The 70,098-nt window shown below is 38.0% G+C and overlaps 5 protein-coding genes across 6 annotated transcripts; 3 read left to right on the top strand and 2 right to left on the bottom strand.

Annotated features, from left to right (window-relative positions):
• The first annotated feature begins 1,713 nt into the window (after positions 1–1,713).
• Positions 1,714–22,605, top strand: LOC117291508 (carbohydrate sulfotransferase 11-like). Its single transcript, XM_033773255.1, has 3 exons — positions 1,714–1,967; positions 18,373–18,446; positions 19,846–22,605. The coding sequence occupies exons 1-3, from the start codon at positions 1,844–1,846 to the stop codon at positions 20,785–20,787; spliced, it is 1,140 nt and encodes a 379-aa protein (XP_033629146.1). The 5' UTR covers positions 1,714–1,843; the 3' UTR covers positions 20,788–22,605.
• Positions 22,253–27,256, bottom strand: LOC117291510 (carbohydrate sulfotransferase 10-like). The gene is made up of 3 exons (XM_033773256.1): positions 26,942–27,256; positions 25,642–25,685; positions 22,253–24,925 (listed from the first exon to the last, which is right to left on the bottom strand). The coding sequence occupies exons 1-3, from the start codon at positions 27,033–27,035 to the stop codon at positions 23,969–23,971; spliced, it is 1,095 nt and encodes a 364-aa protein (XP_033629147.1). The 5' UTR covers positions 27,036–27,256; the 3' UTR covers positions 22,253–23,968.
• A 2,206-nt stretch (positions 27,257–29,462) lies between these two features.
• LOC117291669 (diablo homolog, mitochondrial-like) lies at positions 29,463–45,060 on the bottom strand. The gene is made up of 6 exons (XM_033773510.1): positions 44,782–45,060; positions 44,278–44,431; positions 38,352–38,480; positions 36,401–36,532; positions 33,443–33,512; positions 29,463–32,356 (listed from the first exon to the last, which is right to left on the bottom strand). The coding sequence occupies exons 1-6, from the start codon at positions 44,877–44,879 to the stop codon at positions 32,175–32,177; spliced, it is 765 nt and encodes a 254-aa protein (XP_033629401.1). The 5' UTR covers positions 44,880–45,060; the 3' UTR covers positions 29,463–32,174.
• A 103-nt stretch (positions 45,061–45,163) lies between these two features.
• On the top strand, positions 45,164–55,828 carry LOC117291670 (probable Bax inhibitor 1). Of its 2 annotated transcripts, none has more exons than XM_033773512.1 (10): positions 45,164–45,254; positions 47,053–47,174; positions 47,484–47,592; positions 47,935–48,055; positions 48,705–48,753; positions 49,138–49,235; positions 50,371–50,450; positions 51,303–51,403; positions 52,422–52,500; positions 53,612–55,828. In XM_033773512.1, the coding sequence occupies exons 2-10, from the start codon at positions 47,113–47,115 to the stop codon at positions 53,630–53,632; spliced, it is 720 nt and encodes a 239-aa protein (XP_033629403.1). In that variant the 5' UTR covers positions 45,164–45,254; positions 47,053–47,112; the 3' UTR covers positions 53,633–55,828. The 2 variants fall into 2 exon arrangements, with proteins under 2 accessions (XP_033629403.1, XP_033629404.1); XM_033773513.1 differs by lacking the exon at positions 45,164–45,254 and adding an exon at positions 45,280–45,390.
• Positions 55,829–58,414: 2,586 nt separating this feature from the next.
• Positions 58,415–67,040, top strand: LOC117291668 (cubilin-like). The gene is made up of 8 exons (XM_033773509.1): positions 58,415–58,641; positions 61,209–61,315; positions 61,793–61,937; positions 62,409–62,510; positions 63,537–63,713; positions 64,199–64,375; positions 65,747–65,931; positions 66,362–67,040. The coding sequence occupies exons 1-8, from the start codon at positions 58,554–58,556 to the stop codon at positions 66,542–66,544; spliced, it is 1,164 nt and encodes a 387-aa protein (XP_033629400.1). The 5' UTR covers positions 58,415–58,553; the 3' UTR covers positions 66,545–67,040.
• Positions 67,041–70,098: the final 3,058 nt, after the last annotated feature.

Genomic DNA, 70,098 nt, shown 5'->3' with positions numbered 1-70,098 from the left:
GGGAACAAGTGTAACACAGAAATTAAACGTAAAGGTAATGTTATGGGGTGTAAATAATGTAAGATATTTTTTTAAACTTGCTCGCCACCCCCATTTTTCAGTAGCGATCGACGCCTTTGCCTCTACCATTTTGACTACTTCTAGTGTCACACCAGGCAGTCACATGAACAGTAAATTTTGTATGTCGTCTTGTCATGTTTAGCCTTCGGATGGGACGTTAAGCCGTTGGTCCCATGTGCTATTATGTAACGCATGTAAAATATGAAACCCAGGGCACCTATCGAAAAGAGAAGGGGCGCGCCCCGGTGTTCCTGGTCCAATCGGCAGCAAATTGTGCCACAGCACCTTGTAAAACATTACATGATGCTATATAATAAGGATTAGCTCCCATAATTCAAAAACGTAGTCCCACATTTTGCAGAAAACACTGTATGTTACCGCGCCAGGAGCGTCACTGAGTGACGGACATGTGCGCCATAGAAGAAGCCACAATTATTATTGAAAAAAGGGGTATCCTGAGAAAGACTCTGCTAGGTTCAAAACGTGCAAGCCACTACATGTAACTATTTTTCCGATTATTATTTATGCGGACATGTATTCCTTCCCATGGGGAGAAACGTCTTCAGTAAGTTGATGAAGCTCAATGACGAGTCTCCCTCATCTCGATCCCGAGGGGTAGAGGTTTACAAAAATGAACATCTAGTGAATTCCCGCGTGTACTTAAATATTTTAGGGCGACAGCCACCACATCAAGCTGAGTCCCATCTCGCCTGCTTAGTTAAAACCATCATAGAGCAAGGGAACCATGGATGTAGAAATAGAGGACCGTAATGGCAATTTCATATACGTTATGATCAAAAGGTCCTTAACAAGCACTGGACTCTATTGGTAATTACTAAAAAATAATTGTTAGCCAAACAAAAACCACTCAATGCACTGAGTGATTTTTGGCTAATTGCTCATTACCAATGCATTGATAATAAGCAATGACTGATAGAATATAAAACATTGTGAGAAACGGCTTAGAACATTGTTTTTGAGAAAGGTTTTTTTTTTTAAGCCTTTTTTCATACTGTTGGGATACACCATGAGTACACCAGGTAAGAATACTGGTCTTTGCCAACTACCAAAGATGTCTAGTCCCTTCAAATGAAGACAATGCCCGGTGCTTTTTAAATATACACTTGAAAACAGCCAACCCACATGAAAACAAATAATAAAATGTTCACTTAGAAAATAAATGTTTCTAGGCCTATTCGCCGAATACATTCTTTAAAGACCACTCTTGATCCACAAACCCCTATAGCGGGAGCTCCAGACTATGCAAAAGCAGATTTACGACATAAATACAAATGGCACCACGGACCTTAGTTCTGAGCAGACAAACTAGAAGCTATTGACAGCCGATCTCTCTCGATTCGCGAAAAATGAAGGAACATACTTGTATTATAAACAATAGAGCAAAATTGCTCCATGTTTAAAACATATAACTTCCTATACCTCCATGCTAAAACATAGACATTCTATATAGTCATTGAGCAAGTCCTTGATCTATACACCTAACTGACCCCTCGGTATCCGACTGGGTTAAGGATGCCTATGGGTGTGTGTGTGTCTCACGTGTAGAGCGATAGAACACCGCACTGCGAGAGGTCCGTACTGAGACGTAAACAGTTTCCAACAACCTCATCATTATACGTGCGTGTGGCTGGCTGACGGCTGTGCTCAGGAAGTGGTATCCTGGTACTGTACTGCAGAGCTGGCTAATGACAAGGCCTATAGCTAGGTTTATAATATGTAGGTACATTGTAGCTTGTGTGTGACCACAGTTTGCACTGTAAAGATGGCATCGCAATCGGAACTATCACTAAACTTTTTGAAGTGCCGTTTAAAACATCGCCGATCGTCTTTTGTTCTGCTGATGTTAACCGGTTTCCTTTTGGCTGGATTTGTATTTCACGAGTTTGGTAAGTAACAATATTGACTTCCATCGTTTAGTACTTTTAAGGGGAAAGAAAAGCAAACGCATGCATGCATGAGAAACATTAACGAAAAAAACCCCGAAAAAAACCCCAAACACGATATTGATGTTTTTATGTTTTGTTTTAAGGTACGTTTCTTGATGGTTTCTTTATATAGCTCCATGGTTACACGTATAGTTGCCACTACATCAAAATACCAAGAATCCGTGGAGGTACTACACTACCTAGCTCCATGATGATTAAAAACGGACGGTTGCCATCATCCATACAATTCCTTCCTCCATGATACAACAAAGTAGCTAGCCGAATTTGCCCAAAACATATAAAGAGTCGAGAGAAAATTGTTCCGTTGGCAATACAATCTACGTCAATCATTAATTTTTGTATTATGATTTGTGGCACACCCCATCTCCCATAGTAAGATATTTTAGTTTTGGGGTAAGAGAGGCCGAGGAAATGACATCATGCAGAAAATAATTCATTTTCTTGTGCATTTGGGTGGGGTGGAAGCATGGAGGAATAAATGGATTCCTCTTGGCTTGGTTACAACATACAACGACGACACTACCCCTCCCATCATCCTATTCCAGGAATCCGAGGAAGATCTTGAGATGTTTATTGGGCGATGGGGTCAGTTTATTGCTCCATGGTAGTATCCATATAGAAAATTGAGGTTGGAGGTGGGGGACTCCCATTCCACACTTTGATCTTTGTACTATGTTATTACCATATTCAAGGATTAATTTTAACACTTATAAATGTTAAATAAACAACAGGTGGGAGTAAACAACAGATTGATGTATACAAAGTAAATACCAATCATCGACATCAAAGGTGAACCATAATAATAATGCTGAAATAACTCATGTCGGTTCGAGCATGATTTTGTGCAGGAAGTGACTGCATACACAAACAGTATTATTGACTTTTTGACTTAGTGGTGCCAAAATACAAACACATCTGTTGTGTCATCACATGAAAGCTCAAACAACCATTTTTATCAGTCTCCGCTCAATGCACTATGTAAAAGCCGACAACTGTTCAGCTTGGTCTGACCCATCAAACACCCACATTGGTCGGACCTCCCCCGGGTATATTAAAAACATCGTGTGGTTGCTGTTTTGTTTTTGGTGAATGCTCGTCATTTTTGTTAAAGGGACAACCTGCTTCCCATCAGTCGATGACAAGCAATAAATGTTTGATTTGATTCTTTTTATAAATCAGAATAGTCATTGTTTTACATGAGGTTTGATGCCGGCGATATATAGGATCGAGAGGGATTGGCACAATTTGACATAGCAATTGGGCAGGCCTGCTCCTGGGTGGATTTCACCAGTTACTCGGCGAGTTACTCGTCCTAAAGGACACTATTGGTAATTACCAAAAATAATTATTAGCATAAAACCTTACTTGGTGACGAGTAATGGGAAGAGGTTGCTAGTATAAAATATTGTGAGAAACAGCTCCCTCTGAAGTGACATAGTTTTCGAGAAAGAAGTACAATGTATCTTTCTGCGGATTTGATTTCGAGACCTCAGATTTAGAACTTGAGGTCTCGAAATCAACCATCTAAAAGCACACAACTTCGTGTGACAAGGGTGTTTTTTTCTTTCGTTATTATCTCACAACTTCGACGGCCAATTGAGCTCAAATTTTCGCAGGTTTGTTATTTTGTGCATATGTTGAGATGCACCAAATGAGAAGACTGGTATTTGACAAATACCAATAGTGTCCAGTGTCTTTAAGTTGTTAAGTAAGATAGCTAGATATAGATAAAATGGTGTATTATAAAAGATTACCTCGCAGCACGAAGGCTGAATTACAGCAATTATTTATTTACAAAAAAAAATTCAAATTGAAATTAAGAATGGGGCTGAGAAGAACACTGTTAATTGAGCCATATTTAACATTGTGCACCCCCATTTAAGTTTGGGACTATCTTTGTGAAATCGACCCCCATATACCAATCTAAACTCCAAACGTTTAGTCAAAACGCCTTTTAACATTTTGTGTTACAATTTTGTTATTACATGAACGCTCTATGGCATGCCCTTCTTCCACGGAATACTTGTTTACACATTTCTAAAGTAACTCATAAGTGATGGACAACATGCTTTCGGTCTTATCATCTTAAACACAGTCAGATTTTGTCGATAAGTTTTATAATCACTCTTACTATTATGGCAATAATCAATGTTTGGCTTGCAATGCCATGGTGAAAATGGATGTGCCCTATATATGGCTGAATTTACAAGGAGCTATGAATATGGTTTATCTTGACTTGCATACCAATCTTAATTGCTTGTGGTGGTGTCACAATACAAATCATTTGCCCCCCCCCATGATCTCATCTCATTGAGGTAGAATTCTTAAAAGCCGATTCTTAAATGTGCTTTGTGAAATGGTTCGAATCGTTAGTTATAGCACAGAGTCCTAGCTCTATGGTTATAGCTAGCTGTCACTGTGTGACCACACTTTGCACTGTCAAGATGGCATTGCAATCGCAACTTAACTCAAGATCCCTGAACATTCTCAAATGCCGTTTAAAACGTCGCCGATCGTCTTTTGGCTGGATTTGTTCTTAATGATGGGTTTGGCAAGTAAACTTGATTTCCACAATGCCGCCTGCATGGTCGATGCCAATGTTGCCCTTAAAATGCTCTAGTAGAAGTTTACAATTTTACCATGTTACCGAGGAGAAAATGTCTTGGTGCCTTTGCCCTTTCAAAAACGAAGCATACGGGCCTGTAGTACATGTATTGTATAAGAAAAACAAACGCAAGCAAGAAACACCCACGATTAAAAAAAAAAAAACCTACTACCAACTTAACATTTAGAATGATATTTCGTTTTCATGGACGTTACAAGGAAGTAGTTGTCACTTCAAAATGTTCGTTCTATTTCAACTCGGGTATAGATAGTTTTTAAATGAAAACGATAGTTACCGATAACTCACATCCAGTGACACAATTACAAGTCAAAAGTCAAATATTTCCTCTAAGATTGTTATGCTGCAAAAATAAATAAAACATTATCAATAAACAAATAAATAAATGAATAAATACATATCTCATTTTAAATAACCTAATCTAGTAATGCAATTCATGAAATTGAATTGAATGACGCGGTACAGTATACAAACATAATACATAATATATATGGTTAATAATTGAAATTATCAAGGGAAACTACAAGGGAAACTGACTGTGGGTGAATTCTAAATGATTTGTTGTTCAACCCAAATCATTGAAACGATCGTCTTACATATTAATATTATTCCTCCATGCCCTAGACAGATAATTAGTCTCAATCGAGGAGGCAGAGAGAGATCGGAGACAAACCATCGGGCCGTCTCGGCCCAGCGAACCGTACTAAGTCGCCAATTGGTCGTGGTCTGCACTCGTTAATATTTCAGTGTGTCTGAGATGTGTTAAGGATGTCTCAAACAATAATATTACACTTTCGTCAAGTCACGTGCGGCAGGATTGCCCTTGTCATAAAAAAATGATACTCATATTATGTGATCAAGTTCTTATCAGCTGTTACAACCCTTCCAATCTAGCGCAGGTGCTGTATGACTTCGTCGCGATCACAGACGCAAGATACTTATAGATCTGCCAGAACTTATATCAAATATATATAGTGCAAAATCGCCCAAAACAATACCAAAAAGGTAACTCTTGGTGACACGATCAGGGGAGAAGAAATATTTTAAGATGAAAATAAATATTTGAGGCTGGGAGCTGACCGTGTGAATTGATGCTCCACTTTTCAAGGCAAAGTATACCTTTTATTTTTTTACCTTTCGTTTTTTTACCTTTCTTTTTTTGAAAGCGCCGACTCCGTGTGACAAGGGTGTTTGTTACTTTATGCATAATGTTGAGATACACAAAGTGAGAAGACTTGTCTTTGGCAATTACCAATAATTACCACTGTCTTTAAAACGGTCTAGATTGTAGGATGGAGGGAAACCGGACGGAGGGAAACCGGACGGAGGACAGTTAAATACTTTTCAAAAATTAAATAAAAATATGTAAATAAATAAATAAACAAAAATAAAAGCAAATATTTGTTTCATAGTTATACGGAGATATGTTTATAAAACCAAACCGTAATGATGACATGAAAAAAGGGAAAGAACAAGCACAAAATTGATAATCAAATTGGCACTCGTGAATTACCCCTGGAAAACGGCAGACAGTTCAAATTAAATTGTCTGGTTGATAATTGAATTAAATGTCAAAAACAGGGACGCTGTGCTTTTTGAAGATGTCGTGCTCATTTAAAGGGTGTTATACCGACCATGGTAAGGACATAATGAAAATACACACAGCTTACAGTTGACAGATTTACTCATTACTTACATGATATAACAAGTATGATCATGGATGAAAACATCTCTAATATATTTTTGCCTGAAATTTTAAAGAAATCAATATAAAACAAATTATTTTTGATCATCAAGTCGAAAAAACGATGTCTGAAAACATTTGTTGTTACCGTCTTACAACACGATTTTCTCGTGACTGATTGAGTTTGACATTTCACACGTTTGGTATTTCATGTTGGGTCACATTAAGTGTGTAATAGGAAACATAATAATTATTTAACAAAGGGATTGTCCCATTTTCATTATCTAGTCATCGTATATTAGTATCTCAATAAATCTAATCTAGACGGATGGCACTTCCGCTCGTTGGGCTGAACGATTCCTTTCCACTCTATCTTCTAATGGAGACAGTTAATGTATGTTGGTTGTTATTGTTTTAGACATCTGGGTATTGTGAGCGCTGTTAGTATTACAGCTCAATATAATGCAAGTTGTGGCTGTACTGAGTTCTTGTATGTACATGTACATGCACATTTGTATTTGTATCGATGGGTGTTGGGATCCGGATGTTTAAGTTAGTTGAACATGATACACCTGGGGACCTGTATGTTTTGCATTTTGTTAAAAACTTGTTTGTATCTATTCTAAGTATGCTGTTGTATACAAACATGTACAGATATTATTACCTATAGGTTAATCTACGCCTATTTGTTTACTTAAACTTGATAAGTTTGATTTTGGTTTCATCCTTTGGCATTTGATAATACAAATTTTGGATGCTAGCAAAGTTTTGCCCCCCTCCCGCGGCTCGCGCATTATTTTGTGTACATCCAAGAGCATTGGGCAATGACACATGGAGTTCAGGCTTTCTTCCCCTTTTCGAAATAATCCTCTATGTTTTGCATTTTGTTAAAAACTTTTTTTTGTATCTATTCTAAGTATGCTGTTGTATACAAACATGTACAGATATTATTACCTATAGGTTAATCTAAGCGTATTTGTTTACTTAAACTTAATAAGTTTGATTTTGGTTTCGTCCTTTGGCATTTCATAATACAAATTTTGGATTTCTGCAATTCATTGACCCCTCTTGATACACCCCTCTTTCTAGGACGTATATGGCATGATATCGGGTATGATGTGGTTATGACAGAAGAAATAGTAGTAAAGTTGGCAGACGTCTGTCGCGGACGACAAAGCCAAGTTTAGATGCTACCATCAATGACATCTTCCTCTCCTCTTGTTTTCAGTTTGTTGGAGATCATGTCTCATGAAAATGGAGATATTAAAATAATAATTCCAGCTTATGTTGACAGCGGCCTGCGTATTGTTGTGACACTCCAATCTTCCAACGGGGGTGGTGTGTATCGGGCATTGTAATAATTATATGGAATTCTTAAGTTCTTTCCCTTTTTGAAATAATCCTCCAATAGGGAACATGTGCATATATAATAGCGTTTTTAACAACGTAGTCTAATCTCAAGGAGAAATTTGCATTCTTGCAGTACAAAGCCTCTCGCTGCAGCGGTGTAAGAAAAAAACATGACATCTTCGCTCACTGTGATCAAACATGGAGGACACCGACCGTAGTGCCCTTGCGAGGGAGTGTAGGCCAGATGGTTACAAGACGGTATGTCACGTGGGACTGTAGAGCGTTCACAACCAGAAACCCAACCCTCCCATGAGATTCCTAGAACCATGACCTATGACCTCAGACAGCAAGTCAAACTTCGGTCACAGGAACAAAACTGCAAGTGCAACTGTTTACTACGTCAATATAACAACAGTTTGATACTGCCCCTAGATGTAACAATTTACCTGCTAAGTCCCAGAATGCAGCCGAGCGTCTGTCTGTGGTTTAAAAAAATTGGTACAAACAAATCAATGTGCCAGTTTATTTTTAATTAATGTTTTTAATTATGTTTTTCCCTATTCTCATTTAAAATGACATGGCCATAATGTAAAACAGCTGTTGCATCCTGTACAAAGCTCTTGAAAAAAAACTTATATTTTTTAGCTGTAACGGTGCATCCCGAAAGTAGAAAAAATATGGTAGCACACTGACATAAAATCTCTCAACATGTTTGCACTTAAAGGCAGTGGACACTATTGGTAATTACTCAAAATAATTATCATCATAAAACCTTTCTTGATACCGAGTAATGGGGAGAGGTTGATAGTATAAAACATTCTGAGAAACAGTTCCCTCTGAAGTGACGTAGTTTTCGAGAAAGAAGTTATTTTCCACGAATTTGATTTCGAGACCTCAAGTTTAGAATTTGAGGTCTCGAAATCAAGCATCAGAAAGCACACAACTTCGTATGACAAGGGTGTTTTTTTCTTTAATTATTATCTCGCAACTTCGACGACCGATTGAGCTCAAATTTTCACAGGTTTGTTATTTTATGCATGTGTTGAGATACACCAAGCGAGAAGACTGGTCTTTGACAACTACCAAAGGTGTCCAGAGCCTTTAATTGTAATTACAATAATAAGCCAATCTTGAGTTCACCATTATCTCAAAAAGACACTTGTCGAGTTTCCTTGGTGGGATAATTGAGAAATGGCTTTTAAAAAAGAATTGCGTACTGTATGTATAGTGTATAGGACAGTATACATACTTTTCCAATTGATATTTGTCTAGTGTTTATATAAGCTTGTTTTTTAGATAGTGCTTGATAGATCATGATGGTTTTGACACCTTACTGGTGATAGCGACGCCGGAAGGCAATTACCAATGTCACGCGAGCGAAACAAAATGATCTCAACCCAACTGACTCGTATTAATATTGCTATTTGAACCACATTTTCGTACCTATACGAGTGCCAAATAAAGCATATAGCAAATTCAAACAGGGCAAAAGAAGTGCATTAAGGAGCTCACACACCGCACATGTTTGCAATAATTTTATCCAAGAGAGAAACGCAATAACTTGAAGGAACTATAGAGGCGTATAAAATGGTTGTTTAGCGGGGAGGGTGGTAGGGGTTGGGGGTCGACCTAACCCGTTGTTTTTGCATTGTTGCTGTTGTCTCCGTCTGTTTGTTTTATTCTAATGTGTGATCAAAGGTCTCAATTTAGTGGCCCTGTGACCTCACGGTTCGGGGTTTCCTATTTGCACCACAATGCACTTTGATGTTTGTGCAATAAATGTAATAAACTAAACTGACACAATGTTGCCAACATAAATATGAGTTTTCTTTGGGGTGTGCCACGATGGGATCGGCCACATAAATCACGTTGCATTTTGGCATGTTTATAGCTGGTCTAGCCTTCTACAGTAGACTCAAGTGTTATAACAAAGTCTCTCTGGGACTAGCCAAATGTTCTCTGTATATCATGAACATTGTTATAACATGGTAGCAAAAACTAAAGAAACACAAAGCAGTAATGAGATTTGGGACTTCAGAGGCTTAGAGCAACATCGCTGGGACTGGCCAAATTACTTCTTTGTAAAATTAACATTGTTATAAAGAGGACAGCGAAACACAAAGCAGAAAATGACATTTGGGACTTCAGAGTGTATAGAGGCTTAGAGCAACATCAATGGGAATTGCCAAATTACTTCTTTGTAAAATTAACATCGAAACACAAAGCCGAAATGAGATTTGGGACTTCAGAGTGTATATATAGAGGCTTAGAGCAACATCGCTGTGAATGGCCAAATTACTTATTTGTAAAATTAACATTGTTGTAAAGAGGACAGCGAAACACGAAGCCGAAATGAGATCTGAGACTTCAGAATGTATTTCTTACAAGCAGAACCTATTTATATTAGTGTTCTGTATAACGAGGATTGACTGTAATAGTCAGTATCGTATTAGCAGCAGTCCCATAAGTACTGTATTCTGAAAGAAACAAGGATCCAATCCTCATGACCCATGGACTCATAACTCTATGTCAAGGCCATACCACAACCATTGAATCTAAATGCCAGCCACACTGACACCAGCTCCATTTCCGAACGAAGTACATTTCCGAATGACATACACGTAGGCACTGAACACCGTAGTAATTACTCAAAATAGTTGTTAGCAAACAAACTTACTTGGCAACGAGCAACGGAGAGCTGTTGATAGTATAACAGATTGTGAGAAACGGCTCCCTCTAAAGTAACGTATTTTTTTGAGAGAAAAAAGGGATAATTTCTCACTCAAATATTAAGTAAAACTTCTCCACAGGTTTGTTATTTTATGCATATGTTGGGATTCACCAAGTGAGAATACTGGACTGGTCTTTGAAAACGTTCTTATCAGTGCTTTTAACTAAATCTAACACACAGTTGAGTTTACCAAAGGAAATGATGCGAACTCCTTAGGCCTATACTGCCTGTAGCATTTGCTTGGAAAGACATTATTAGGTGTTCGGCCAACAGCCGAACAACTATTGTTATTGTTCTGTTTTTTAGGTGTTCGGCTTTTAGCCGAAAACCTATTGTTATTGTTAAGTTTTTTTTTTTTTTTTTTTTTTTTTTTTTTAGGTGTTCGGCCAACAGCCGAACAACTATTGTTATTGTTTTTTTTTTTTTTTTTTTTTTTTTTTTTTCCTCGCGTTCTTCTTTCCCTGCGAACCTTCTCCAGCAATTTTAAACAAAAGTAAAGCTTGTACAAACTTAAAACTTACTATGTACATCGGCAATAGTGAGTAGACGAAACCGCCACTTTTTGGGAATGATGACGTCATTGATGACGTCATGGCAAGGTTTTTAAAGTTGAAAAACGACATTTGCTTTTCGCTGTATCTCAACGAATATGAATGCTATGATTTTCATACTTGGGCATCGGATAGATAAAGACTTGGACAACATTTGAAAAGTTAACGCCAAAATCGTATGACCTTAACTTCCGGACGTTACCCTGGGTCAAAGTTCGCCTTCGCTTTTTTTCATCAAAAAACAACTTTTGAGCTTTAAAACAAAAGTAAAGCTTGTACAAACTTAAAACTTACTTTGTACATAGGCACTAGTGCGTAGATGAAACTGCCACTTTTTTGGATTGATGACGTCATTGATGACGTCATGGCAAGGTTTTTAATGTTGAAAAATTACAATTTGCTTGTTGCTGTATCTCAACGAATATTGAAGCTATGATGTTCATATTTCAGCATCGGATAGATAAAGACTTGGACAACATTTGAAAAGTTAACGCCAAAATCGTACGACCTTAACTTCCGGGTCGTTACCCTGGGTCAAAGTTCGCCTTTGTGTATTTTACATCAAAAAAACAACTTTTGAGCTTTAAAACAAAAGTAAAGCTTGTACAAACTTAAAACTTACTATGTTCATAGGCAATAGTGATTAGATAAAACCGCCACTTTTTTGGATTGATGACGTAATTGATGACGTCATGACAGGGTTTTTAATGTTTAAAAATGATCATTTGCTTGTTGATGTATCTCAACGAATATAAAAGCTATGATGTTCATACTTGGGCATCGGATAGATATAGACTTGGGAAACATTTGAAAAGTTAACGCCAAAATCTTACGACCTTAACTTCCGGGTCGTTACCCTGGGTCAAAGTTCGCCTTCGTGTTTTTTGATTCGTGTTTTTTCATCAAAAAAACAACTTTTGAGCTTTTAAGCAAAAGTAAAGCTTGTACAAACTTAAAACTTACTATGTTCATAGGCAATAGTGATTAGATAAAACCGCCACTTTTTTGGATTGATGACGTAATTGATGACGTCATGACAGGGTTTTTAATGTTAAAAAATGACCATTTGCTTGTTGCTGTATCTCAACAGATATAAAAGCTATGATGTTCATACTTGGGCATCGGATAGATAAAGACTTGGACAATATTTGAAAAGTTAACGCTAAAATCGTACGACCTCAACTTCCGGGTCGAAGTTCGGGTCAAAGTTCGCCTTCGTGTTTTTTCATAAAAAAACAACTTTTGAGCTTATCTACGGCATAACTCAAGATTGAGATCGATTTGAACCTTGAAACTGAATAGATAGTTGAACCTTAGTATTTTTAAGACAACACAGGCCTAATTACGTCATAATGACGTCATCAGGTATTGAATAACAATAAAATGTGTAAAAATCATATGGCGCGAAAGTTTGTGGGGGAATTCCCAACAGCGCTCTCTTTTTGCCCACCAAAGAGGGCGCTGTTGATTATCAAATCTGTGTACAGCATCCAGTGCAGGGGTGAGCTAGATTTTTAAAGGGCTTTCATAAGTTGCAAACAAAAAAACTGATGTCAATCTCACACAAACATATTGCATTTGTGAAGAAACAAGGCGTTCAAAAGTGTGATACAAGCTTAACTATAAAATAACGACGCATTGTATAAAAAACATCTTTATGGTTCAATGTTTTTGAACTACGTCATCACGTAACGTCCAACCGAACACCGTGTTTTTGTAATTAACAAAAAACACTATGTCTAGTTCTCCGTCTTCTTCTTCTGCCTGAACGTTCTCCGCCAATTTTGAGAAAAACTGAAACTTGTATGAACTTGAAACTTCTCATGAACATCAACCTCGGTGAGTAGACGGCACCGCAACTTTTTTGGAATGGTGACGTCATTGATGACGTCATTACGTTAAATAAACGTGAAATAAACCTTAAATAATTAGAAAAATCATATCTTCAAAACCAAAAGAGCTACGTTCAAGATTCTTTTTTTACATAAAACCTCTTATAAAGATCTACAAATGCGGTGCACAACGTGACCCCATTTGACCTTTACTTCCGGTCGAAACCGGAAGTTAAAGTAACAAATCATGTTATTTTGGGCTCTAGAGCCTAAGTGAATAAAAATATGAAAAAATGTCCAATGCATAAAAATTTTTTAAACTCAAGAGCATTCTAAAAATATAATGTGTGACGTCATAGCTACGTCACAACGAAAATGGTACACGAGGTCGAAAAAAAATTTATTTTGCTATCTCAAAAAATACAGCATGTACGGACTTGAAACTTACCACGTACTTAGACCAAAGCGTGTATATGACAAAGAACAAAATTTGGAATGATGACGTCATCGATGACGTCATTATATTAAATTGAAGTTTTTTATTAAAATACTCATATCTCCAGAATCAGATATGCTACATACGTGATCTTTACACCATATGAAAGGTCATGAAGTATTAAACAAATCTTACACAGGGTGTGACCCCATTTGACCTTTACTTCCGGTCGAAACCGGAAGTAGTAGTTTGTTTTATAAAAAATCGTATCTGAATAATATTATTTTGTGTATTAATATAATAACTTAATTTTAAGGCCCTTCGACGATTCTACAAATGTTTACAATGTGTGACCTCATTTGACCTTCATTTCCGGTCGAACCCGGAAGTATAAGTTTGTACATACAAAATTGTGTATCTTATTAATGAAACGTGGTACATTAATAATCATTACATCAATTTTGAGCTCTCTGGCAATTCTATATGTTTTGCACAAAGTGTGACCCCATTTGACCTTTAAATCCTGTCAAACCGGAAGCTGAAGTTTAATATGACAAACCTTCATTTCTCCGTCTTCTTCTGCCTGAACGTTCTCCGCCAATTTTGAGAAAAACTGAAACTTGTATGAACTTGAAACTTCTCATGAACATCAACCTCGGTGAGTAGACGGCAATGGTGACGTCATTACGTTAAATAAACGTTAAATAAACCTTAAATAATTTGAAAAATCATATCTTCAAAACCAAAAGAGCTACGTTCAAGATTCTTTTTGTACATGAAACCTCTTATAAAGATCTACAAATGCGGTGCACAACGTGACCCCATTTGACCTTTACTTCCGGTCGAAATCGGAAGTTAAAGTAACAACTCATGTTATTTTGGGCTCTAGAGCCTAAGTGAATGAAAATATGAAAAAATGTCCATTCAAAATTGTGTATTTTATTAATGAAACGTGGTACGTTAATAATTATTACATCAATTTTGAGCTCTCTGGCAATTCTAGATGTTATGCACAAAGTGTGACCCCATTTGACCTTTACATCCTGTCAAACTGGAAGTTGAAGTTTAATATGACAAACCCTCATGCATAAAGATAAAAAAGTACAAATAAATATTTCGCCCGTCAGCATAGCACAAAAAGACAAAAAACCTGCACACAGTAATGACCTCCCCTCAACTGAGCTTTTCAAATTGCTCTAAAAGTGATTTATTGTGACCTCGTTTATTAACCCTTCTTTGTGTCCAAACCGGGAGTTCCAGTGAAATGTTTAGCGATTTACCGCCGACGCGTGTAAGTGTAGTGTAGCGAGGTCTGCACTTTAATAATGAATGTTGCATTTTCTAAATTATTCTGTCTTTATTGACATTCTTAGAATAACCATGTAGGCCTTCACCAAAGTCAACTAAACTTAAAAAGTGATGGCTCGTTAATTCAGGCCAGAAATCCGAACACCTCGAATTTGTTATCAAACAAATTCTTATGTCTAGTTTTTTTTTTTCCTCGCGTTCTTCTTTCCCTGCGAACCTTCTCCAGCAATTTTAAACAAAAGTAAAGCTTGTACAAACTTAAAACTTAAAATGTACATAGGCAATAGTGAGTAGACGAAACCGCCACTTTTTGGGAATGATGACGTCATTGATGACGTCATGGCAAGGTTTTTAAAGTTGGAAAACGACATTTGCTTTTCGCTGTATCTCAACGAATATGAATGCTATGATGTTCATACTTGGGCATCAGATAGATAAAGACTTGGACAACATTTGAAAAGTTAACGCCAAAATCGTATGACCTTAACTTCCGGTCGGTACCCTGGGTCAAAGTTCGCCTTCGCATTTTTTCATCAAAAAACAACTTTTGAGCTTTAAAACAAAAGTAAAGCTTGTACAAACTTACTATGTACATAGGTTATAGTGATTAGATGAAACCGCCACTTTTTTGGAATGATGACGTCAATGATGACGTCATGACAGCGTTTTTAATGTTCAAAAATGATCATTTGCTTGTTGCTGTATCTCAACGATTATAACAGCTATGATGTTCATACTTAGGCATCAGATAGTTTAAGACTTACACAACATTTGAAAAGTTAACGCCAAAATCGTACGACCTTAACTTCCGGGTCGTTACCCTGGGTCAAAGTTCGCCTTTGTGTTTTTTTATTCGTGTTTTTTCATCAAAAAACAACTTTTGAGCTTTTAAACAAAAGTTAAGCTTGTATAAACTTAAAACTTACTATGTACATAGGCACCAGTGAGTAGATGAAACCGACACTTTTTGGGAATGATGTCGTCATTGATGACGTCATGGCAAGGTTTTTAAAGTTGAAAAACGACATTTGCTTTTCGCTGTATCTCAACGAATATTAATGCTATGATGTTCATACTTGGGCATCACATAGATAAAGACTTGGACAACATTTGAAAAGTTAACGCCAAAATCGTATGACCTCATCTTCCGGTCGTACCGGAAGGTCAAACTCTGCTTTTGTGTTTTTTGTGTTTTTTTGTAAAAAAAGACAATTTGTTGTCATAACTCAAGATTGATATGGAATTTAACATTGAAACTCCTCAGACAATTGAACCTTAATAATAAGACCACACAAACTTAATAATGTCATGATGACGTCATCAGGTTTTGAATTACAACAGATCAAAGTTAAATATTTTAAAGAAATCATAACTCCTGAACCACATAATGGATTTTGACAATCTACATATCATCGGACAGGTCGATCAAACTTCAAAAAACGCTACACACAAAATGACCCCATTTGACCTTGACTTCCGGTTCAAACCAAAAGTTGAACAATTTTACAATTTTTGATCTCTAAAACTACGTAACATTTCAACATAAATTTTGCATCCCGTTATAGATGAGTGATCCTGCTCAAACTTTCCCACAGAGATGATACCAATTTGACCTGAATCTCTGGTCGAAATCGGACGATAAAGCCCACGGATGTGTTGACCCGTGTGATAACTGCGTACACTGCAAAAGCGCTTTGGCTGGCCGTTCCGCTCCATTGATCACACCTTCATCAGTCCACGAGGCCTGTGTGTTCTGCTCGGAATAGTGCATCGTTTGACTGTACGCGTAATTTCCATTCATGTTTTGACAAGTCTCAGGTCATTGTACTTACAACGTAGCGCTAGTTTAATGGTGTACCAACATTTTACAATTGAAGTCCGCTCAGATTCGGCGTCAAATTGTTTCCCTGTTCGCCCTTCTCATGGCTTAAAACGGAATTAAAGACGAAGCTTCGCTGAGATGGCCACCTACTTCAGTGATTCGTATGACTTTTAATTATGTGAGAAAATGCAACCAGAAAAAGACGAACATTGGTTATGTTTTGATCAAACACCGGGAAGCGGATTCGTGACATCGACTCGTGAAGGGTGTTTCTATCCGGCACTCACGGCAGTGTTTAGCGCGTTACACGGTAAAGCTTTGTGTACAAATCATTGCTTTTCAAAATAAGTGTTTATTTAATGCCTAACAAAATCTAACGTGCATCCCAGTTATCGTAGTTGTATCTGTACCCGTGTCGTACACTTGCGAAACCTCTGTAATACTTAATAAATAAGTCTTTTACAGTTATTTACTTCACAAGTCTAAAATTAGTAAACTGTTGTTTCGTATAAAGTTTCCCCAAATCCAGTTAACCTTTTAAGAAGTTTACTCTTGAGTTAAACATCACAAGGATCACAAAACCTTCAAACTTTGCACATAGTTAGCTCTTTACTAATAAAATACATCGCTTTAATAAGTATTAACCTTAGCATTTGTTTTCTGTGCAAAGAAAGGTATAAATGTAATAGATTTACACTTTTACTTTCTGTGAAAATTAAAAAGCTATCAACAATCTGTTCATAGATTTAATTTTCCTCGTGTTCTTCTTTACCTCTGAACCTTCCCAAACAAAAGTAAAGCTTGTACAAACTTAAAACTTACTGTGTACATCGGCAATAGTGAGTAGATGAAACCGCCACTTTTTTGGAATGATGCAGCATTAATGACGTCATGACAAGGTTTTTAATGTTGAAAAATTACCATTTGCTTGTTGCTGTATCTCAACGAATATAAAAGCTATGATGTTCATACTTAGGCATCGAATAGATAAAGACTTGGACAACATTTGAAAAGTTAACGCAAAAATCGTACGACGTTAACTTCCGGGTCGTTACCCTGGATCAAAGTTCGCCTTCGTGTTTTTTTATAAAAAAAAAAACTTTCGAACTTATCTACGGAATAACTCAAGATTGAGATTGATTTGAACGTTGAAACTCAACAGATAGGTGAACCTTGGTATCAAGACACCACAGACCTAACTATGTCATAATGACGTCATCGGGCATTAAACTACAATAAATCAAAGTTTAAAATTTGTAAAAATCATATGGCGCGCAATTTGGGGGGAATATCCAACGGCGCTCTCTTTGGTCCAACGAAAGAGGGCGCTGTTGGGTATAAAGATTTTAGAAACATTGAGCGCTATGTGCAGAGCGGAAAATCGCAATAGTTGAGTGATAATGTCTCGCACCAAAACCACAACCTTTTTGAATTGATGACGTCATTACATTAAATAGCTAGAAAATTTATATCTTGAGAATCACAAATGCTACCAATAAGCTATTTTTATGGTCTTTTCCACGACAAAAGTATTTTGTTAGTGTTTGACCTTGCTTTCGTTTAGAACCGGCTTTTTATCGTGACATAAGATTTTCAGTTGAAAAACTAAACCTAAAAATCCGGAGTGGCTTTGCATTAACGATCGCATTATGGCCACTTTTCTAAATCATTTTAAGGGGATTCTCAAATCTGTAATGCACATTTAACTATAAAATAACGACACATTGTATAAAAAACATCTTTATGGTTCAATGTTTTTGAACCACGTCATCACGTAACGTCCAACCGAACACCGTGTTTTTGTAATTAACAAAAAGCACTATGTCTAGTTTTTTTAATTTTTTTTATAAAATGGTTGGAATGGTGTGGACATTTTTTGTAGACGTCTAGAAAAAAATCATGGCGATAAATAATTGAAACATGAGTGGGGTGTTGACATCACGATCAATGTGTGTTCCGTATTGATTGCAAACTGATTAACATGTAGGTTTCATTTCTTTCTGTTCAGGTCAATTGGATGGTGGATTGATGAATGAGGGCTCTGCGTTTCGATTGGCTGCCAGTCGTCTGTTCGTAAATGAGGTACTTGACTCCCATTTAATTCAGTATTTGCCTGAACTCAATGCTTGCTTAATGTTGCTCCAGTCATATATACTCAGTATAAACCAGGCTTCACCGCCTAATTTCACGGAGTTTTCATTCAATTTAATGCTCGAATTATTCAATTTTAGATTGAAATTGAGAGGTCATGCAGATCGTCAATCATTCATTTAACTCTCGTATCATTCTTTGTCTTAAAAGATGCATTCAAGTGTAAAAGTATTGCAGTGTTCATTCAATTCGGTTTTTACCTGCTGGGGGTTGATCGGACATTAAATTTCATGAATGGGTAAACCTGTTTTATTTAGTTTTCAAACATCTTTTTAGAATGTTCCCGCCGCCTGTCTGATTGTCCTATACAAATTCGAGTTTGCATTGCTTTACAAATAAAACAAAGACTGAAAAAGGGCGGGGGGGGGGATTGGTTGTGAAAACCATATCAAAACAAGGCAAACTTGTTCGTTAATTTGTTTGTTTGATTTTCCCGTCATGGGAACTCGCAAACGCACATAAGGGGACGTAAACACTAAGCTTGCATTAGCAAATCTCTCTCTTACAAATAGTGGTTTAACATCTACGATTATGAATGGAACAAATCAAAAAATTGCAATTCATAAGATAACAATCTACTTACTAGGCTATAGATAGTCATTGAGAAATCAGCCATTAGTAGGATTCAAACAAACAACCTCAAAATTGCAAGTGCCGCAACAGATTTCACGAAACGTCAGTTAACTCTTATCTCGAGGTATAAGACGAGCATATAGAGCAAGGACCAGAAGGATGGGTCACTCGTCCTTGCTTAGGGTGGGTTCAATGCGTCTTAACGTCTGGACCACGGTGACTTTTCTCACGTGTCATATTCTGTCACGTACCTCCCCAACGTTCTCATTTTCTCACCAAGTCATCCATAACCAACGAGGGGTCGAGTAATGACAAAGTGATGCATGATGTCACGCGACGCATCATTGCTTTTTCTAATGAGGTTTGTTTTGTTGTATTTTTTTTTAATCAAACACATCAATGTCATGGATCTCTAATCCGTGGCTTGCTTTTGGATGTGTTAGTCTTGGTCCAATACGTTACTATCTCAATGTTAAACGCGATAACCCGAGAGAGGGCGCGCTTTCATGCTGTGTGTGTTTGTTTGATTAGGTATACACATTCAAACCGAGGACCAATAACAAAAGAGGAATATATTATAGCGTCCCCGGTTGCAGGCGTACCCGTATACAAGCTTGCGTGTCAGAGATTAGGCCATTAATAAAATGGTGGATATACTTTATACAAAGTGGGATTCTAAAATGTCTCTAATATTAGAGCTAAGTGAAGGATGTTTAAATTAATCCCCTTATTTGTCGCTTGTGTTTATTCCCACCAGGTGCCGTGTGATGCATCATGCAAATGGCTTCGCGAGCAACTAGCCAGAAAAGAGCAAGTCTCTGCAACATGCAACGCATACACAAACACAACCATTGGACAGCGTCTCAAACACAAGCTGAACACCAAATCCCTGCAGAGATTAGGCCACCTGCTGGTGCTAGACTCACACAAGTTGATGTACTGTTATGTCCCAAAGGTAGGATGCACCAACTGGAAGCGTATCCTCCTTGTTCTGAAGGGGGTCTACAATGATACCAAACTGATCGGTCAATCACAGACGCATACCCTAACATCCAAGTTCATCAAACCCCTCTCTTCGTACTCGCTAGAAGAAGCAACGGAGCGATTGGAAAACTACACCAAATTCGTCTTCGTGCGGCACCCGCTGGAGAGAATCCTCTCAGGTTTCCGGGACAAGTTCCAGAAGGACTACGGCTCCAGCACCATCTTCAGGAAGAACTTCGGGCCGAAGATCGCTTCGTACGGCTCCACGAAGAATGTCCCCGTGCGACCGGATGGAACACTGAACGTAACCTTCGGTCAGTTTGTACGGTACATTGGGGATTCTAAAAACATATTCAGCAACGACGGACCGACAGAACACTGGAGCGACATGTATAAGATGTGCCAACCGTGCATGATTAATTATGACATCATCGGCAAGTTCTCGTCACTGCACGAGGACGCTAACTTTACACTACAGGCAGCGGGACTAGACGGCAAGGTATCATATCCGCAATCCACCAATCCAACCAACAGTTCCGACGAGGCGCACATCGCAAGCTATTTCTCGGACCTGCCGCCCGACGACATTCGAGCCTTGCTCGCCCGTTATGTCATCGACATGGATCTATTTGGTTTCTCTGTCCCGCGTTCGTTTAAGGCAATGCTGACCAATGGTACCGATGGATTGACACCGAATGGAACCCCAGACAAGTGAATGAATTAGACTAATTTGCATATGACGTCACAGTCACACTCTCAAAAAGCGCCACCACTAAGGCAAAATGAGGCAGATGCCTGAACATCTGACGTCAAACTTTGAGGCTCGTGAATTTCGCCAGAGGTTCGCTTTCAACCAACGTCCATAATCACTTTTGACCTTCCAATTTTACATGACCTTCACGGTCGTGTAGATTCGCAGTTAAATCTGACGTCAATGGTAAACATTTAAAGCCAATACCTGTCTGTTCTTGTGGATAAAGACAGCGGACCAGTCTAGAGTATACCCCTCTATTGGTCACCATCACCACCGGAGTCAAACAATGGAAATGTGTACGTGCCGTGCATAACTCTCAGCTAATGACTGGTCATCCTTTGAAGTGGGGGCATATTTGAGCTTGTGACGTCATACGCAAGGATTCTAGAGGACGACGACAAGTGGATTAGTGCGAGTGAATTTGATATGTATTAATGACCATTCTCGATAAAGTGCTGCAACGACGTCGAACTGAAAACATTGTCATTATCTTATATAAGTTAGTAAGAATTTTGTATAACAATAGTTTGTCAAATTACACACTATATTAAAGGCATCGCTTGAGAACAAATAAAGCATTTCAAAAATAGCTTTACAGCACATCACAAACTTAAGGCCAATAATAAAATACACGCACATTGTAATTAACTAATAATATCACGGTGCTTGTCATGCAGTATGACACCAAGCAAAATGTGTTCAGTTCAGTTCAGTACAACATTTATTTCCAATTCCTCAATCAATATGAATACAATGTTTATCCACAATGTGCGATCCATGAAAAGAGATTTTGTAACTATTTTTCCAAAGTTGAATTATTGATGTTGGCTGCAACTAGTACCGTATGGTATATCACATTCCAAGTTTATGAACTACGGTACGAACACCATTGTGTTCTTACTGTAAGTTAAAATTTAAGTTGAATATAATATGGAGCCAATCAGGCTGGTGTTTATTTCCGGTTTGCTTGTATAAATTTAATCATATTCACCTTGGACAGGATGTCAGTACATCTCCGGTTACTCCCCTGATCTCGCCTGTACCAATAATTTGTACTCGTAGGTGGGAAAAAGCAATTATGACAAAGTGCCTTCATATATACTTCGTTTTTAAAAGAGCGAGGGCACCAAGGCATTTTCTGCTTGGTAAAGGGCAACCTATTTGAGGAAATTGTACATTTTTACTAGAGCATTTTCCAGGGCACCAAGGCAATGAGCAGGGGGACATGGAGGCAATCGCCTTCATTAGCCTCCGCCGTGAAGTGTCAGTGCTGTGCCTTGCTCTTTAACACAAAGCCCGGATTCGAAACCATTATTCTGCAAAGTAATACAGAACTTGAGTTCGGCGCCTAGAACACTCGGCCACAACACCCCTTAGGGGTCTGACTGTACTATTTTAAAATCCGAAGACTTTATGCTTCTCTTGGTTTTTTTTGTTTTTGTTTTTTTAACAATTTTTCTAAAATTTGTTTCGTAAAATATTTATTTTCAACTGGTTCTTTCAACTATTTTTATAATGGTATAAAACATTTATAATCAAGTACTTTTCACTTATATTCAAGTACTTTTCACTGAAATCCGGTTTATACACCACGCGAAAGCAAATGGCAATGATTTTTTGAGGCGCAACAATTTACTCGCTTTTCCCCCAATAATTTGACATTATATGCCTATATTATATAATGATGAAGCATTGCACTTAAATTCATAGAACATAAAACTACGGTTTTGTTGTGGATTTCTCTGTTAATAATAAACAAAAACGATCGGTAAATATTAATTTGCTGTTGGTATGCGATTTCTTCGTATTATTAAGTATTTGTATATGGGTAAAACCAAAAATTAATATTCTTTATCCCGATGCAAATTTAACATCTATTATATTTGTACTACGGTAATAATTTTGGTTTTAAACCGATGTGTGTTATAATAATAATAATAGTAAACGCGATTTATATAGCACGTAATATTAAGTTAACTCTAAGCGCTTTACATGTAATCAGTAAACTTTCCCGAGCTCTGTGAAAAATCACAGGTCGGGGTCGACCCGGGGAAGCTAATCGAACGCACCTACTGATAGGCTCTAGGGCGTAAACAGGTCAATTTAAATCGATACATCTAATGCAAACAAGGAAGTATAATGTACGTGTTATAATATAGGCCCATTATTCTTTCTGTGTTATTAACGGTGACGAGTGTCCTGATTTTTTAAAGTTTTTTTTAAACGTTGTGCAGATGAGTCAATAATATTTAATTTCCCTATTCAAGGCTAATACAAATAAGCATTGTCTTCCTTGTTATTATGAAATATAACAAAAACATGTTATATATTGTAACTATGTTCCCTCAAGACGTTTGTTCCGATTTGATAACAATTTTAAAGGGCTGTGTCGTCATGATCAAAGCTGTGCCCAATTTCATAGAGCTGCTTGCGCAGAAAATATTACTTAACAATTGTCTGCTGTTAGCAGAAATGGGCAGGATACCAGTCACAAACTGTACTTGTCACGTGGTAGTTTCGTTGATGACCTTATTTTTTCTGGTAAGCATTAAGTTTTGTTGTGCTCAGCTACTTCGTGTTCAAGAGTCAGTTCGGGTAAATATTCGACATTGTGTGTTCACGGTCAAAAGATGAATTTTGTTTATATTTTGTAGGTGGAAGTGCCTTGGGGTGCAGGCAAACAAAATTGCCTGTTCAATTCAAAATATAGCCCGTTGCCATATGCATGGTTACAGCCCATTTCGGCTCCGCAAGGCTTTGGCTTCACAATAAACAAAATGGCGACGTATTAATTCGAACACTCCAGCTATTCGGCTTCATGCGGCCCCATGTGGATCATTGCAAGAAAAAAAAACATAATGCACGAGAACTAACGTGTGTCGTCTGCTTTATTTTTGTGTGACCACGACGACAGTAGGCCTATACCCATTTTTTTGTTTTTACAAAATATTTATTTAATTTGTTTTATGAAGGAAATTATGATGTTTTCAGTGTGCAATAGATAATGATCATGGCGCCATTGGCCACCATCTTTGATGAAACGTGCAGAAGTGAAAGACTATCATCGGATGAGAGTTGTGCGCAGCGCATAGACGATGTGACCCATGTTTACATTCAAACCGCCCTCTTATGTGCACTGCATCTATACATTTTTCCTGTCAAATAGATGACTGATGACGGTCGGTATTTCGAAGCTGAACAAATCGAAATCAAGAGAGAAGTGTTTGTACACATCTTCGATTTCATACTTCGTTAGGGTTGAGTAGTAACGGAACAGAGTGCTGGGGTTCGAACTTCCCGTTGGATTGGTGGTGAAGTTTGGAAATCTTAAGGCCCGGTCTACCCCGGCGGATGTTAGTATAAAATCAGCGTCTGTCCGCACAGAGTCGTAGTGACCGATATAGTCATAGTCTATGAGACATGGTTGACACATTGCGTACATGGGGATCCAGTGGACGTTGCCGCGTTTCTTCTGCGCCTTTGCATCATCGCCCCCCAGCGAGACGAATCTTGCAAACTGCGAGAAGGTCACGTTCAGAGTGCCGTCATTTCTGCGCTGCGTCCTCAGACGTTTGCCGAGCACAGCCGGCGATGGGGCTGTGAATCGAATGATCTTTTCACTCCACGTACGTCTGAATACCTTACTGGCCGGGTAGTCGTTCTGAAACTTGTCCTGGTACGCCGACAGCAGCCTGGCGAACGGGTCCCTCACGAAGAAAAACGTGGTGTATGCTGCGAGGAGCTTCCGTGCCTCGTGGGCGGGGTACGAGGCAAGGGTGCGGAAGTTTTGCTTGGCTATGGCGTGAGATTGAGCCTGCCCGATTGCCTCCATGGAGTCTGAAATGTTACTCATTTTTAGGAAGAGACGCTTCCAGCTAGTGGAGCTCACCTTCGGGATGGAGCAGTAGATCAATCGATGAGAGGGAATCACATAGAGATTGTTGAGTGTTTTGGGTTGGTTGAGGGCATCGTACTGGTAAACTAACGGTGGATAGTAGGTGCCGGTCTCCATCCGAAAGGCAGAACAGGCGTCCCGCAGTTGGATTTTACGCGATTCTTGCTCTTTTTCCCACCTACAAGACCGGTTTCTGCACGTGTCCTAAAGAAAGAAACAGATCCATGGGGGGCTTTAGTAACATTATCTGAGATTCGGTTGCATCTTTGCAAAGGTGAGTTTGTATTTTAAAGTCACTGGACACTATTGGTAATTGTCAAAGACCAGTCTTCTCACTTGGTATATCTCAACATAATTATGCATAAAATAACAAACCTGTGAAAATTTGAGCTCAATTGGGCGTCGAAGTTGCGAGATAATAATGAAAGAAAAAACACCCTTGTCAATCGAGTTGTGTGCTTTCAGATGTTTGATTTCGAGACCTCAAAATCTAACTTTGAGGTCTCGAAATCAAATTCGTGGAAAATTACTTCTTACTCGAAAACTACGTCACTTCAGAGGGAGCCATTTCTCGCAATGTTTTATACTATCAACCTCTCCCCATTTACTCGTTACCAAGTAGGTTTTATGCTAATAATTATTTTGAGTAATTACCAATAGTGTCCACTGCATTTAACATCAAGTTGGTTTTTAAAAGTTTTCATTCCAAACCAACCCTAGTCTTCGATAAATAAACCATTAACCATTTGAACTTTTACAAGTCTTTGTGTGTGATCCCGTTATAACACAAGTTTGAAAAATATATAAACAAAATACAGCAATGAAAGACACAAAAATTATAGTTTTCCTCAAACATCTAAAAAATCTCCTCTTTTTGGTTTTATTGGATTTTTTTTTGCGGGAAATTCAGACTCTCTTACCTCAAGTTCAGCTCCATTTACACGTGACTCTGCGAAAAGTGGCACTGTGTGAGAAAACAAAAGAAGTTGGAAAAACAAGCCACTCAAAGGCACTACGAACTATTGGTTATATACTAATTAAAACCTTACTTGCTAACGAGTAATGGAGAGCTGTTGATAGTATAAAAAATTGTGAGAAACGGCTCCCTCTGAAGTGACGTAGTATTCGAGAAAGAAATAATTGTACACGAATTTGGTTTCGAGACCTTAAGTTTAGAATTTGAGGTCTCGAAATCAAGCATCTGAAAGCACACAACTTCGTGTGACAAAAGTGTTTCTTTCATAGTTATTTCGCAACTTCGACGACCAATCAAACTCAAATTTTCACAGGTTTGTTATTTTATGCATGTGTTGAGATACACCAAGCGAGAAGACAACTACCAAAGGTGTCCAGAGCCTTTAATTGTAATTACAATAATTAGCCAATCTCGAGTTCACCATTATCTCAAAAAGACACTTGTCGAGTTTCCTTGATGGGATAATTAAGCAGCCCCCGAAATCTATATAAAAAAATTCTAAGGTGTCCAGTGCCTTTAATTGTAATTACAATAATTAGCCAATCTTGAGTTCACCATTATCTCAAAAAGACACTTGTCGAGTTTCCTTGGTGGGATAATTAAGCAGCCCCCGAATTCTATATAAAAAAATTATAAGGTGTCCAGTGCCTTTAATTGTAATTACAATTATTAGCCAATCTTGAGTTCACCATTATCTCAAAAAGACACTTGTCGAGTTTCCTTGGTGGGATAATTAAGCAGCCCCCGAATTCTATATAAAATAATTATAAGGTGTCCAGTGCCTTTAATTGTAATTACAATAATTAGCCAATCTTGAGTTCACCATTATCTCAAAAAGACACTTGTCGAGTTTCCTTGGTGGGATAATTAAGCAGCCCCCGAATTCTAAAAAAAATAAATAATGATAAACAAAAAAAAACCCGGTGAAACGTCAATACTATAGCCTGCTATAGGTTCTTTATAAAAAATAAAAAAAAATAAGTTTAAAAAAACCAGTGAAACGTCAATACTATAGCCTGCTAGGTTCTTTACATACACATCAAAACAATACTTGTCCACCTCAACAATGGTGCAGCAGGAACAGCTTAAAACTCTTTTGAAAAAAATCACAAACTCTACTGTAGGTCTAACTAACTAAAGGAGCAATTTCGAACTCTCCACACTTCCCGTTTTACTGTGAAACTATTTTTATTGCAACATAGTCTACACAACGATGTTGTGGAAGTTCAAGAGTGTCAACTTACCCACGATTGCACCAATCCGTTGATTTACGAACACCACAGTCGTAGCCAACGTGGTCAAAACACAGCAGACGAAGTAAACCCACCATCTGCTCATACTGAAGACGAAGATGTGTCTTAATAAAAAATAGCGCCAAATAGGATCCAAAACTTGATGAAGGCGATTAAAGCATACTGATCGAAACGTTGAGTCGGAACTACCGGTTCTGTTCAGAGCAAACTCTACTCAAAAGAGCTCTCTCCTGCGAAGGACTCCGTACTTTGCCGTGTCCCATCTGAGACCGTGACACCGGGAAGACCGTCCCTTGCACCAAGTTAAGGCCCTGTCCCAGTGACAAACCCCTCTTTAGTTATACTTCAACCATAGAGCTAGGACCCAACTCAATACTTCCACCATGTAAAGTTTCAAATCTAAACTTCTAATAAACTCGACCAACTGTGTGCGGTTTTCATAGGAACGCTGCACAGTTTGCAGTCGAGGTCATGACCTCGACAGCGTCTACAGGTCAAGGTTTGTTCCCGCCATGCAAATCTTATTATGAAGTAATTTCTGTTTTGTTCTTCACCATGCGTAAACGCCAGACACCAAATTTTTCCTCATTTCATTTTCAAGACATTTCCGTTCCAACATATAATCAAAATAACAAAGAACAGTATCGAGGAGAATTGCAAATTGGGGCATAACCGGAAAAGCCCAGGCTTGTCGAAAGGCATGAGTTCAAAGGCAACTGTGTCCTGCAGGAAGTTATAAGCTGGGAGATTATTTCAGCATGGAGGAAGGACTCGCACCTTACAGGGCCCTAATAATTATTTTCGTGACATTGTTTTACTAATTTCTCAAAAACTACAGCACCTCAGCACTGTATTATTTTAAGGGAAGCTTCTTGGAGTGCTTTAACCATTATCTTCAAACTGTGTTAGAAACGTAAATTTGTGGACATTGTGTTTTGTGTTACGAACAATAACTAAAACCCTTAAAGGGGCATACCGGCTTACAGTTTATGTAATTTAGTGATGTAATGATATTTAGATAGATGTGGTGAAAAGAAATCATTTAAAAAAGATCACCAAAGTGTCAACGACTTTGTGCATACATATGAAATCTACTGATACACATGATACCACAGAACAAACGCCTTTAATGGACACAACGGCTTCGTTTGGCTACCTGGGAAACAAAATAGACTAAAAAATAAACTCCAAAGTTTTCCCAGGAATGAAGAATAACGGTTTCTTAAAAATACTACTTATTGTAAACCGCGTTTGTCTAGCATCGCATCTCTAGAAAAGCATGTTTGAGATGGTCCTGCGGCTGGTTCCAATGGGAGACTTTTGGGACGCTTGGTGGTAGCAGACTTACAAGGTAAAATCCATTGTTCTCGGTCATGTGCGCACGCTCAAAACTACGTAATCAATGGAAATTTCCTGGTAAGTCTGCTGCCACCTAGCGCCTCAAAGTCTCCCATTGGTTGACCAGCTTGGGTTCGAGCCAAAACAGTATACCTTTAGTTAACCATGCGCACTCGAACTTGTTCTAGATTGCTCCTTTCAACTGCAGGAATTTGTGCCCGCTAATTAATGCACGCTGATGGGGTCTCTTTCTTTGAAATCAAAATACCAGAATCAAGCTCAATTTTGGTATCTCTGGAGAGGTGCCTCACGTGAAAATCACCTTTACGGTGAAAACAACTTTAACCTAAAAATGGTGACCAGGAGACTTTGTGTACTATGCATCCGTTAAATACTACACACTGTGATGAAGCGCCACTTAAACTCATACTATATACTCCGTCGCAAGTCAATACTTAAACTCGGATTGACACACAGCTTCTGCGTGTCAAAATTTATTGCATTTATATGACATCTTTAATCAAAACAGTTTTTTTTTTAATTTAAAAATAACCTACGTTCCGCGGAGAGGCACAATGTTTACTTTCAATTTTTTCCCCGGGATTTCCTCTTTTTAACCGAATATGAAATTTGTTTTAGTATATTGCCTCCTCTGATTTTCCAAAGCCAATTTTCTTGAAACTTTCTACCCTAGACAAAACTATACGTAATAACAATTTTCCAAACAATTTAAACAAATCCCCAAACTGTTATCAAGTTTTGGTAACCAAGTTCTTCCTATTCCTAATTACCTGTAGGCCTATATATGTCTCAAATAGTTTTTAAAGACAGTGGACACTATTGGTAATTGTCAAAGACTAGTCTTCACACTTGGTGTATCTCAACATATACATAAAATAATAAACCTGTGAAATTTTGAGCTCAATCGGTCGTCGAAGTTGCGAGATAATAATGAAAGAATAAAACACCCTTGTCACACGAATTTGTGTGCTTTCAGATGCTTGATTTCGAGACCTCAAATTCTAAATCTGGGGTCTCGAAATCAAATTCGTGAAAAATTACTTCTTTCTCGAAAACTACTCCACTTCAGAGGGAGCCGTTTCTCACAATGTTTTATACTATCAATCTCTCCCCATTCCTTGTAATCAAGAAAGGTTTCATGATAGTAATTATTTTGAGTAATTTACCAAGTGTCCACTGCCTTTAAATTGACAAACATAATTTGAAATTTTGTAAAACATTGTTACATTCTGGTGTTACTGTTGAATCCCATAGTGATCTGACATGGGTGGCCATATTGAATCCCATAATGTATTCTGATCTAACATGGGTGGCCATATTGAATCCCATAATGTATTCTGATCCAACATGGGTGGCCATATTGAATCCCATAATGTATTCTGATCCAACATGGGTGGCCATATTGAATCCCATAGTGCATTCTGATCCAACATGGGTGGCCATATTGAATCCCCGGTAATGTATTCTGATCTAACATGGGTGGCCATATTGAATCCCCGGTAATGTATTCTGATCTAACATGGTTGGCCATATTGAATCCCATAATGTATTCTGATCTAACATGGGTGGCCATATTGAATCCCATAATGCATTCTGATCTAACATGGGTGGCCATATTGAATCCCATAATGCAATCTGATCCAACATGGGTGGCCATATTGAATCCCATAATGTATTCTGATCAAACATGGGTGGCCATATAGAATCCCATAATGTATTCTGATCCAACATGGGTGGCCATATTGGATCCCATATAAATGAATTCTTAATTGTAGATTGATACTTCACACTCCACTGTTTTTTTAAACAAAACAAATAATAAAACAAAAGAAATCAAAAATAAGTACGATCAAAAGATTCACAGTACAAAAGGTAGTTTAAAAAGTACTAACAGTTCACTACAATGTAAAACCATTGGTTCCATGGGCTAGGAGATAAGAAATAACTGTAATTGTAACAATAACATATTTAAAGTTTGCGTTATAGCTATCGCTCTCTCTAGATCTTTCTTTAATTTTGTATATTTCTCAAGGCTGTTTTCAGTAAAAGTAAAATTTCTATTTGAAATTTTAAAGTCCAATTTTGATGCCCATGCACGGGCCACCTTTGTGATGAAAATTTGATTGAAATGGTTATCATTTTTCCCCCTTTCTTTTAGTCTGTTGAACCCTTGTTTGTGTGCTTTTAATCTTTTAGTCTGTTGAACCCTTGTTTGTGTGCTTTTAATGTTTTTAAATTTGTAAATTCAAAATTTGATTCGGTCATTGGACCGCAAATTGTTTAATGTCTTTAAATAAACCATGATTCTGGCCCTAAACATTAAAAAATCCAGTCACAACATTTCATGGTGATAAGCCCATTACAATTTTATAAAAAAAGCACAGGAGGGGTCACAATGTGCCACTCCACTCTCTAATATCAATTAAGTCCAGTGTGCAGTGGTTTTGAAAAATTTCTGATAGTTTGAGGCTAATAAGGCTTCCTGTTCCAGAAGGGAAGAAGAAATAGTTACTAAGGCAGGCCCGATCCTTCACTGAGGCAACAAAGGCAATTGCCTCCATGCCCCCTGGTCATTGCCTTGGTGCCCTTAAAATGATCCAGTAGGAATTTATAAGTTCCTCATTTTTCCGCCCTTTACAAAAGAGAAAATGCCTTGGTGCCCCTGCCCTTTCAAAAACGAAGCATACAGGCCTGCTAAGGTTCTTCTATGGCAGCCCAAACATGGAAAGAAAACTGAAGGTCCCCCTAGAAAGGATGACTTCAAACTCATAGCAGAAGACACAGACTTAATTGGACAGGACAGGAAGAACTGCTTGCTAGAACTGTGTGGAAGACCATCTCAGTCCAAACCTTCAGGTCGCCAATTAAGCAAGAAGTTAAGCAGTAAGCAAGTCTAGTGTAAATTACACTTACAATCCCTCAAACTCTGACTTCTTCCCTTGGAGTGGGAGGAAGGATTGGACAACAATAAATAGCAGCAAGTTCGAAAAATTGTCTTTAAATATAATCACAACAATCTGGAACAAAGTAATGTTGCTGGTAGTTGATAAATAGTCAAATAATAATTCATTTAAAAAATAATAAAACTTAAAGAGTCCTCAAACGCCAACTTCCTCCCTTGTAGTGGGAGGGAAAGGATTGGAAAACCATAAATATTATTCGGCAAGTTCAGAAACAACAGTAGGAAAAAAATTATTGTTACTGGCAGTAATAAATAGTTGTCCTCACACGTCAAGATCCTACGTTTGAGTGAGAGGGGGCGGATTGGAAAACAATAAATATCAGCAAGTTCAGAAACAATTTTATTCAAATGGAATGCAACCACAACAATCTGGAACAAAGTATTGTTGCTGGTCGAATAGTCATCAATTGCAAAATAAACTTACAAATGCAAAATCAAAACCCCAATCTTGTCAGTAAACAAAGTAGTATTGCTGGTAGATGATAGAGAGGGGTTAAAAAGGTCATAATTGACGAGTCCGCCAGCATCCTCCCTTGGAGTGGGAGGGAGGATTGGAACACTAATATCAGCAAGTTCACACACAATTTTCCTCAAATGCAATCACAACAAGTTGGAACCAAGTATTGTTGCTGGTAGATGACAAATAGTTGAATAGTTATCAATTTCAAAATAAACTTTTAAGTGCAAAACAAAACCCAACCTTCGTTGATAGTGAATCTCACATGGAAAACAGTGACACCAAATCAGCAACTTTTGTTTCTATTTCTTCCATGACGTATCAATAATTACATAACACATTTTCAAGGGTTGTGATAAGATGTCTACATTCCTACTAGAGTTACCTTCCTGAAGGTTTGTCGTTCGATTCAGAAACTCGTTTCTACCGTCTTACTTTCTCCAGCTTCAACTCGCCGTCTCCTCAACAGCAGTCCCACCACTGCCTTCTCCTGCCGACTGCTTTATACTCTCAACCTGAATATTGGTCAAGTCTTGTTGAGCTTTTTGGGAGAGTTTCCTTGCCATGTCCAGTTGAGACTGGACAAGTTGAAGATGCTGTCCAGCAGTCACAGCAGAAAGCTCGACATCTGTGCATAAAATAAATAGTCAATCACTTAAAGACACGCTTGGTGCATACCAACATATGGACAATTCCAAGCAAACATGGACATGACACAAAAAAATCAAGTTTTTGTCACAACTTTCTTACCACTTGGAAGTTATAGCTAACATATATGAAACCAATTTATTTTTAGTTGTTGACAGGAATGAACTCAGCTTGGGCTCCATGTAGGCGTGGCTACATTGTCTGGAAAACTGTAATGCGACTGACCGTAATGCGACTGACCATGGTTTTGCCATGTATATACCTAAAAGTTCAAGTTGCTGATAATTTATAAGTATCTTAATGGATATATTCATGTATAAGAGTCGTGTGTTACATATAGTAATACTTTCGCAAGCTTTTTGATAGAGGACATTTTTGAATTGTGACAAGTCTTTTTTTTTACCATGTCCTTTTTGTGTAATGCGACTGACCGCTTTTTACAACGTTATAACATCCAGACAGCCAGAGCACAAAGCCCACAACATTTCTAATATTATCAATTCAAAGCCTTGGGTGTCAAGTACAAATCAGTCTATAAACCTAGTGGAAAGAGTATCTCACATAGAACTTCTAGCACCAAGATTGAGAAATGACACTGAAAAGTGTAATGCGATTGAGCGTGGAATTGCCCATATGCATACAACAATTCTAACAACATTATATAATATCAACAGCTCTCCAGTGCTCTTTACCAATTAAGTCTTTATGGAATAGGCTAGAATATGAGGAAATAGCAAATTTGTACTGGAGCATTCAAGGGCACCAAGGCAATGGCCAGGGGGCACAGAGGCAATTGCCTTCGTTGCCTCCGTGAAGTATCAGGTCTGATGACCAATACATTCTCTTTGTGAGTTACACTTTTGAATTTCAGTTTTTTCCCTGATGTAATGAAATCAAGCAACCAGGCAAGTATTTCATCAGAATCTGAAATGAGCAAGTGTCCAAGACTCCAAGTAACTAATTCAGCTAGTTTAACAAAAATGACAAAAAGTACAATGTAGCCATATGACTGATGCCCAAGTAGACATAATACATAATTAACATTTTAAAACACTCTTTTACTTACCTGCCTGGAAGGCAGCTTCTGCCGCTCGTTCGAGAACTAAGACGGCCGAAGTCAACATGTCATTAATTTTCTGTAGACAAAAACAAATGGATGATTCTGTACAATGAATCATGATTGTAAAGCTGCACGCCCCGACCCCCATTTCAAAATGTTGGCCCTTGATCTGCTAATTCAGAAGACCTGCAATTTTTCAGTAGATCTGCTTAGTAAAATCAGACTACCGGCCAAAACTCCACTCAATTGTCATGCTAAGTAAACAACAGCTAAATACCAGTCACAAGCAATGTATATGGCATGAAATTTTGGCCAGTAACATGTGTGAAATAAGCGAGCTATTTCGTGCTTAAAGGAACACGTTGCCTTTGATCGGTCGAGTTGGTCTTTGCAAACCGTATGTTATAAAATGCATATGATTAGAAAGATATTTTAAAAGTAGAATATAATGATCCACACAAGTATCTTTCGAAATTGCGTGGTTTTCCTTTTACCGCATCGACAAACACGGTCGGCCATTTATGGGAGTCAAATTTTTGACTCCCATAAATGGCCGACCATGTTAGTTTGCAAAGTAAAAAGAAAACCACGCAATTTCGAGGCAAATGTGTGTGGATCATTGTATTCTACTTTTAAAACATCTTTTTAACCATATGCATTTTGTAACGAATGGATGTAAATGCTTTTCAAAGACCAACTCGTCCAATCCAAGGCAACGTGTTCCTTTAAGGATTTTTTTTTCTATGAAATTGGGCCCTGGTATTGTTCAGTAACTCTACCAAAGATCTAAAATTAGAGAAAACAAATTGGGCATATGAGATAGCAAGAACTGCAGAATGGAAACTCATAATGCACCAGTGTCTTAGCCAGGAATTTGGAAAGTGGGAGTGCAAACTGAAAAAGTTGGAGTGCAACCTAAAATCACTACAAAAAAATAGAAACGTGTGCGTAGCACACAACAAGAGCGCGCAGCGCCAAGTCTGTCTCACCCCCACCCCCACCCACCCCCACCCCCTCTTAAGGACCCTGGAAGCTTTGGCTACTGTAGGTGCTCTCTGGTGGTTTCTGATGCATTTCTGGTACCTATTTCTGTTACAAGTAAACTATTTTGATTTTATTTTTGTTTTGTTTTCAACTCGAAAATGAGAGGCTATAATGCACACATATTGTAAAGGTGATCGACGTCCACTATACATTATTAAACTCTACAAAATGTTTTTGGGTCAATATTAGGCCAGTTCAAAGCAGTTACTTGGACCATGGAGCTTGGACCCATTTAGCCTGAAATGATTCAAAAGCGATAAAAATAATGCAGTACAAGTTTGCTATCAACAAAATATTTTTGGCGCATGTGTTACTCTTGATACAAATTTTTGCTTTAAGACTAAAAAAAAATGAGGAGGTTTTGAAGAAATTAAGAGTTATCATTTGCTAATGTTAATTTTCTATTCATTCTTGTCCATTTGATTTCAGAACTATAGGCCTAAGGTCAAGAAGCTGATAATAGTTGTTGTATTTATTTTAAACAAATCAATTAATTAATGTAAAATAAAGATGATTCACACAAATATTTGCAACCAACCAAAATGCCAAGAGTGATTAACATGTACCATAATTGTTTGCTTAATTTAAACTGACTGATCATGGTAATTAGTATTTTCTAAGTCTTATAGGTTGATTAATTGTTGAAACTGGGTCAAAGGCAATTTGTACAAATTCTGCGGAGAATAAAGAACAAACAGTTACGAAAGACAGTGCCATTTAAGTAGTTCCACTGGGCAAAAAAACGTACCATGCATTGAAAAATAAATTTGGGAGGTCTACAGCAAAACCGACTTGAGATTTAAAAAGAAACATGAACCAGTTTTTGAACCTTTCGCGCGGAAAATAAACATCGTTTTGTCAACTGCATTAACACCCAAGAGATGCTAACATTGAAATCCCAAAAAGTCTCGATGTTTCAAACAAACTCCACAACGAACAAACGATGTGCCCTTGAATTTCTAGAAGGAAAAAAGATCGTCATGTTTGCCGCCGTCGAGTTGGGAAAAACTGCGGAACCAATCTACAAAGCAACTGCAGAATGTATGCGGTAAAAGGTGCACTGCGCCGCGTATCACTCAGTTACCGATACTGACGTCATAGTAGACAAATCCGGAGCGCGATGGTTTGTAGGATCGTGGAGATGAGATTGGTACCTAAAATAATCTGAACGAAAACGCGTGTGAATTCGCCTCTATCATACCATGCGTGCATGGAGTTCACGCTGCCTGCTGATGACGGTCGATGACGACGACTGACTGTTAAAACGAAGTCTGCGTGTCTCGCTTGCGTTGTGTAATTTGCACGTGCGTTGTGTTATGTAATGTGTGGTTTGTGCGTTTTGTGTGGTCGCAATGTGGTCAACGTTTTCGAGGCAACTTCGACTGATTGTTTTATGGTTGCGTCGTTGAAATTTTGATTCAAAAAGAAGAAGGAAATCTGATAAAACCAAATCTAATTTTACTCACTGCTGTTTTTAAACTGTTAAACAACAACAAAATAATAAAAGAAGTTAAGTAATTTTCACTGAAATTATTAGACAGCACGGCTTCACCCAAGCCGTGCATCAAATTTTTGCCCGTGTTTTCAGCACAACTGGCCGTGCTAACACGGCGTGCACGCAGCTCGCTAGCTAACACGTTGTAATGCACAGTTACCCACTGGAAAACAATCATAGCTTCGCCACTGAAAAAGGCGTTTATTTATTTATTAATTTATTATTTATTTTCGTGACCAAACCATAAATAACAGATAAATATCAAAATGTTTATATCGCCTATGTTTATGTATACAGTTAACAATAAAAATATAAAACATCTTTGGAAAGAAATTTTAAGCACACATTACAAATAAGGTGAAATACAATGGGGGAAAGATACCCCCAGGTCTAAGTATAAGATGGTCCTCAAGGATTTAGTGTACCTCAATTTCAAGCATCTTGTCATCGATGCCGACTCGCATCTCTATGATTTCCAGCCAAAGCGCATCTTCTTGGGCTGAACCCCCAATAAACTGACCGTGATCTTTGAGCAGAAGCTTCAAGTGGTTAACCATCTATGAAAGTACAAAGCCACAGGTTACACAGGAAATCAAACAAAGATTTTCCCCTCAATTATGTCTAGTCATAGGAGTCATTCAAAACATAGAGGCTAGTCCTAAGTTACTAGAAGGAGCAACTTGTCCTAACTCTAGATACGACTAATCTTAACTTTTTGTGAAATCCTACCCAGAGCTGAAGAAACATCCATAGTAATAATACGTCAATGTGGTTAGTGTACTACTAGTAGACCAGCCACATTGACTTAGTAAGCAGCTAGTCATTAGTACATTGCTCATAACACAATAATATGGTAAGTGAACCTTTTTATTGTGTAACGGGCACACATTAATCAGTGACAAAATGTTGGTGATAAATGCACTCTTCTGATGTGGTAAATACTTTCCATATTAATAACAAGAGAAAAGAACAAATTAATCAAGAAGTAAAACCTTCAGAGTCTACCCCCTCGCAAATCCAACAAAAGCCGGATATGAGATCAGCCTGAATCTTGCACAAAGGAAGCTTCTAAAAAAGGATGCATAGGGCCTAAATCTTTAATGCAAATTAACCTGCCAAAAAAAGAGAAAGTTCATATTTAAGTCATAGACCTTTTCGCAAATACCATTGTGCAAGCGTAGACTGTTGAATGAGGTGCATTGTGGGATAGATATGGATCAAATTTGGATACCAGCTAGACCACAATGCACCTAATTCCAAGCTTTACGCGCGCGCCCCAGTATTTGCGAAAAGGTCTATACACAAGTTGAAATGTTGGCTGGCGCCCTCTCTGGACAGTTTTTGCATATGCTTCCAACAACTATTATTATATAACACCCAAGCAGATCCTTGCCATTTGATTGGAGGATTGTCCGTCACGTGATAGCAAATAAAAGTACCATTGCACGCTGAGTCACTCACCGTGCTTTTTCGTTCCATCCGAAAAGTACCATTGCACGCTGGCACGCTGCCAGCGTGCAATGGTACTTTTCGGATGGAACGAAAAAGCTGAGTAAAAACATCACTGCGTGCGCGTGTCTTTGGTAACGCAGCAGGTGTTACTGCAAGAAGGCATAGTAAAATTACTAGCATTCGGCTTCTACAGTTGAAATTGTTTGTTTTGAAAGTTGTTTCTTTCAATCAAAATGACAAAGTTCTACTTGGATGTTATATAAAACAAATAATGAATGTTTTTCATTCGTGCAATGGTGCGAATATGTTCATTCGTTGAAAGCTGGAATGTTCCATTCAACTCGGCTCCGCCTCGTTGAATAGAACATTCCATCTTTCAACTCATGAACATATTCGCACCATTGCACTCATAAACATTCATTATGTGTATACCATTCCATGTTTTATACCGATGAGTCGGAGTTAAATCCAAGTAATTACCTGAAGTTCAAGATTAATCTAAAATGATTGAATAGCAGACTTCCTCCTGTGTGTACATCTCTATTAACAACCATTGGTCAGCTTACTGGATATCAGGAATACGGAATTTCGAGACCTCAGAATTTGATTTTGAGGTCTCAAAATCAAGCATCTGAGTCAAAAGCACACATTTTGGGCTACAAGGCCGTGTTTTCTTCCATTATTCTCTCACAACTTTGACAACCAATTGAGCTCAAACTTTCACAGGTTTATTTTATGCATATGTTAAGATACACCAAGTGAGAAGACTGGGCTTTGACTATTACCAATAGTGTCCAGTGTCTTTAACTCAAAAATGTTTGAGCAAAACTCTCACGCCTGATGGTTGAGACTTGGTAGGTCTGAAAAGGATGCATAAATCTTTAATTCAAATAAACCCCTACCCAAAAGATTTCTTCACTGTACCTTAGCGTATTCCTTATGTAGTGCTATAGCCGCTAATGCGGCATGTGTTAAAAGCACACATGATGAATCCACAGTAATAGCTGCAGCACTCTTAATCAGTGACTGATGACTTAACGCTTCAGATTGGTCCTGTTTGGGTGAAGAGAAAAAAAAACCTTAAAGGAACACGTTGCCTTCAGAGTTCACAAAATTTCACGTTTGAGGGTGTTCCTTATACTTATTAAGAGTTGTTCTTGCAATAAAACACATTTAATGTGTTGTAATTAGTGAATGTTAATTAAACAAAACAAACAGTGACCTCTGACCCCGAAACATGCCCCGCAAAATATATACGTTTTTCAAGCCGTCAAAACGATCGTCCGTTTATGCGCGATGCACAGCAGTTAGGCTGGCGCAGTAGCCAATGGCCTGGTAAACCTACCAGAAGAACACGAGGTAATATACCGTTCTCTACCATACGACGTTGTGTGAAATGTAAACACACCATTTTTCTGTCAAAATGGATCGCCGAAAAACACAGATTCAGCTCATTGCTCTACGCAAAGAGATGATTGAAGACACGTCCAAAAAGAAGGAAAGGACACCTCGCCAATCAGGGTAAGAATAATGTAGTGGGACATGGACTAGCCGACGAGAGAGAGAGAACGGACCGTGATTGTTTATACCCAATGCAATGTTATTGTTAGTTATTATTGTGGACATGACACGTAAATTCACAGCCATGAGACAGCCGCAGCACTGAGTTGTGAGAGTACATAATGTACATGTACTATGACTAGTTTACATATAATTTTGTAGATCTATTCACTTGGTGCATAGATGGGGGTGGGGATTTGAATCGAGTGCCCAGCGTACTAATGACTTGGCATAATTTACCCTAATTTACTTTGATGCTACAATTAAAAGAGTCGTTTATCTGGCTGGGAAGGTGAGGGCTTTTGTAAAAATTGTAGAAGTACATTTTAAAAATAGTACAGATTTATGAAATGTTTTTTGTATATTTTTAACAGTTTACCCAAAATATTGTACCCAAGTCAACTCGTACCCAAGTCAACCCGAATTCTTTCAGAGAAGTGTGACCTTTCAAACAATAAAAAATAAAATTTTCGAGAACTAATATAATAAGTTATATCAATGGTTTTCAATTTCTTGTTGAAGGTACTATGTGAGCAGATGCTAGGACTTGGCGTAAACATCTTGGAGACCTCATCAAACCCGGCACCTCCAAGTCCACATTCATCCACCTCCGCAAAGCTCTTGCCAAGCTGGTGGGTTTGTACCAACTGTAGGGAGATGCCAACACAACAGGACAGGTCATGCTGCAAACAAAGGCCGGATGAATACTTCTCAAACTTGGCAGTAAGAGACTGATTATTTCATACTGTCAATGGCATGTGCATGTATAACAATATACACATGTACTGTCAAAGCAGTCCAGTTTTGTTACATGATATTTTGATCTGTGTCCCCCCCCCCCAAAAAAAAAAGGAAACAAAGTAAATGTGTAAACAAACATTTAATAAGGAAACACAAATTTAAGCTTTCATTCATTGTAGTTACTTGTAAACAGCCTCCTTAGCCAACGTTGCATTACCAAAATACTTCACACTGAACAGCCACATCCTAACAACATCATGTCTTTGACCAGCAGCCGATTTCAGGAAACTTTACGCAACTGCGTAAGTCCACTTGTGCAACGTTTATGGAGCAACTTGCGCCATTAAAATTGCGCAAGTGGACTCACGCAGTTGCGTAAAGTTTCGTGAAATCGGCTGCAGGGAGGTAGTATTTGCTAAAATGTCACTTTAATGAATCAACATCAAGTGCATGGGTTTTATATTCCATATACATGTACAAATAACCAATTTTTATTTTGTTAATTGTTTCAAAAATGTTTGTGTTTATATTTGAAAAGATCTTGAGGCACCTTGTTCTGGACCACCATTAGAGTTGGCACGACATCACAGGAATGACATGTACACCAGGGCAGCATGATTTACACAACAAATGACTTTGCCACCCAGCCAGCCTTCACAGACAACATGTGTCATGTCAGAATGGTACTGGAAATAGAGTAACACTACCTGGTTACTGTGTTTGTAAAATCAGGGGTATATTTCCAGATAGTTTCAACTTTCATTTACACATGATTTATGCAAAACAGGTTTAACAAATGGCAATATTTCCCGTTGTCAACAAGTAGATTCTTATTCCTAAATTAACACATGTCAATACTTAAACTTATTATTTTTTTTTTGCACATTACTCATGTCAACAAATCATTGAATGTGATGTGAGCAGAGTTTGTTTTCATCACAACGACATATGATTAAGTTTAATTTGAAGTACATGGCCAATTGTTTATACAATCATATTTATTGTATTATTTGAGATTTTGATATTTTGTAACAAAAAACACCCAAGAACAACAAAATGCAAAAACATAAACAATCTGTATTCAAATAAATTTATCTGAAATATCTTTATTCTGTATTCATAAAGAGACATGGATCATAGATGCAACAAGTTTGATAAACACAGTGCCATTTCAATTTTTTAACCTTAACCCTTGCAAGTGTATTTTGATTTCAAACCACATGCCTGTTATGAAATGCATGGTCAGAATGATGTTTTAGAACTAGTCATATTGTTGACTAGCAGACCATGTTAGTTCGAATAAGTAAAAGTTTTAAAGGAAAACCACCCAATTTCAAGTCATACTTGTGTTGATCATTCTATTCTACTTTTAAAACATCCTTTCTAACCATACAATGCATTTTACAACCAAATCACTCGATTTAAGGCATTGGTCTCTCTAAAGGGACTTTATACCTTAGACGTTGGTAATTACTAATTTGTGATCATAAAACTCACTTGATAAAGTCTACATGATGAGAGGCATGTCAAAGGACTTGTTTCTATACTGCAATGGTGTTTTTCTTTCACTGTTTCTTGCAGCTTTTATTGCCAAATTTAGCCCAAATTGTCACAGGTTTATTATTTTATGCATAAATATTGAGGAGATACACCAACTATTACTAAGGATACTGCATGGGACTATAGTGTTCTTTGACAAAGGACAAATTTAATTAATGTTTGCAAATACATCGTGTACTGCTGTGAATTTTAAAAACATGTCTCAATAAATTGACCATATTGTTTTATAAAGTTCCTATAAATTTGTGACAAAGATTCTATTTGATTACATACAAACTCTAGAACTTGCCAATAATGCTAATAATGCACTGACCTTATGTCTTATGCACACCTGTACAGACATTTTTGTAGCCAAATTGTGGAAATTAAATTTAAGAAGTGGAAAATCTGGATTTGTGTTTTGCTACAAGTTCTTCTGTTGGTACATGTAGTAGTGGTGGTGGTATTAGGGGGGGGGGGATGGCGGCTGTGGGTAGAAGCCATCCTTGCACCATTAGCGGTAAGCCTGGGCGACTAGTGTTGGACTCCAACTATTGAATCCTTAGTCGAGTTGCGACTATTGTTTTCAACTATCCAGTTAAACGTGCTACAAAAATAGTTAAAAAAAATTGTGTCTACCTGTTTGGTAAACCAATTTAGTCGCTCATTACTATTCATGACAACATAATTTACTTACAGAACACAGTCAGACATCAGTGACACAAATCTTCAATCTTTTCCGCTTGAATTAGACTATATTGTGCTTGCGGCACACATTGCCACAGTGCATCGTGATAATTAAAAATTTGTCGCGACTAGTGTCATCGCAACTATTGGATGGAGGTGCGACTAGTCGATTAGTAATTTTCACTGGTTGCCCAGGCCTAATTAGCAGAGTTTTCCTGTCCTGGGAAGAAGCTGGTTGTCATCTAACCGTGCTTGGAAAAATTCTTTGATGTACGTGTACTCTTTCTTGTCCATACCGGCTTCAATAATCACATCACCACCCAACTTTCACTGTGACCTGGCAATCAAGTATCAATACAAAAATGTTAGAAAATAATAAAATTGTTCCCCGTTTCTGATTTTGTTTTGTAATTTTTGAAAAGAGTTCTTCTAGACTATGGCCCTTTTTGAAACCACGGCTTTGGCTTTGGATTCAGCTCGGGCTAGCTTGGCCCCGCAGATGTTTGGACAATACTGAGCGTGCTTTGCGTAGGGATTCAGACAAGAGGACGGAGTCTGAAGCCGAATCCAAAGCCGAAGCCGTGGTTTCAAAAAGGGCCTATGGAAGCTTCATTTTTGTGGACAAGAGTATTACTTTATTTTAGCTTTCCTTGCCAACTACCATTTGCAGTATGTGCTCCCTGTTCAGATGCATCGCACAGTAAATTTTGCTGTCAAATGATTCTGAGCAATGTAAACAGGAGCTACCTCAAATAGTACCGTCCAAGACCAAGGTCAAGGAATTACATCCCCATAATAGACATAAACATTATTTTATAAAACAATGAATGTATACCCCGAAGAAAGGATCATGTTGGCAAAGAAGACAAGTGACATCTATCCTATGGCGATGGACTAGTATTAGATAGACACCACTGTTCTGTTGCCCTGTGACTCTACATGTACATGCAAACAGCATAGAGAAAGAACAGAGAAGTAAAGTCCCTGTAATTTTGTATCTAAAAACGAACTGTGGGGTATATGTGACTCGCAATTGCATACTATACTTACACGGTAAACGCCTCTCCGACATGTCTGAGCAGATGTTTTATGAGAGGATGAATTCTCTAGCTGTAGTTTTGTTTCAACTCCACTCGCTAGTTAGTATTAAATAATCTCGTCTTTTTGCTGCAAAGGACCGAGGCAAAAAGAGACACACGACTACAGAATCACATGCACTATTAGTATAAGTAAAACGGGTACTAGACATTCTTTCGTGTACAAAGTATTCGCATTACTAGACTGGCCCCGCTAAAATCCTACATCGTACGAGCAAGAACGGGGAGTTCAGTGCGTCTGGGGAGGTCTGGCCGCGGGGGATGATGGCCCGCTGGACGGCAGCCGCTCGGCGGCAGCCGCTCGGCCCCGGGACGTGGGCTGAACTTGCTGCTTAGATAGATTTATAAAAAGTTAATTCAACGTAGGCCCTTTTATTTTTGTTCATGAACTGTTTTTTGTTGTTGGTAACCATGGAGGAAGAGATAGATACAAATGGGGTTCGTAAAATGGTTAATAATTGCTCAGTCGTATAGTTCAACGGCTGCGACTGGAAATAAGACTAGTGAATTTGGCGGCCATTTATGGGAGTCAAAATCTTGACCCCCATAAATGGCGGAGCGTTTTGTTTCGAGAAAGTTAGCAAAAGCGAAGCATTTCTAAGGCATGTTTGTGTAGATCATTATATTCTACTTTTTTAACATCTTTCCAACCGTAATCATTTTACATCAAACGCTTGTCATAGCCCAAAAACGCCCAATAAAGCGCAACCTGAAGCCAACGTGTCCCTTTAAAAAGTCCACAAATGGTAGGGGCAGTAGCACAACCAGGGGGTACAAAATCTCTTGACACCCTGTACAACTAGACCAAGCCTGAGATCTATCAGTAATATGCTCCATGTTCCTCGAACTCGCCTGGCCAGTTTTGGGGACAGGGCCTTTTCCAACATAGCACCTTGACCCTGGAATTCACTTCCGGAATACCTCAGCTCAGACAAACGCACATCACTCTCTTCCAGCAGAAACTTAAAACACACTTTGTTCATGCTTGCTTTCCAACGTCTTGACAATACTTGAACTTAATCTTCAACTTCTGCCAGACCGGCGCCTTTGAATGATTTCAGTATAGTGGGCCTTATAAATGCTGTAGTTTATTATTACAGATGCTCACCTCCTGATTCCTTGAACAAGTCCAAAACATAACATGATTCAAATGTTACAAACTGTCTGCACCTTTATCGGGACACGTACAATCACCTATATGGTTGTCGCCATACTATAACATTTACCTGAAGGCTTACTGAAGCTGTATGTGATAATTTGCTACTTATTGGCATTGCACAAAGTACGATACTGCCGAGAGTACCAAGACCACACCTTGTCAGCCATGATCTCGTCCTGCTTGGTTGACAAATGTTGACTGGGGGCTTGGTAGTGAGTCTCCTGTAGCATTGTAAGAAAGAAAAAAGGTTTAGCGGAGATTGGAAACAAAATTTAAATAAGGGAATAAAAGGGTAGCGACGAGTTCTTTTTTAACGGCCGTTTAAAAACCAGCACTGCAGCAGGGTCGTTGATGTGTGATAAAGGCCCGAGCCGAAGGCGAGGGATTTCATCGCACGGAAATGATCCTGCAATGCAAGGTTTAGCGTGTTGTGAGTACAACAAGACAAGACAAGAAGACAAGATGGTCGCTGAGCCCTGAGGTAGATAAAAACAGAAATGGTTTAATTTAACAACAGTACTTCAGTTACTAACTAACACTAACAGTACAGTTTATGTTTTTACAAACTAACCTCAAAGTCAAAGTTGTTACACGACACTTTAGGCAGCTTCGGGTGACTGTGGTTAGTCTACCTAGCTCTACAACTCTGGACAATGCAGGTAACGACATTGCAAGAATATTTATTGAGAAACTGTTCTTTCTTCTATGTCCTTTCTCACATTTGTGTTGATGTAACAAGTGATGTTTGTCAGTGACACATTGGTTTTAAACTCACGTGTACCTTACCAAAATATAACGTTGGTGGCGCTATATAGAAACTTTTAATAATAACGAATAGATGGTGTTTACCTCCTCGCGCCCAAAACGAGCTGATTCGACGCCGCTCTTCATAGCAAGGCGTGTTGTTTTCCCTGGGTACGAGTTCAGTACGTGTTATCATACAGTACACGTTATTTTATGCAAACATAGACTTGCTTTTGCATTTTATTATTCGTCGTTCCTTTTTTCAACAACACCAACAACGAACGAAAATACAATCGTCGTGTAAGTATTTATGATTTTCGTGTCACCCGTCTTTAATAACAATTTGTTAAATATAAATATCTGATGTTTTGTGGGGATTCTTGTGGTAGGACATCTCGGAAGATCTGTGAGCGAGAAAGGAGATTTTTTTTCCTAAGTAAAATAAATACAGTATTATTACTAAATAAATTAAATAGGTGTGCCGTGTCGATGTCGTCGTCACGTAGGGCGGTTATTAGTTTTTGGTAATTCCCCTGACTACCTAGGAAGTTAAGATGCTTTGTCTACTATTTCAGTTTGAGATCCTCATCATTTCCCAAGTGAAGTATTTACAAATAATTAGACACAGAATTCCTTATTTGAAATTTTAACATTTTCTGTCATTTAATTTTATGACAGAAAATGTCAAAATTTCGAAAACGGAATACAGTGCCCCAGTTGGGTCTAATAAACTCTAACTAACAAATAATAATACAGTGCGACATTTACGGAAGGGAACGTGGGATAGTGCCATAATTAACATTCATGATGATTCAACAACAATCAACATGAACTATATTTTGAATTGTGATGATATTGTTGATGTATTTTTGTTTTATGTTCGTTGTCTGATTCAACATGGATGTAGGTGTAGGACTAAAAAAGAGTTGAGGAAGGACTTTCCTGCCTCCATGGTTTCAGTAGGACCACCTCAATATTGGCCTAGATTTAAAAAGGGATAACTTTCCGTATGGCGCCACCTCTTTTTCACTCATTTTTACAAAAAGGGATATCTCATTGAGGTAAATTAGATACTATTTTATTTCATATCGAGTGAAAAAGTGGTGGCGCCATACAGAAATTTTCCTTAAAAAGCTCAAGAATTTTAGCCGGGCCCCCATACAAAAGATGTGCCATTCAACTTTGAATTGAATTGAAGTGGGTTGGCAACATTTGTAATTCAATGGACTATCACTTATTAAAGATTGAGGTCGACCTCAAAGTAATAATGTGCTATATTGGGAAAGGGGAAAAGTTATTTATTTTGAACACTCGTTGTTACTTGCGACAGAGAGTGTAACAAGAACTTCTCGTGTCTGTTTGCATGTGTTTGCATGAAAGATGAATGGAAGTTCAAGCACTGAGTCGCAGACAACAACAGTGGGTAAACAAATCTGCCTGCTTGAACAAGATGGCGCATCAAGAAGTAGTTGCGATGATCGTAAATCCTCCAACTTCCTGATGGAGGGTATGATCATCGCAGCTAATCAAGAAGAATCATCATGTACTGTTTCCTTCCTCCATGCTAGTATTTAGTAACTTACTAAGGCCATGAGAATGAAAATGATAGATTTGGGTCCACCGCCCGCATGCTCTGAAAGCTACCGCCGAAAAATTTCATTATTTTCACAAAATTTCATTATTTTCATAAAAAAAGACTCTGCATCACAAATGTTCAAGTTCAAATCATCGAACAATGGCTATATTTACGCATTTTAGTAGTAGTACTATACAAGACAGACATTCTGCCGCGAGCGTGTTTGCGGATTGATCGTTTTTATTTGCAGTAAAACACGCATCTGCTGTCGTTCATCTGTCGAGCGCAATCAACAAATTTGCGCAAAAATATTCTGCGCAATTTTCAATTTGCGCTATGCAGAAAGGCAAATTTGTGTATCGATCTCTAGTTTGCGCAATTTGAAGATTGCGCATCTTCGTGTGGAAAATAATGAATTATGAAAAATAACCAAAAAGGCTCACGTCATTTCAAAAATCCCCGGACGCAAATCTAAAACTTTCATTCTCATGGCCTAATACTATGTATTTTTATTTTTTTCAGGAGCTGCTGAAGAGAGAGACATAATTACTGCACGATCAGTAAACCTGACAAGATAAAAAGATGGACGCTCTGTTTGGGCAACGCAAAATTAAGCTGTCAGCCCTGTCTGACTTCTCACAATTGTAAGACATTAGAATTTGTAGCCTAAAATACTGTGGGAAGTCGAGGGAGGTTTCATTTTGAATCCTAACAATGCACTGTTGCTTAAAATGAAGCGACAGTGAATTGCGCCAATCACAATCATGCTGATTTTCCTCAATGGTCTATTAAATTTTGACACTGCATCGCAACTATTGTCATGAAAATCTCAAAGAGACAATATCTGTTATTGTACAATGCATCAATTAAAAATAACGAACTTGAAAAAATGTACCCCACTTAGAACAAAAGATGCCTTATTAAGGATTTTTTGCATCTGTCATTCTCTTCAGAAATAAGACGACTCGGACCCATCTGAAGAATGTATACAGCTGCTTGGCTATCTGTATGTTGGCAGCAGCCGTTGGTGCCTACGTTCATCTGTTCACAGGCATTCTAGAGGTAGGAATACATATTATAATCAGACTCGGTTACTCCAGTTTCTGCTTTTGACTTTGCAAGAAACCTCCAAGCAGTTGTTTGTCATGCAAAGTGGACAACCATTTGTTAACAAAGGCCTGAAAATTGTATGTTTGAGAGGGCAGGGCCATTTTCATTTTGGGAAGGGCACTGCAAATGGAAGAACTGATAAATTCTGTGTAGCAATTTGCTCTGCTACTCAAGGGAAATCATTCACTGACGGCACTGAGCCTATTAAGTCCATCAAAATTGAAGACAATTGTGCAACATTTGGAATGTTTTAAGTTTGAGGTAATTTTTCTTCTCCCCCATTTGTGTTTCTAGGCTGGTTTTCTGACCTCCATTGCAGGCCTTGGCCTCTTGATCTGGCTTGGAGTTACCAAAGACAATGGCTCCAACCAAGGCAAACGCCTGGGCCTCCTTTCTGGGTTTGCTTTCTTCACAGGTAAGTTAATGTTTTAATAGATGGAAATTTGCTCTAGAATTGCAATAGTCGTGGGTTCAAATCCCATCCTAGTAATATGCCTGTGAATTTTTTTTAAAGAGCTTGGGGAAAGTACTGACTAACACACATCGGTGTATGGGTAAAACCAAAATTAATGTATGTTAATGTTGTCACAGTCTGCAGGTGTTAGACAGGTCAATCCAATAAGAAAGTTGGAAAGCGTTAACTTAAATGTAAAGGCAGTTGCAGCAGCTACCACGGTGTTGTATTTTAGATTGTGTCATCCTTTGTATGTGATTTACCAAGCATTTGTCCAATGTTTACGTACATTTCTCTATCATGGTTTAGTTGAATATATAAGGAATTTGGCACTGTACCCCAGATCATCCATTCTTAACATCAGGCAGGCGATGTATTCAAAGTCACAAATTCAAATCTGTTATTAATGGTGTGGGATTCTGGTGGCTTTTGGAGTGACAGCTTCTGTCGTGCTTGTCATGAACACCTAAAGAAAGGAAAGTCAAACTTCTTAACACCATTCAATCACACATAATCTTAGTTGGAGTACAAGCAAAGTAACAGTTAAACATCTGGTTGGTTTGAAGCATGGTTAATGAAATGAAACTTTTATCAACTGTTTTGGTTTCAGGTCTGAGTCTTGGTCCACTGATGTACGTTGTTGCCAAGATTGATATACAGTAAGTACAAAGTTATAAAGGACATGCATCGATTCCGCGGTTGAAATAAACAGAAGATCTTGAGTCCCTTCAAATTTGTCACGTCAGCCTGCCTGCAATTTTCCTCATTCAAGTTTAGAGAATTTAAATCCAGGGTCCTATTTGATGACGCTGCTCGCTGCTTTCAACAAAATTTATGTAAAGCTTATAATTCTATTGGCCGTTACCAATCTGCCCTTCCCGAAAGCTTATCTCTTTACTCACTTTTATCAAAATGTAATTTATTTACTTGGGCTGTTTTGCCATGAAAGGAAAGGGCCGCAATAAGCCAGAGTTTTGCAGTAAGAAGGGCCATGGAAATAGGTTCAGATAAAGAGTGTTTTCTCTCTTTCTCTGTGTGTTCAGGATTATCCCAACAGCATTTTTGGCAACGTGTGTCATCTTTGGCTGCTTCACTTTTGCTGCTCTGTGGTCCGACCGCCGCAGCTTTCTGTTTCTCGGCGGTAAGAAAAGTTGTATATTAAAGTCAATGCTTTGGATGTTGTGTATACATAGCCAATCAAAGGTTATAAGTTTACAAATAATTGGGTGGCTAGGAACCAATGCGAATAAAGTAGTGAAGACAAAGGATGGTCATTGTCAAAGACCAGTCTACTCACTTGTTGTATCACAACATCTATGCATAAAATAAACCTGTGAAAATTTGAACTCGAATTGGTCGTCCAAATTGCGAGATAATAATGAAAGAAAAAACACCCTTGTCGCACGACGTTGGGCGCTTTCAGATGCTTGATTTCGAGACCTCGATTTCGAGACCTCAAATTCTAAATCTGAGGTTTCGAAATAAAATTTGTGGAAAAATTACTTCTTTCATGAAAACTATGTTACTTCAGAGAGAGCCGTTTCTCACAATGTTTTATCAACAGCTCCACATAACTTGTTACCAAGTAAGGTTTTATGCTAATAATTATTTTAAGTAATTACCAATAGTGTCCACTTTCTTTAAAGCGGGAACTGCATTGTAGGTATTATAATGCAGGGAAACATGAAAGGGTAGGATTAGAGAGCGAGATGCATCAGGACGATACTAAAAATGTGCAATTATAGAATAACACGATGAAAGATAGAATGAAATTAAAATAGGGAAGAGGAACCTGCGGAGAGAGCAGGGCCCAATTTCATGGAGCTGCTAAGCACAAAAATTTGCTTAGCATAAAATTTTTGCCTTGATAAAAACAGGATTACCAACCAAACAACAGCTGAATACCAGTAACAAGCAATATGCAACAGATGGAAATTTGGTTGGTAATCCTGTTTTAATCAAGGAAGAAATTTCATGCTAAGCAGATTTTTGTGCTAAGCAGCTCCATGAAATTGGGCCCTGGTTATTAAATAGCTCTGCATAACTAAGCTAACCTCCTTTCTACTGTCAAATGATATCAAAATACTGTTTTGAACTTTCAACAGTGCCGATTCAGTGCTTTGATACAAGCGGTAGGCAGACTCAACTTTGGATATGATTGTAAATGAAATAGAATATAAACAGAATGATTTTGAAAGAAATGAGGGTAAAACTAAGCCAGTGGAGAACAGGTTGTTTACAGTCTATTTACATTATATATATATTTGTTGTTGCAGGTACCCTGTTTTCTGGCCTCTCCATCTTGATGATCATGTCCCTGCTTAATATCTTTATTGGTTCAACTCTCATCTTCAGAGTAAGTTACTCATGTATAGAATTAGCGTAAATATACAGAGTATTGCTAATTATTTTACAATGTTCGTATTAAAACCAATCCTCAGGAGAGAGAAATATTTCTCTGAAATACTCAAGAAAATAGCATTTCAAGCCCTCAACACCCCCCCCCCCAAAAAAAAAATATATATATACACACTAAAGGACAATTGCATTTTTTGTCTGAAGCAATTGAAATAAGCCAGTGGCAGAGCGGTTAAAAGCACCGGATTCAAGCTCTGGTGTTTGATCAGCAGAGTGTGGGTTTGAATCCCGGTCGTGACATTTGCTACATAAAATTGGGGAGGTATTGCTTTCTGCTCTACCGGCCAGGCTTCGGACTGATGATACCCAAGCCTACATCCGTATGGACTGTAAAAGGGCTAACCCTGTTTCAGCCCTAGGAGTAGGTGGCAACGGCCTCTGGACAAATATAATTGTAGCCCACACCTTGAAGTGGCCTTCAGGCCTTGTGTGTCTGGCGACTTGCATAAAAAAAAACGAAAAAAAAAGAAAAACTTATACATAACATGTGAATTATGCACATATACAAACTGTGTTGTCAGAGGTTCTGTGTCCCATATCCAACCAGGGTGGATTTCACAATGAGTTAAGACTAGTCTTGACTTAGGACTAGCCATACCTAATTAATATCTCCTGGGACTAGTCCTAAGTTAGGACTAGTCCTAACTTTTTGTGTAATCGACCCCAGGCTACTGTGGCATAACAGTTGCGTACTAAAGACACAGAAAAACTAAAATTACGAGTCTTGCACCAGCACTCAACTTTATGGATATTATCATGATCATGTTTTTCTTTGTTTTCTAATCTGCAGGCTGAGATGTACCTGTGCCTGGCTGTATTCATGGGATTTGTGTTGTTTGACACCCAGCTCATCGTTGAGAAATGCAACAACGGAGACAAGGACTACATCTGGTATGTCTGAAAGCTATACAGTGGCATAACTTCCCCCACCATGTTGATGTCCATGAACCCCATTGCAGCCCTTCTAATAGTTAACCAACAATATGTGCTTTGAATTGAACTGAATCAGAGACTTTTGAGACACTGGAGACAGCAGACATAACGGTCCTCTTTTGCGGCCCAGAGTGTACACATATACGCTCAGTATTGCACTCGTAGGTCTGAGCGCGTGCACTACTGGCGAAAACTGTGAAAAAGGACTGTCCAGAAGTCTCGCATTCCTTAATTGTCCATAAAGACAGAAATGCTGAATCACTTGAAATCAGGAATTCTCATTGCTTGAAAGAACTGGGTTGGACGGCAGAGGTGTACAATTCAATGATATTGTTTATTTACTACCATACCCCGTTCCCAAAGAAAAGTGGTAAAAGATTTATAAAAAGTTGACTACAAAAACTGCATGGGATGCAAGGTCCAGGTTTGTAGCGGCTTGCCATACAAAATAAACTAGGTGTGGCTATTTTTTCTTCTTCTATTGTTTCTGTCTTTAAAGACACTGGACACTATTGGTAATTGTCACTGACCAGTATTCTAACTCGGTATCTCAACATATGCATAAAATAACAAACTTGTGAAAATTTGAGCTCAATCGGTCGTCGAAGCTGCGAGATAATAATGAAAGAAAAAACACCCTTGTCACTCGAAGTTGTGTGCTTTCAGATGCTTGATTTCGAGACCTCAAATTCTAAATCTCAGGTCTCGAAATTAAATTCGTGGAAAATTACTTCTTTCTCGAAAACTACATTACTTTAGATGGAGCCGTTTCTCATAATGTTTTATACTATAAACCTCTTCCTATTACTTGTTACCAAGTAAGGTTTTATGCTAATAATTATTTGGAGTAATTACCAATAGTGCCCACTGCCTTTAACTGTAGGAAAGTGCCAGATTAGATGATATGTCGAAATAAATGACATGTGTTTGCAAATGTTACTCTTTTCTAATGCTTTCCTTTCTCTACTGCTTTCAGGCACAGTGTAGACCTATTTTTGGATTTCATCAATATTTTCCGTCAGCTGATGATCCTTTTGGCAATGAACAATGATAAGGTGAGATGACTTGTTCTTTTAATTTGTTTTACATTTTCATGACGGGAACTTTTGCCCTCTCATTTTCTCTGATTTCTTTTCAGGAAAACCACTTGTTTAGTTTTGCTCACTTGTGTTTTGATGACATTTTAAACGGTCCTGACTTTTGCTAACATCAGAATTATGGTTAACCCCAGTAGCTGTGCTGTAGTCAGGTGCTTCTTATGATGAATATCAAGCATTGCTGAGTACTAGGATGGCCAAGTAGTACTCAAGTACAAATGTCTGAGTATCGAGTCTTACAGCTGAGTACCAAGTAGTGGATCTCTGAGAACAAGTAATTTTTAAAACAAAATATTGCAAAATGAGGTATACTGTACATTTTGTTATGAATATTTTTTTTTTTTTAATAGTTTCTAATAGACGACAATATGTGCTTGTTATGATAACTTAAAATTGTTTAAACATGAGCACATCAAAGACATCTTAAATTTTTACTTTTTTGCGAGCTTTTATCAGATATTGCTTGCAGAATGCCTAAATAAAGTGGTATTTTGACCATGAGTACTTGCATTCAGAGTCCAAGTACATTTTCAGTCGGGTATCGAATATTGACTTCAAGTATGAGTACAAGTTCTATCTGAATGGTACTTGAGGAGTAATGAGAACAGGTTCTACAACACTGCCAAGTAGTGCCCCGGGTCAAAGAAATCAGCACAACTTCTATACTCTGTAATGACCACAACAACTGAAAAATAACCTTTGAGAAAGTTCAAATTGTGGGCAAAATACAGTTTGGCCGAAGTTGGCTTTTTGTATACCTTGGATGCAGTCACTGTCTGTAGAAGTTTTTATTGTTGTTTCATAAAAAAGTAAACATTTAATAAACCTTTAAACAAGCAGGCTGTATTCTTAATGAATGTTTTTTTTTTACAGAAACTTCAAACTGAAAAAAGAACTAGCCTGGCGATTATGCACAGGAAGACTGTTCCAAAGAAATGGAGCAGCGAAAGAAAATGTTCTTTGACCATAATTTTGTTTGCTAATTCTCCGCTTGTTTAGTAAAATGTTTGAACATAAATCTATGACGGCAGTAGTCTTTAACTTAATTATTTTCCCTTGATTTTCACAGAAAGAGAAACGTAGAAAGTAAAGTGCCTGACAACCAGAAATACAGCAGATGAGTGGCTCATCAGCCCACTTTGCTGACAGAAGAGAATACTTTCTATATGTTTTTTGAATCTTCTATTTTGTGTTTAGTTCACCCTCTCTATAATTATTAACCAGACTGATTTCAAAATACATTGCAAGTGTTATAGTAGGCTGTTCATACTTTGCAAATTTCATTACGAGGACTCGGAGGTGCTTTGCTAAGTTTCTTTTTTGCTTGTTGGAAACATTTTCTTCTAAGCTGTGGTTTCTTAAGCAGGATTTAAAACTTTGCCTGGTGGAAATATGGTATGGAAAGGGTTGCGGTAGCACCATGTAATGACTCGGTTTCAACTCAACGTTTCGATCAGTATGCTTTTATTGTCTTCTGGATTTCTTGTATCTTGGTGTTCTGCAGTGCCAAGTTTAGTGTTTTCTGTTTTTGTTGATGTTTGTTGAGCACCCCCATTCAACCCAATCCCCAACCACTGATGTAATTTAGAGTATATAATTATATGTAATTGTATTATTTTACGGTTGTCTTCATTATCCCAAAACATTTTATGGCATGTTATGGCTGGTTAGTCTAATTGACTGGACTCAAGTTCTGGTGGCAAGGCCATTGATACAGGTTTTAATCCTGGTCATGTCGATTGTGTCCATGAACAAGACATGTGACTACAATCGCTTCTCTTCAAACACAGGGTCCCAGTGGGGGCAGAGATGATTGTAACTAGCTTGACTTTTGCATACTTGGCAGCACAGGCTGCATACTCCTCAGTTTAATACACCGATTCATTAGGCTCCGTCCACGGAGCACGTGTGAGCAAGAACACGTGGGCTTCTTTAATGCCATTCTGCACAACTCTGCCGCGCACGCCAAGCATACGCGCAAGGATATCGGACCTTAATTTGTCAGACTTTTTGTTGCGCAATGGGTTGTGATTAGTCAATACTTAATGGAGTGGGGCTTAATGAATAGGTCTATTCAATTCAATTAGGGAGCTTACATAGTTTCAGGAATGAAATTTTAATAGTACCCAATGACCAGTCTTATAATGTTTTTGCATCCCGAGTGCCACCTGGCACTATACGAACTAATCAAATCAGGAAGGGAAAGTTTGTATAATGGTTTTTGGATGAAGGCAACCTAAACTTCAGTTGATGGTAGCTCTATTTGATTAATATTATGGCGCCTGTTAGATGGTGGTTACATCTTTAAGACATTAATAGTGTATACTCAATATGTCAAGCTGTAAACGTTAAACGCTTTTAAACAGGGGTGAGATGTTTCCAACTTTTATCCGAGTTTAGGCTTTTTAGATGTTTGCTTTATGGGAACAAAAAAAACCAGTAATTTTCTGCAGATGTAACAGAATTCTGCTCTTAAATCTATTACAATTTCCGTAGTTGTTGGGATTCTGTTCTCAGAAGCTCCTTGAAATCATAACCGAAGGGGTTACCAAAAAGTTAGAAATGCCATCATTACAACATGCTTCATAGAATTTGGACCCTAGTTTCAGATCTATTTAATCAGCAATGACTCTCAACCCTGTTTAAAAAAAATGGTCTGTTCCAGAGTTAGAAACTAACTATATGTTAATGTACATTTTGCTTAGTAGTTGTTATTTCAAGTTTTGTAGCAAGTATACAGAACTAAATTTATATTAACTGAACATAATAACAAGAATAAAACTACTATTTAATTTCAGCCATACAGGAATGTGAAGAATAATACTGCTTGACTATGAACTATACTTACAGACAAATGATTGTATTTGTAATAAAAATCAAAAACTTGAACGCAAACCAAGGAAATGGCACAATTAGATAAAAACTAACAGCTATTTTTGCCCAAAGATCAGCTGAACTGAACACTATCATTATCACTATGTTTTGTTTGTTACTTTGTGGCAAAAACTGTCAAATCTTTTTTAAATTGAAATTTGACAAATTAAAGAAAAAAGAAAAAATGATTGCTGCATTTTAGTTTAAATATCTTACCTACTGACTGAGTTTTCAAGTAAAAAAGAATGACTAATGATTGATATACAGATTGGGGCCTACACAGAACATTATTTTATGGTTTAAATAAATTTGTTTTCATAAAAGTTGTTTTGAATGCAAATTTCACATAATCACCTAAAGATGTATTGATATGTTGCTTTACGGAGTGTACTAAAAATGGTTTGAAATCTAACACGATGTGTTTACTTTCATTTCTTATTTTAAGGTTTTGATTTGTTTACAAGAGTGATTTGCTTAGGTGACAAAGCAGATTTATACATGAATAGGCCTATAACATAAATGTAAAGGCAGTGGTAATTACTGAAGACAATTGATGCATACAAAAAACTACTGGTAGCGAGCAACGTAGAGATGTTGATAGTGTTAAATATAGTGAGAAACGGTCCCCTCTGAAGTAACGCAGTTTTGAGAAAGAAGTAATTTTTCATTCAAATATTAAAATGCTTCAGGTCTGAACCCTTTATTTGGCATCTGAAAGCACACTAAATTGTGCATATTCTCTTGCAACTTTGATGACCAATTGATTTAAAATTGTCACATATTTATTACTTTAGGATACACCAAGTGAGAATACTGGTGTTTGACAATTATTTTATTTATTTGATTACACTTTATACTGGCAATAGACTTACAGGAATTAAAATATACAATCCCGAAAATTGAACAGACTGAGAAACTACAAGTGAATACAAACTATTTAAAATTGAATAATTATACCAAGCCAGTGAGTGGCAAAAATGAGTAACAAGTGACCAGCACCTTTACAAGTGCCGTCCTTCCACAAAAAAAATTCATCAAGCTAGGCTACCCGCCCTTCTATTCTGAGATAAGAAAGAAAAAGGGGGGGGGGGGGGGAATGCGCATTCATGCTTAACAGACAATTAATTAAATCACCAAGAGTGTCCGGTGGCTTTAAAGGAGCATCGAATGCAAATGGCAGGTCACACAAATCAATGACTGAAGCCTCGTGCAAATCAATTGACAAAGGATTTACAACTCATGCGCCGATACTAGTACATAACTCGTCTTTGTCATATCCATGTTTAATGTACCCAGTGGCGAGGTTTGACACCAACAAGGACCAACAATTGGCAGCAGATTTTCTGATTAAAGATATTTTCTACAATTACCAATAATTCTCATGATGGTCTCTCAGAGTGGAGTGAAATTAAACTTTGTTTATGTCAAGTTTGCATTCTTCGAAATGTGTGGTGAAAACTATAGAGGTTTCAGATTTAAAACAAAAATTGTGTCGCCTAAACTGTCGAGATGCACCGGGTATACGGCGGTTCTGTGCGCTTTTCTGTAGTAAAGAAGTGATATCCTTAACAATTTTCCTTATTTATTTTTCTCGAAAGGATTCCCTTATATCGATTTAGAAAAACAAATTCGCCATTGAAAAGCTAGAGGCTTACGACAGTGGCAAATTCGATTTACAGAAAAAAAAATATTGCTCCCGCTGTACTGCAGTCTGGGCCCTCAACGTTGGTCTAAGACCCGCTGATGACTCACCCAAAACACCAAAAAAGAAAAAAAAATGTCCTCCAGACAAGAACCTTGGAATTGTGTCATATTTTTGTGTGATTGAAGGTTCTTCCAGACACCAGTAGTTCAAGTACATTGGTCAATTACGTCATGATATCCCAAATACGTTGATCAATAGGCTGTATTCATTGGTGAATGAAAACCACTGTGACATTAAAGGGAAGGTACACGTTTTGGTTATTACTGAAAAAACATATTAACTTAAAAACTTACTTGGTAACGAGCATTGGAGAGCTGTTGATAGTGTAACACATTGCGGGAAACGACTCCCTCTGAAGTAACGTAGTTTTTGAGAAAGAGGAAATTTCTCACTAAAATAATAAAAGACTTCTAGCTAGAAGTCTTTTATTAATATCTGAAGGTACACATCAGATTCGTCCAACAAGGGTGTTTTTTCTTTCATCATTTTCTCACAACTCCGATGACCAACTGAGCTCAAATTTTCACAGGTTTGTTATTTTATGCCTATGATGAGATACACCAAGTGAGAACACTGTTCTTTGACAATTACCAATGGTGTACCTTCCCTTTAAGCGACTCAAGTCAACATATAGGCATACTGAATAAAAACACATTGTTTTTTCATTAGTGAAGGCTTCAAATATTCCTTCAAAATTATTTATACATGTACAATATATAGCTTTGTTGTTGTTTTCATGCGTTTGTCGGTTTAAGACTACGAGAGGTAACGTTTATTAGCTTTATAACAAGAAACATTTCAAAATGACAAAACTGTTCCAACTAACTGACCAAGAGAAATTCTGAAGGTAGATCGCTGTTCAATGCATTTTCTATTTTCTAAGACGCGTGTATCTGTTCACTTTCGGTCCCAATATACGCGTTGTCCTGATGTGTTACTTCCCTCAAACATTTTGGCCACAATCCCCAATGCTCATTCTATTGGTAAAAGCATGGTTAAAAAACAGAACTTCTGGGTGGGCGGGGGGGGGGCATTGTTTGTGCCCATTACAAAGGCAATGTATTCTGATCATGGGTTCGAGGCCGATATGAAAATTACACATTGATTGAAAAACAAAATTTTGCCTTCAGTTTAAAACATTCTTCCACACACGGTGTCAAGTTCGACTGAAATTGATGCAAGCAGTAATTAACATAATGTATAGGGTGACAAAACCTCGTGTCCCACCGGAACAATAAACACCCATGAACGCTAGTCTCCCCGGCGTCGCTTTTACTACCTCTCTGGGTCAATTCTTATCCAGCAAACGATCTGAACTTCGATCCCACATCAATATAAAACTCGAGTCAGACAACAGTTGCACCTTTATTTTTCTAGCGGGCTCCACATTTTGATACTTTGACAAAGGGGGACATCATTTTTAGGGAGGAAAATGGACACTAAGCAGTTATTTCTGGTGGTTTTGGTCATTTTAGTTGCACCAATCCACTCGAGTGCGCAGCAGTCTGAAGGAGAAAATGGTAAGCTTGCTAAAAATAAGTTTTGTGTTAAAAAACGACTTCTAAACCCCGAAACCTTTATTAAAATGTTCTTTTGGTTCATACCACAAAGTGCACCGCACAACAGAGCGTCAGTGGGAATCGCACTAAGATGGAGCGAGCTCAATTTCAACCAGTTTTCGTTAATGGATCACTACCGTTGTTCATCTGTTTTAAATAGCGCCAAAGTACACAGTTTTTAAAGAGCCAATTCACGCAATATAAAACCATTATGTGCCAATTTACCATACAAAAAATAATTAATAAAAAACAAAGATACAATTGATGTTTTGTCTTGATATAAGCTTACCGGACTAAATTCGGCAATTGACAAAGCAGTAGTGGTTTTTGATGGGGTCTTCGAATGCTACCCATCATCTTTGACAGTGTTCAAGACGGAACATTATGTGGATGAGAAATACATACTGCTATGAAATAATGGTCAACAGTGAGCTTTCAGAATAAAACTGAAAGTAAAGGGAGACTGAACAAAACTTTTTAGGTGCCTTATCATTCACAAATAAACTTTCTAGACTAACAAATTAAAAACACGAGAAAGACTTCATTGCAAAGAATGTAAAAAAAAAAAAGAATTCAATTCTTTTCTCACACGTTTATTTTGATTTTAAGGGGATTTCGTCACTCCGTAAATAAATAAATTATACAGTTTGTGTTTTAAGGGGAAGGTACATGTTTGCTAATTACTCAAAACAAAATTAACTTAAAAACCGACTTGGTAACGAGCATTGGAGAGCTGTTGATAGTAAAACATTGTGGGAAACGACTCCCTCTGAAGTAACGTATTTTGTTGAGAAAGAGGTAATTTCTCACTAAAATAATAAAATACTTCCAGCTAGAAGTCTTATTTTCCTATTATGAAAGCACACAAATTCGTCCAACAAGGTTTATTTTCTTTTATCATTTTCTCACAACTTCGATGACCAATATTGAACCCAAATTTCCACATGCTTGTTATTTTATGCTTATGATGGGATACACCAAGTGAGAACGCTGGTCTTAGACAATTACCAAATATGTACAGGGCCTTTAATAGATGTTTTTGTTTTGTCATGCATTTGTGTATGCTTATAATTATTCAATGGCGTAGTTCAATGGCTCAATCATGCGGCACTAAAAAAAAACCAGTAGTGTATCTCGACGGTGTCTGCTTTTTTGTTTTGTTGTTCACAGTATTCGGCACCAAAAATTGCCTATGTGCGCTACGAAAGTTCCCTGCAAAACCATTATGTTCATTTTAGGATATCATGGATATTCGAAAAAACTGCCTTCCGAGCAGCCTGTTGTCACTGTTAACATCTGTTATCATACTATTATTTGTGTTGTTTGTTTTGTTTTCTTGGAAAATGTGGTTTGGCGATTATTTATATAGCTTACCATTGCTACATCATGACTCAGCTGGTGCGTGCATACGGGTCTCAGTTTGTGTACAACGGTCAAAGATCAAGTTCAAGTCATAAAAAGGCCCTACAGTTAATTTTTACCATCGTCAGTATTTATTGGTTTAGTGGTTCTCACAGAGTCTTGAGACCGATAATATTTGAAACAGATAGGCTACTATACTATTATGGCTTCATTTATTTGCAGTGTCATAATTTTGTGTTACAGTTATATAGGTTCACACGGTTGTACGAACGGTATCAAAATGTACAGCCCGGGGCCTAAACTTGGTATCCTTGTAAACTTACCCTGTACCTCATTTTAGCAACTGCATAAACTAAATGTAGCCCACAGTAGGCCTTTAAAGGCAGTGGACACTATTGGTAATTACTCAAAATAATTATCATCATAAAACCTTTCTTGATTACGAGTAATGGGGAGAGGTTGATGGTATAACACATTGTGAGAAACAGCTCCCTCTGAAGTGACGCAGTTTTCGGAAAGAAGTAATTTTAGACGAATTTGATTTCGAGACCTCAAGTTTAGAATTTGAGGTCTCGAAATCAAGCATCAGAAAGCACACAACTTCGTGTGACAAGGGTGTTTTTTCTTTCATAGTTATCTCGCAAACTCGACGACCGATTGAGCTCAAATTTTCACAGGTTTGTTATTTTATGCATATGTTGAGATACACCAAGTGAGAAGACTGGTCTTTGACAATTACCAATAGTGTCCACTGTCTTTAATCGTATAACCAACAACCTTTAGGTGTAGCCTGAACCAAGTATCTAAACGTATACCCTATACCAGGGACTTAAATTTAACCCCAGCACAGCAAATGAACCTAAATGTAGCCAAATCTTGCCCAAACCCTGTACTACCCAAAATATTCATGGAACAATGAAAAGTACCTACGCACAGTATAAATGTAGCCTGGTCTATACAGGATCATCAATAAGAGTGCATTATCTTGACGGGTAATGATAAAATATTTGCTTGTGCGTTTAAAATTCGTATGAGTAACTACACAATTGAGTCTGTGAATACAAATAAGAAATATTATCTATAACTAAAAGATACACAATAATGAATGAAAGGTTGAAATGATTTTCGTTAAAGGCCAACATGGTATGGTTTCCTTTTTTTGACAGGCTGTCACGAAGGATGCGTAAGCGGGTGTTACGGGCCCGGTCAAGACGAGTGTTGTCATGAACAGTGCCTAAGTGGATGCACCGATGGAGCAGACACAGGATGCACCGTAAATGACATTTCTGCTTTGGTCTAAGACCTTATGATAGCACTTATTCGAACCCTTCTTTTTCAATGTTCTTAAAAATGGTTGTTTGGCAACACCTAGCATGGGGATTTGTTTCAACGAAACATTATGGTCTGCTCGCCAAATTTGTTATCATTTTACTTTAAAGCAAGTGAATGGCGGAAAAAGACCGAGGAAAAATGGCCAGAGTCTTTGAAAAGTGTCTGGTCTGAGTCAAACTCTTGGAGGCGCGCTTTATTGAAAATTACCCATTAATTTTTAAGGCAACTTAAAAATTAAACGCCTAAATAGTTGTACGATTTCTTTCCAAATATACGAGTAATACCATTTGCAGTTCAGGAGAAAAAAAACACCGACCGTCACAACGAGGACAATTAGTTATTCAAATTTCCATTGGCCATTTTGTTATTAATCTGTATGTGGCCCTAACATTTAATAACATTTTGTACAACTTTACAGGAGTGCTTGAACGTGAACCTGAACGGGGCATGCCGGGACAACTGTGGGTCACCATTCATGTACAATGATGTGACGTTTGAATTGGAGCCCAATCCGGATTTCCTATTCCAGTATGGACGCGAGTGCGTAGAAAGATGTCCAAAATGTAAGATTTGTAAAACAGTGTGTTTTTCACGGCTTCGATATGACCTTCGTGTGCATGCTACACAGGTTACAGCCGTTTTAAACCATGAAACTGTTTTGGTTGAAAATGTACCCATGTACGCAAAATTAAACATTGCCCGGTACGACTGCTGCCACCAAGCGACAGCGTGATCGATACTTACCCCAAATTGAAAGAAAACAAGGTTTAGGGAAATGCCGGCTTTCAACGATCCGACTTTGAATGTGTTTCAAATGTGCTTGTATCACTAGAAACAATCTGCCCATGTTGAGCATAAGACAACGGATCTACGGATACACGGATATGAGAGCATGGCTTTAACGTGGGAATTTGAACGGCGCGGGGATGGGGCCCGAGAGTACCAGTGTTACCAATTCCATTCCAATTTGTTTTAAATTGTTGTTTTAATCTAATGATAGTTATCTTTATTATTTATGTCATGTTACTGAGTAGTTGTATCAACTGAACTTGAGAGGTGTGTGGACCAATGCAGACCAGGGTATAGAAAGGAAGGGGACCAGTGCGTCAAGTGTGGTGGAGCGTGCCCACGGGAAGGTATGTACAGCAATGCATATTAATTGGGGGGGGGGGGGTAATGAAGCGCTCAAATAGTTTTGCCCATTGTCTCCATGAAGTGCCTTTGTCAGGGTTTCAGAATTCACAAAACAAAAATATTTACAGGCACTAGACCCTAGTGGTAAACTGTTGGTCACTACTGAACATAACTCTTGGCCTAAAAACTTAAGTAAAATTATTTTGGAGAAAGAGGATATTTATCGTTCAACAACAGCTTCAGGCTTCAGAAAGCAGATAAGTTGTGCAACAAGGGTGTTTTTCTTTAATTATTCCCTTGCAACTTCGATTGAGCCCGAGCCCAAACATTCAAAGGTTTGTTATTTTGTATGCAAATTTTGGTGAGAACTGGCCTTAAACAAAGTTGTCCAGTGCCCTGAAGAGCTGATAAAAAGCTATCTCAAAATGACATTGATTTTGACAGCTGTGAAATATAGTTACTGAAATTTGGTAATGGTTTTGTAGATTTAACAAATAGACAGGCGATAAAAAATATCCACAAAATATGCTACAAGACGAAATAAATTAGAAGACAGTTGAAGATGAAGATAGACAGACAACAAGGCCACAATGACAATTCATACATTGGGAACAGTTTAGGTTTTCCCGGCCAGTTTCAACAAAAATCCAATCAAATCCGGCTCCTCATTAATTGCGTTTCAAAATGAATGCTCTGTTGAATCGGCAATCAACAGTCGGAATGTAGATCCATTTCACCAGTTTTAAACCAAGGATGCCTCAAGTGAACTTTCACTGTAGCTCGGAAGCCAGAGGAAACCTGTAAACAGGGGGTGCTTGCTTTATGCGAACCAGAAACACTGGGGTTAACCCCTCTCTTTAATTATATGTTTTAATAGGTTCTTTGTAAGCACTTCCATTCCTAATACAGCTCAATGACCCATCAGAAGTATCTTGCTCAAGGATGGGGCTCGAACCCACACCTTGATATGATATCATATTTCTAGTCTTTAAATAATTTCTTTTGCAATTCTCTAAATATTAATTTAGGAGCCACAAATCCTCTAATAAGGGACCAGTGTGATGGCGTCAAGCCGTACCCGTGGGGTGTGATCAACAGAAAGAACCGCCCAACCGGTAACGTGACATGTACACAGGTGCTGATTGGTTCACCTGGTAGTACGCTTCAGCTCAAGTTTCGAGACATAGATGTTCACAATGCAATCGGTAAGAGTTTTTAAAGATAAAATGTAATTTTAATGTAATGTATGGAAGGAAACACTTGTTTCCTTCCAAGGGTTAAGATGGTATCAAAGACAACATTTAGCGTTATTTTCTGACATCCAAAGGTGAAGGGTCACGAATTGTCGTACCATAAAATGAACAGACGAACTGAGAAGATATTTAAGGCCAAAGGACAAAACAAAAGAACAACAAATTTATTCGATTGGAGGCGAGCAAACCAAAAAGCTGAGAAAAGGGTGGCTAAAAAACATAGACTATAACAGTCATTTGTATTTCGATTGTGCTATGGTTAATGTTCCCTTGTGTGAGTTTGCCGGTTCCCCTGATAGGAAGATCACCTAAACAACAATAGCCTCCTAATTTGATAACTTTTCATTTGGTTGAATGATCTTGTAACATTATAAAAGAAACTGGGGTATGTAAATTATAGTTTTTGAAATGTTCCTTGTCTTATAATAACTTTACAGATGAAAAGCTTGTTATTAGCGCGGACGGATTCAAACAATGTTTTGACAGGGACTCGTACGCTTCGAGCCTGACCCTACGTGCCAGCGTCGCCGTGGTTCAGCACCGTACCTTTGCGAGTGGCCACGGGTTCGTCCTCGAGTATGACTTCACTGCGGGGAGCGAGGAACCCACTTGGGGTAAGCTCACTTAAAAGAAAATTAATGGGGTTCTTTTAATCCTAAATGTATGAGCAGAAATACACAATAAGGAATAACAATCCCTAACTGGAACAAACACTCTGAGAAGCGTTACTGCGTCTAACGAGGTGTGTTTCTTCATCACAAAATAATGAGAAACTGTTACCTTCAAACCAAATTCTGTTTAAAGACAGTGGACACTATTGGTAATTGTCAAAGACTAGCCTTCACAGTTGGTGTATCTCAACAGATGCATAAAATAACAAACCTGTGAAAATTTGAGCTCAATCGGTCATAGAAGTTGCGAGATAATAATGAAAAAAAAAAAACCCTTGTCACACGAAGTTGTGTGCATTAGATGGTTGATTTCGAGACCTCAAGTTCTAAATCTGAGGTCTTGAAATCAAATTCGTGGAAAATTACTTCTTTCGCAAAAACTATGGCACTTTAGAGGGAGCCGTTTCTCACAATGTTTTATACCATCAACCTCTCCACATTACTCGTCACCAAGAAAGGTTTTATGCCAATAATTATTCTGAGTAATTACCAATAGTGTCCACTGCCTTTAAGTATACACGGTGAGTGAGTTTGACTGATTTAGCTTACCTGTATGTGCTGTTATGTCTTGATGAAATATTTCCACCAGAATGATGCTGACATTTCTGATGTAGTTTTTATTGACGATACCTAAAATGCAAGAGAGAGATGAAAATAAAGTTACTGTAATATAAGATTGAAAAGCATACAAATAATATACAGTGTACGTTTTTTTTAACGTGTTGACTTTTGATCGATGGTATGTTGAGAGGAATATTCACCAAAATGACAAGCCCATCCTTAGACGGTGTTTTTGGACGACGAGAAGACAATTTATATTTCACGAGTCGTTTTGATAGATCAGAAATAGCTCTAAGCTTTCTTTTAAGTTGCAAAAAATGTACTGTTAGCTGATCTCCCGTATTACAATCAATTCTTCACATTCTATTTAAATTCCTTAAGAAAATTAAACCTTTAATAAATACTTCACAAATATGGTGGGTGAAAACTGAACATTTTAATTAGGGCTTTAAAGGAACACGTTGTCTTGGATCGGTCGAGTTGGTCTTTGAAAAGCGTTTATAACCGTTGGTTATTTTTTTGTTGACTCCCATAAATGGCCGACCGTGTTTAGTTCGCAAAGTAAAAGGAAACTAAACAATTTCGAGGCAAATTTGTGTGGATCATTGTTTTCTACTTTTACATCTTTCTAACCATATGCATTTTATTTAAAACGGTTACATACGCTTTTGAAAGACCAACTCGATCGATCCAAGGCAACGTGTTCCTTTAAGTCGCATAAACGAGCTATTTCACTGTAAACTTCGTCAACAGGTTGTGACGTCATGCTGACGAGCAGCCAGGGAGCCTTCTCAAGTCCCGAATACCCGAGTAAATACAAGGCTAGGGAGCAGTGTGTATACCAGATCGTAGTGGACCCGGGATATCGTGTGGCCATCACATTCCAAAGGTTCTACATGCAGGGGGACGAGCCCGCTTGTCTCGCTGATAAGTTAGAGGTAAATATTATATGAGAATTGGTCGGACTTTGGTTAGAGGTGTCCAAGTCCTTGGATTGACGGTAAGAAACAAACTGTGGTGAAAGGATTGGGGCATGTCTTTTACGAAGTGTTGGTAAGGACCTAAAATTGCATCATGTGACTCGTTGTAAGACATAATTAAACAGACCGAATAATATATTTTAAAAAGCCACGCGAGACGGGTCCGAGTGTGCGAAAGGAGATTCTGTGTGCCCCCCAGATGTTCTGCCCCCGCCCCTCCCCGTATGGCGATCTGTGTAAAAAAAAAACAACTTCTGATAGCGCCCTCTTTTGAATCATCTTACTTCAGCCCATGTTATTTTTCCATTATGGGGGACGGAATGGACCGATTTCCCTATGACACCGGCCCTAAAAAGGTATAACTTGGACTCAATATTTCTGCCTCCAGATGACTGAGCCTATACTTGGGACTACGGTGACCCACTGCGGCCGTAAGAGACCACCGTTCACCATCACCTCCCAGACAAACTACGTTGTGCTAAAATTCACATCTGACGAACTAAAGAACTTCAAAGGTTTCACTGCAACCTATGAGGCTGTCGAAGCGACAGAGGGCGTAGAAGAACCCTAGTTCTACAATAATATAGATATATTGTTTGTTTTTATTTTTAGACAACGCAAAGTGTAAACTAGTCTAGGCTCAAGACGTCAGTGATCGATAGTGGATAGGCTCAGTTGAAAATCGCTACAGCGCGCCATCCTACGGGATGAATAAGCCAGCTAGACCCAACTGAGCGTATATGTACATATCCACTTTCGATTACTGGTGTTTTGGGCCAAGACTTGGTGTGAACGAGCTATAGATAGAAAGTTAGAAACAGTGTGTTTAAACAGCCCTATAGTATGCACTAAACATTTCGAATAATTAAAAGCTTTACTGTTCTACATCGACACTTTGGCAAAGATCCCACGAAGAGATAAACACGGGTTGTTTATTTAAAGCCAGTGGACACTATTGGTAATTGTCAAAGACTTCCCTTTACAGTTGATGTTTCTCGACACATGCATAAAATAACAAACCTGTACAAATTTGAGCTCAATCAGTCGTCCAATTTGCGAGATATTAATGAAAGAAAAAACACCCTTGTCACACAAAGTTGTGTGCTTTCTGATGCTTGATTTCGAGACCTCAAATTCTAAACTTGAGGTCTCGAAATCAAATTCGTGGAAAATTACTTCTTTCTCAAAAACTACTTCACTTCAGAGGGAGCTGTTTCTATGTTTTATACCATCCATCTCTCCCCATTACTCGGAATCAAGAAAGGTTTTATGCCAATAATTATTTTGAGTAATTACCAATAGTGTCCACTGCCTTTAATACTTATAAAAAAAACTCTGCATACCCCAGAGATAACTGGAGCTCTCTTATATATTTATGTCCCATTGTTTTTCTTTCATTTTCGATGGCTGGGCTTAGATTGGAGTCTTGATCCCTTTCCGTGCCCTTCAAAACCATTCAATACGGGTTAGAGGAACAACATTTCGTCTTTAGGCATGGAATTGCTTGCATTGTACTGTTTTACTGACCTATTATATTAAACAATAATACAGAGTAATATAATATTTCACATTTACTACCATGATAGCAATTGACAACCCCAAATGCACCGTGCTGAAAAGAACCGATGTTTTTTCAGAGCAATCACTCCTTTATATATGTTGTTACCACAAACTTCACCTATTATTTCCACCATGCAAAGCTTTAAATCCAACAATATTCATTCCTAAATGCTGTTGAAAAATGCTATAATCTCGTCAACCCCAGTACAAATTACACATGCAGTGTTATCTTTCCAGCTTATCAAACAAACATAATGAAGTAAATCGTTGTTGACACTGGTTACAGTCATTGAAGGCCTTAGTCATGTATGTTGAAGTTAAGTTTGGTAATCAGATGATGCCCCCCCCCCAGGTTCTAACACCCTGATTCATTTTAATAAAAGTTTTGCGTGTACAGCTCTAAATCACAATCTTGTCGGTGATTTCGTTCTGCTGAGAAATCATTGTCTATCTGTCTCAATATTAAAGGCAGTGGACACTATTGGTAATTACTCAAAATAGTTATTAGTGCAAAACCTTCCTGGTTAACGAGTAATGGGGAGAGGTTGATGGTATAAAACATCGGAGAAACGGCTCCCTCGAGAAAGAAGTAGTTTTCGAGAAAGAAGTAGGTTTCCACGAATTTGATTTCAAGACCTCTAGTTTAGAACTTGAGGTCTCGAAATCAACCATCTAAACGCACACAACTTCGTGTGACAAGGGTGTTTTTTCTTTCATTATTATCTCGCAAGTTCGACGACCAATTGAGCTCAAATTTGCACAGGTTTGTTATTTAATGCATATGTTGAGATACACTAACTGTGAGGGCTAGTCTTTGACAATTACCAATAGTGTCCACTGCCTTGAACAAAACTTAGCCTAACATCCCCGGATTGATTTGTCATGAATAACCAGATTAATTGAAAAGTGGAGTAAATCCCAAATTAAACTTCAACATTTTCAATTTTGATCTTTCAAACGAACAAAATCAAAGTCAGCTGTGTAGCGCCACCTATTGAAATAATTCCAGATCATTTGGCGAATGTTAGGCTATACTTCTTACCATGAAGGTCTATATTTCTATAACCCCATTACCTCCAGTTGGTAAGAAATAGGTACAATATACTACATACATACCTATTTCTTACCTACTGGTCCCACAAGACAGGTCTTTTACAGAACCAATAAAAGCGTTGGATACAATGTACAGTTTACAGTACATGTATATGCATATGATGTTTTTTGTATGTATACGCGTAGAATTTGAATGCGAAATTATTGCAAGATCTACGGAAACGGTACATCCGTACCACGTGACTGTCATGATATTGACGTATGAGGCTCGAACCATCTGAAGACCTTTTCAATTAAGTCTTTCGTTTCACCCTTATTTCAGTCACACAACGCGATGTTATTGAATATGCAATGTATACCTTTTGCTCTTTGTTGTGATGATGTAGACTATTTCAAGAAAGGCCGACCATTTCCCGTTCCAGTCACCTCCAAGACATGTCGTACCCGACAACATGGCAAACCAATATTAGCACATGATTTTAGATTAAAATCTTCCTGCCATTGTATCATTATTAGTGAAGGAAGACACGAATCCTCGAGTGTGATTTACGGAGCTCGTTCTATAATGAGCTCCGTAAAACACGTCCGACACGCGGGTGGGACGACGAAACTACAGGACAAGACATACGTACATTATACACTTTCGGAACAGAAACAAAAAACAAAAGTTCACAGATTTACAAATAACTTACAGGGTTTACAGAAGGTAATGGTGAAAGACTTCTCTTGAAATATTATTCCATGAAATGCTTTACTTTTTGAGAAAACATTAAAATAATTATCAATTCTCGACATCGAGAATTACGGATTATGTCATGACATGGCGAAACGTGTGGAAACAAGAGTGGGGTTTCCCGTTATTTTCTACCGACTCTGATGACCGATTGAGCCTAAATTTTCACAGGTTTGTTATATTAGTTGTGATACACGAAGTGTAGGCCTTTGTACAATACTGTTTACCGAAAGTGTCCAATGGCTTTAAAGGCACTTGAAAACTTAAAGACCTGCTTGAACGAAAATGTCAAGTCGTGAACTTTGCTGAATTTCATTTAAAAGGAAATCGAGTCACATGATTATAAATAGATTTGAATTGTGTACACAAAAAAACCCCAATCATTTTGAAAACCCTTATCCTGCGCTTTTCTGGGAGATTTGAGAAAAGCTCCTTTACGTAACCACTCAAAACGTCATAGTTGGGTGCTCCAATTTGTAAAGCCGCTTTGTTGCAGCATGGAGGTATAACAAATCAAACTTAGTTTTTCGAAACCTTTAGAAATATTGGGGCCTAATTTTTTAATCGATAATTACGAAAAATTCAGAAGTGCACACATATCAAAATTCCATTAAAATGGTAAACAAGTGAAAACATAGCTGTTTAAGTAATGTCAAGGAATCTTATCACCACTTTTTAAAGGCACTTGAAAACTTAAGTAATTATCAAGGACTATTATCTTCACTCCGTGTGTCCCAACATAATATATGCATAACATAACAAATCTGTGAAAGTTTGGT

The sequence above is a fragment of the Asterias rubens genome, chromosome 6, assembly GCF_902459465.1.
Source record: "Asterias rubens chromosome 6, eAstRub1.3, whole genome shotgun sequence".
Taxonomy (NCBI): domain Eukaryota; kingdom Metazoa; phylum Echinodermata; class Asteroidea; order Forcipulatida; family Asteriidae; genus Asterias; species Asterias rubens.
The sequence above is the reverse complement of the archived record's forward strand: the minus strand, read 5'-3'. Positions and strand labels throughout refer to the sequence as shown.

Coding starts and splice junctions, on each gene's coding strand:
- LOC117291508 (XM_033773255.1), top strand. CDS start 1,844: ATGGCATCGCAATCGGAACTATCACTAAACTTTTTGAAGTGCCGTTTA. Junction 1,968..18,372: donor ATTTGTATTTCACGAGTTTG/GTAAGTAACAAT, acceptor CTTTCTGTTCAG/GTCAATTGGATGGTGGATTG. Junction 18,447..19,845: donor GTCGTCTGTTCGTAAATGAG/GTACTTGACTCC, acceptor TATTCCCACCAG/GTGCCGTGTGATGCATCATG.
- LOC117291510 (XM_033773256.1), bottom strand. CDS start 27,035: ATGAGCAGATGGTGGGTTTACTTCGTCTGCTGTGTTTTGACCACGTTG. Junction 25,686..26,941: donor ACGGATTGGTGCAATCGTGG/GTAAGTTGACAC, acceptor TTTCTCACACAG/TGCCACTTTTCGCAGAGTCA. Junction 24,926..25,641: donor TAAATGGAGCTGAACTTGAG/GTAAGAGAGTCT, acceptor TTCTTTCTTTAG/GACACGTGCAGAAACCGGTC.
- LOC117291669 (XM_033773510.1), bottom strand. CDS start 44,879: ATGTCGTTACCTGCATTGTCCAGAGTTGTAGAGCTAGGTAGACTAACC. Junction 44,432..44,781: donor GTAACAACTTTGACTTTGAG/GTTAGTTTGTAA, acceptor ACAATGCTACAG/GAGACTCACTACCAAGCCCC. Junction 38,481..44,277: donor CAGCTTCAGTAAGCCTTCAG/GTAAATGTTATA, acceptor TCACCCAAACAG/GACCAATCTGAAGCGTTAAG.
- LOC117291670 (XM_033773512.1), top strand. CDS start 47,113: ATGGACGCTCTGTTTGGGCAACGCAAAATTAAGCTGTCAGCCCTGTCT. Junction 47,175..47,483: donor CTGTCTGACTTCTCACAATT/GTAAGACATTAG, acceptor CATTCTCTTCAG/AAATAAGACGACTCGGACCC. Junction 48,056..48,704: donor TGGGTTTGCTTTCTTCACAG/GTAAGTTAATGT, acceptor TTTTGGTTTCAG/GTCTGAGTCTTGGTCCACTG.
- LOC117291668 (XM_033773509.1), top strand. CDS start 58,554: ATGGACACTAAGCAGTTATTTCTGGTGGTTTTGGTCATTTTAGTTGCA. Junction 61,938..62,408: donor CGTAGAAAGATGTCCAAAAT/GTAAGATTTGTA, acceptor GTTACTGAGTAG/TTGTATCAACTGAACTTGAG. Junction 63,714..64,198: donor AGATGTTCACAATGCAATCG/GTAAGAGTTTTT, acceptor ATAACTTTACAG/ATGAAAAGCTTGTTATTAGC.